This window comes from Rhamphochromis longiceps, linkage group LG17 (assembly GCF_057381845.1).
Source record: "Rhamphochromis longiceps isolate RC_006_pf linkage group LG17, R_longiceps_female_GT1.1, whole genome shotgun sequence".
Taxonomy (NCBI): domain Eukaryota; kingdom Metazoa; phylum Chordata; class Actinopteri; order Cichliformes; family Cichlidae; genus Rhamphochromis; species Rhamphochromis longiceps.
The window spans coordinates 5,576,674-5,648,433 of NC_140573.1; the positions used below are offsets into that span (position 1 = coordinate 5,576,674).

A 71,760-nucleotide genomic window follows, 5' to 3' on the forward strand; every position below is an offset into this window, starting at 1 on the left:
GATGCTCATGAACGCCCTTCACAAGGAGGGTAAGCACAGTATATGGAAGACCAGGAAAGTCAGTCCATGAAATAAAGCTGTAAATCACTTTCTAATGACTTTATAATTACTTCTATGTTGATAAAATATTTGATATGTTACCAGAGAATACCACTACTAATCCATCAATAAATACTTTATTAAACAATTAAAAGCCTTGATTACATGATTCATCAATGCAGAATTTAAAAACAGAGTGTGTGTGTGTGTATATATATATATATATATATATATATATATATATATATATATATATATATATATATATATATATAGATATAGAGAGAGAGAAGACTGCAATATATATATTTAAAAAAAAAAAAAAAAAGGCAAAATGTGATCTCCCTACTGTAGTTCATATCTTACTGCATTTCCTTTTTCCATTCACAGTAACATGTAATAAATAATTTAGCTTCTCCTTTAAGATCAATCTCCATACCCAAGTAAAACTTGATGTACTTCGGTCAGACAAATCAGACTTGCCTGACTTAACAAACAGGCATAGCTAACAAAGTGGCCAGTGATCGTTTCTCTAAGGGGCTAAAAGCCAGGTATAAATAAGGACCCACACAAATTACTGAATGTTTGAGCAGAAAGCGTAGCAGCTCCAAAAGACATGTTGTTACTGGCCGAAATAATACTCTGCAGAAAATTGAACAAATAATTTGGTCTGCTTGTGTCCATCTAGCCTGATTGATACTGAAGATAGGAAAGTATTAACACAGTTAATCTCTGTGACAAAGCAATACATTGCATCAATGCCTGGCTAGAGACAACATTTAGTCTGAGTAACTCATTATCAGTTTTAGTATTTTCATGAGATCTGAATAATAAATAAAAGAAATAGAAATCAAACATTTCCCACCATAGCACCAGAGCAATGGTTAACCCAGAGGGATGTGAACGATAAAGTTCCTATAGAGTTGTTTTTTGGTAATGTGAAGCTAGAAAGCTGTTAAGATGAAAGTTACAGATTGAGCCTCTTGCACTGCCATATTAACATGGCTGTGATTCTTTGGGATGACGTCCACAGAAGTTCAAATGGGTTATCAGGCACTGATGACAACCAGTCCTACGTGGAGGTAAGAGTCTATTCTTCACTGTAGTGGGATGTTGCTTTTGGTAAAACACTGCTGCAGCTCTCTGCAACCGCAACAAAGTCAGTGTCTTTTACTGGTCCACTGCAGGTGGGCGAGGACTCATGCATTCAGTGTGCACAGCTCCTCTGGGTCTTGGTTCACTGGGGTGTGCTCTCTTCGCCTCCTGAGACAAAAAGGACAATCAGGATTGAAATGGATTAAAACCAGCCAACTGCAAAACAATGAGTATATAGAAAGACAATCCAAAAAAGTCATTTTGTTTTTACCTTTGATACAGTAAGACTATCCCTGCAGTACAAAGAGTCACCAGTAAAACAGTGATGACTGTTGCCGCTGTGGTTGTTGCCGCTGTGGTTGTTGCAGCGTCTGCAAATGGGAGAGAAAATCCTTAATGTGCTCTGATTCAGTTTCTTCACTGAAAAGAGGTATAACATGACTGCATCTCATTAAATACAACAATTCCAAGTCTGCTTTGTGAGTTAAGTGTTTTCAAACAATCTCAGAGAATGTACCGTCCTAAACATCAATGAGGGAATCCACACTGCGAGTCTGCTCTGTGGCCTTCAGCATTTCTAAAACGTCTTGCTTCACAAACAGCGTTTAGCCTCAAGGGACTCCCTGCTTGTCCATCGAGAAGTTGCATCACTGACTTACAAATAATACACAGACACTCGCAGACCATTATGACCACCTGCTTCCTTTTGCTACCAAAGCAGTCCTTACTTTACTAGACTTCCTTTGGATGTATCACAGTGGGGCCTGCGTGGATTAAAGTTTGATCCACACATCCCACAGATGCTTGATGTTCCTACTTGCTCACTAATATATGCCACATAACAAGTGCAATGATGAAGAGATAATCAGTGTTATTCACACCACCTGCTAGTGGTTCTAAAATATGTTATGGCTGATCAGTGTATTAAATGAGATCTCAGATAAGAAATAATAACGCCGTTGAAGCTTACCAATTTCAAGCGCAGAATGAGTGGCGTTCTTTATTGTGTCAGTCTGTCCTGTTGTCTCCATCACAGGTTCTGCTTTTCCAGTACAAAATAAAATTTATACAAATTAGTGCAATTGTAAAGGTAAAAAGACGTAATCAGTGTCATGCCTGAAAAGTTTCTTATGCATGTACATGCGGCTTTGTGAAATGCTGGGGGAAAAGCAGATATCAAAAGGTTATGCTTTATGTACCACTTAGTAAATTACCACAAGGTGGGGTAAGGTTGGGTGGCAGTGCTTGTGTTTTAATAAAAACACAAAACAAACACAAACAAAACCCATTGCATTTATGGCTTATATAACCTATGCTTTATTTCACAGGCTTATCAGCTGAAATCCAAACATACACATCCTTCTGTAACAGCTAACCAGTTCAATATATGTCTTGACTTTGATAACTCTTTGAAAGTCTGCTGACATTTCTCAAACAAACGATCCTTGGTTCATCACAATTGATTCTCCTGAGTTTCATTCTTTTGGTAATCTGCAGATTCAGGCGTGGACAGTTACTGCATCTGCCCAGCAGGGGGAGCTCCCAATGCAACAGTGTTTTTCCTTTAGAAAGCCTCACTTAACACTAGTATTTCTTCATACATTTTTAACAGAGTAAATGGTTACATGTAAATAGCTGTGTCACCATTTCAAAGTCAAATGATTTTTGTTGTCCTTTTTGTTTGGCTTTTTGCAAAGAGTCTTAGTACTTGAACAGCAATCGAACTATTAGCTCTCAGAAATTACTGTGTTTAATATGATAATTAACTAGTGTTACAGCATTTACGATAAAGAATAGTATAGGTCCCCTTTAAATAACTGCTTATATAAATACTGCAATGACAGCTGTCTGGACTCAATGGAAGAGACGGCACATTAGCAGCTTCAGCTGTTGTTTTGGTAATGATATCTGTACTGCTTTAAAAAACAAACAAAAAAAACCAACCCACACACATTTATGTCAAAGTATGATATTTTTTTACTTTTTATGTTAATGAAGCCCTAGTTTTGAAACTTGAGCCTGTGATCACAAAAAAAATAAATATTGAAATTCATTTAGATATATCGTCTTTATATAGCCCAGAGAAGTTTCAAAGATGGCTTCAGAAGCCCAGACTTATTTCTCAAGCACTTTGATAATATCCTGTGAACCAGCATTAGCAAAAATATCATCCATTACATGATTTTATATGCTGAGAGCATCAAAGTCCTGCAGCCCAGGTATTGTACAATTCCCTTTTTAAAATCCAGTTTCAAGTGCAGAGAAAGGCTGATTCACCTCTGCCCAAGACTTTGACCTTGGTATTAAAACCTTAGATGGCACCTGCCCAGTTTCGGTTTCAGTTCCTCCTAAATTATTTTCATAAAACCTTTCCTTTGGAAGGACAGCAACTAGAGATGCACAATCTTTTTCTCCCCCGACCTGCTGTTTGCTTAGAGTTTAGTTACACGGCCTGCACCCATTTAACCAGTTACTCTTTCCAGTGTACAGCTCTCTTTCACCTGTCACCATTTGTGGTTAAGGTTCAACTGGAACTGCTTTTGAGGTTTGACCTGTATATAGCTGCTGTTTGTTATGAAACAGATCTGGGTTTCAGACTTTGTGTGCCGTGTCCTGGCTTTAGCATGACAGGGAAGGAAGACCCAGAGTTCTAAAGGCTAACAACCTTTTGAACAGCACTGTGCTATTCAACACCCAACCATAAAAACAAACGTGTGCTGTTGATGCTAATGATTGTGTATCACAACATTGTAGATTCTCTTAAAGATGTTGATGTAAAACCTCAAAAACTACTTCAGTTCCCTTTTCACATCATATTTACAGTACAGTCCATTAAGTGCCCATCCCTAGACGTCCCTTATGTCACTAATGTAGAAAGTAGTTTCTGCTACAAGACAATTTTTTTTTAAATTTGAGATTTTAACCAATTCCTTGCATAGCTGCGAGTGCCTAAACCCATCTGCTTTCACCTATCCTTGGGCAAGATACTAACCCCAAATTGCTCTCCGATGCATCCATCGGAGTATGAGAGTGTGTGTGTGTGTGTGTTAGCTATAAAGCACTTAGAAAAAAAAATGTGCTTGTGTGAACGCACAAGTTGTGTAAAGCGCATTGAGTGCTCAGATGAGTAGAAAAGCGCTATATAAGAACCAGTCCATTTACATAATCTGGACTTGGTGGCTTGGAACCTTCCTTCCCACTGTTACCAAAGTGCTGCTCATAGGGGGGTCATATGATTGTTGGGTTTTTCTCTGCATCTATGAAGCACCTTGAGGCGACTTATGTTGTGATTTGGCGCTATATAAATAAAATTGAATTGAACAGCTGATTTCTTTCTATAGGTGACCGAATTACTAAAAGTGGTTTCAAAGAAATTTGTCAACAGTTTCTATTGAAATTTTAGCATCAATGTGGCAAGCGTAGCATTGAAGACGCCAGATTTTACCACATTTTTTTAACCACATTGACACTTTGAGTCAGACAGATTTCGTTAGCTTTCAGTAGTTCTAACGAAACATGTCCACACTGCATGGATTACTAAAGCGTCCAGTTTGTATCTTCAAGATCACACAACGTTTGTGTTTGATTACTGGCCTGTATTATTCATACTTACAAATTGAGGGTTTAAGCAGTGAAAACTACAGGATGTTTATATATGATGACGGTCCTATAAGTGTGCACAGTTTGTCTCACACACACACACACACACACACACACACACACACACACCTCATTGTTATGACAACTTGGAATGAAATTCCTCGTGCCAGACCTTCCATGGACACTGGTGGTCTTGTAATATGATGTGTGGTGCACACTCCACAGAATTATTCATTCAACACAACGTTCCACCGCTGAGGGAAATCTCTAAGGTTGGATTACAAATTAATCTTTTTGAATTTCCTTCAGTCTTATAAAAAAAAAAAAAAAAAAAAAAAAAAAAAAAAGACACTGAAGCAGTTAAAGAAAAGCACATGCCCTCAGAAGTCTTCTAATTAAGCACTGCAGGCACTGACAGGTTAGAATAATTGTGCAGTAAGTAAGTGTAATTTGAAGCCTATCCATTCTCTTCCACTTAGGCACAGAGGCAAACAACCATTCGCACACAGATTCACATATATGGGCAATTTAGAATGACCACACACACACACACACACACACACACACACACACACACACACACACACACACTTCAAGAACCAGTACAGTTCCTTGGCGTAACCATCTTACTTTGACATCATGTGGTCACAGATAAAACAAAGCAGATTAGATTCTGAAGGGCTACTTCTGGCTCAGAAGCAGTTTGTTTTACATTCAACGTCTGGTGAGCCATTAGGTGCTAGAAAAGCATCTCATATCTGAACGGTCCCTTCTCATGTCCCTCTTGGTCTCAAGCAGAGCTGATTAAATGACAAAAATATATTTATATTGTAGAGGGTGCCCATTTTAGTGATAAAGGTGTCAAAAGGCTTGAAGGAGAGTACAGTGGGGAAAGACCAAATAAACCCCATAATTTAGTAGCTTGTAGAACCATCTTTAGCAGCAATAACTTGAAACAATCAGACTCGCATCCTTGAGGAGGAAGTTTGCCCCACTCTTCTTTACAATATTGCTTTATTTCATTCGGGTTTGCAACCATTTGTTTATTCATAGTATTCTCAAGTTGTGCCACAGCCTTTCAGTCAGGCTGAGGTCTGGGTCATTGCAGACCTCAGCAGCTATGCCTGGGATCACTGCCCTGACTCCATGTGAACAGAGCTGTGAGACAAATGGCCTCATATTTGACTGTAGAATACTTTAGTATATAGTGGGGCTCATGGTCAACTAAATCACTAGGAAACAAGCCCAAATCATCACCTCTCTGCACCACCATGTTTGACAGCAAGTATGAGACAGCCACTGAACACAAGAGTCCCTATAAGCAGTCTGGTGGATGAGGTTAATCATGACTTTGGGCGTCAGTAGCAACATTTCACCTGGCACACTTGAAAGCAACAGCTCAGCAGAAGCTAACTGAGAAAGTACGTATGAATTTAAGTTCTTTACCGTGGGTGGTTGTCTGTGTACTGGTTCCTTGTTCAAGCACTGTGCTTGAATTCTGCATCATCTGGGCAGTAGAAGCTGTTGCTGAGAAGAAAAAACCCACCTCTATTAATACTATAAAAACCCTGACCACATCTCTCACTGCTAAGATTAGTTGTAGCACGAATTATCCCTCTGTTATGAAACATGCGTTTGTTCCATTATCCCAAACTAAAACCCCATAACTATCTTCAAGCATGCATGGAGTGTTATACTGCGTTTGATTTTACATTAGTTAGCTTCAACATGCCACGTATATTACAATAGCTGAAAAATACATGCAGGATTTAATGTTATCTATCAGTCCATTTTCTTCCACTGCCCCTGCAGGTTGCAGGGGCAGCAGCCCACGCAAAGAAGCCCAGACCTCCCTCTCCCCAGCCACCATTTAATATTAGTAAATGGCCTGTATTTATATAGCGCTTTTACTAGTCCCTAAGGACCCCAAAGCGCTTTACACAATCAGTCATCCACCCATTCACACACACATTCACACACTGGTGATGGCAGCTACATTGTAGCCACAGCCACCCTGGGGCGCACTGACAGAGGCGAGGCTGCCGGACACTGGCGCCACCGGGCCCTCTGACCACCACCAGTAGGCAACGGGTGAAGTGTCTTGCCCAAGGACAACGACCGAGACTGTCCAAGCTGGGGCTCGAACCGGCAACCTTCCAATTACAAGGCGAACTCCCAACTCTTGAGCCACAATCGCCCCTAGTAATGGAAATTAACATTTTGTTAAACAAAATGTTAAGAGGAGCTGGAGTTGTATTTGTTGCTCCCAGATGAATTTTCCTCACTCATTCATGACTATCACTTAGTCATGAATGACTAAACAAGTTACCTATGACTAACCACATTTTTTGGAAAGCTTGAGTTAAATTTCACTAAACACACCTGGGCATGATTACGGTCATATCTGTTAAAGAAATCACTCAAGCAGATCCTGTCTGACAAAGTGAAGTAGATGTCAAAAAGCAACACATCATGCCAACCCTAAAGAAACCATCATGGAGTGGTGAGCCTACCAAAATTACCCCCAAGAGCCCACTGGCTGCTCATCCAGGAGACAAAACTACAAAAAGCCCCAACATTTACAAAAAAAAAAAAAAAAAAAAAAAAAAAGAATAAGAAAAATGCAGGCCACACTTGCCTCAGTTAATGTCAGTGTTCATGATTCAGTACCAACAAGTAAAAAACAAAAAAAAATAAAAATAAAAAAAACTTAAAGTTTTTTTTGTTTGAGTAAATAGTCAATGGACTGATGAGACAAAGGGTTGAGGTTTGGAGTTCATTACATCTGGAATACAGCTAACAAAGCACTTCATGAAAAGAACATCATACCAACAGTCATATGGTAGTGCAATGATCCCTGTCTACTTTGCTTCTTCAGAATTTGAACAACTTGCCATAATTGACTGAAACAATTATTCTCTCAGTCAGAAACTCCTGTAGGAGAATGTCCAGGAAATTCATGCCATGAAGCTCAAGTGCACTCTGACAATGATTTAAGAAATCATTAAGAAAAAAAACAAACAAAAAACAAAACAAACAAACAAAAAAACCCCAACAACAACAACCAAAAAACAAAACTGGCTTTCCAGGCTTAAGTTTGTCTAACACTTAGATTTGTGTGATGATCTGAAACATGCAAGCATGACAAATATGCAAATAACAAATAAGGGGAGGGGTGGGGGTTCACAGCCACAGATGTACACAGCAGAAATGTAAACTGCCCCACTGATCATTTACAGTTAATCTGAGCATGACAACTGCTGTGAAATGAATGACTCATAGGAGCTGGGGCATTTTTACTTTACTGTTAGTAAGGGCCCAAACCAAGTCCCATAATTTGCAAAAGTTAGTTCTTGAAGCGGTGATTATGATATCAAGATTGTCTGGTTGCTTAGCTGAGCTGTGTTGAACTATAATGATTAAAGGAACTAACCATGGGAACACTACCAGAAGTTTCTGTTACTGGATACATTTTGATTTGACAAGAACAGATGCGCTTCATTTCCATGATGCTAAAAATCATAAATAAAGAAATAAAACTAAATTTCTTGATGTCATTCAAAGCAGATTTGCTACAGATCAAATCTTTTTGTGTTGCTGTAGGACTTGAGGTTTCACTACAGTAAACCATTTCCTTTAATAGTAGCTGCACTGCAACACCTCCTGGATTACTTTGAGAGTCATTTCACCCAAATTACCCAGTTCAAATGTCGTCTTTTAGGACCATTTGCTCACTGTACACTTAAATAGCCCATGTTACATCTACTAGTTTGAACATTCCAACCTGTAACACTGCAATATATCAATAAGAATAATAACTTAACCCTCTCAGGCTCAAATTTAACTTTTTGTTGCTAATGCACAACCAAGTCCTGCAGTGGTACTTCTGAGTTATATTTAAAAAAAAAAAAAAAAAAAAAAAAAACCTCAGAAAATATGTATGTGGGGTAATCAGGTTGTTAGTTTTTAACTGTTGCAAATCGGCAATGCCTGCCTCGAGAGGGTTAAACTAAAAGGAAATTCATGTGTCTTAGTTCATCTGCCATTTGTATGAGAATTAAGAAGCCTGATGGCTGCAGGTACTGGGGTTTGTTTTTGTTCCATAAGAAGGTGTAAAAAATGGGTGATAAAAGTAAAATGAGTAATATATACACAGACACTATACATGGCTCTAATATTAGTATTACTGTCACACCGTTGAGACATTTAGTTTCCTTTTAGTTTATTAGTAGTGGTTATAGGTCACGGTTTTTGATCGTCACAATCATGCAAATAGAGAACTTACTGATAGCGGAAGTACTGACGGAGTAAGAGGAAATATCAGTGTGACTCTCTGCAAAACCAAACCATCATTAAGCACACATGTCAGCAAAGTATGGCAAACACCATTTTCCTTAGACAGACGCTTACCTGTTGTTGTTGTACTTGTTGCTTTTGGTGGTTGTGTTGTGGTTATCCTTGGGTCAGCTGAAACATGACAAAGAAATACAAGAGATGCATTTTAAAAAAAAAAAAAAATAAATAAAATTAAAGTGGGAAAGCTTAAAAGAAAAAAAAGAAAGAACTGTATGGATCAGAGATCTATTATAGATTATAAATCTATTATCACCGCATTCTGGCTGAAAGTATTATAGACTTGACTAAGATCCAACTATTCCCCATGTCCAGGGTGTTCTACAGGTAGACAGTCAAATCCCTTTTACTTTGCATTAAAGTTCTTCACTTCACTGCATTCCCATGATGCACTGCTCTGCACATCTGTCTGTCACAAATCAACCCGATACTGGTCTCCATCTGTTCCACTTTGCCTGCATTTTCTTCTCCTCTCTTGCGCAATGTTCGTTGTTTTGGATGGTTGACAATAGACATTTAAAAAGGCATCTACATTCCCTCTTTGCATACTCAGCTTTCCAACAATCTCCCTTTCATTTACATACATGTACCGTGTCTTGGTTCTATTGACTTTCCTTCCTTTACTTCTCCAGGCTCTCTTAAACCTGCTTCCTGCTCCCACTAAAGACCGCGATGTGAACATTCTAGTCCACACAGACTCATGTCTGACCTCACTCGTCATTATCATAGCAAACAAGAAGCACCCAAGAGCTGGTCCCTGATGTAACCCCATCTCGACAATGACCTCATTTGTTGCTGCATCACCCTCAGATTTTTCCTCTGCTACTTCTGACTTCCTCATGAAGCACCAACCTTATGCTTTCACTAGATTAGAGACAGTACAACTTCTTTTGACTTTTTATATACTTCTCCATCAGCACTCTCCAAGAAAACAGTGTATCTATAGTGCTCTTTCTACAAAGCCTTGTGGGACGACAGCAGGAAACGTGGACAGCTAATGAGGCTAAGAGTGGTACACATTGTGAGTATAATCAGCAAGAAGGCAACTAGGAAAGTCAAAACAAATACAAAGCACAAGAGACAGAGTAAAAACTGGAAATGACAAAGACTCAGCCATGCATACTTGCAGAAGGATGACCATGAGACAAAACTGGAGAAACAGAATAAAGAACCAAAGGCAAAAATAGAGACTGAAAAGCATCAGATACTCATCTCCACATGCATGATAAACAGAATTTAAAAAAAAAAAAAAAAAAATCAAACCCATAAAACATAAGTCTGGGTACAAGACCCAGGGCAAGTGACATTTTATCCCCACTATAACTGCACATCACTGCCATTCTTGTAAAAATAGATATCAGCACCAGTGCACTTCTTCATTCCTTAAGCATTGTCTAATTGTGTTACACAGTGTCTCAAAAAGTCCACTGCACTCACTTCCTCCTTACTAATCCTCTGGATCCCCTAAATTACTAAATGTCCTTCCCCTGCTCTCCCTTTCTCATGTCCTTCTTTCATGGAACCTTAAAAGTGCTCCTTCCATCCAATGTTTTGAGTCTATAGACAATCTTTCATCAAATCTGTTTCCTAGCAGGTGAATAAATGTTTGTGGTGTGTAGAAACAGGTGCATGCGAAATATTCACTCATTTCCTTTTACAGTAGATAATGTCACCTTTGCGCCAAGCTAGAGTCTAAAAAGGAAACTGCTCACAGTTATCAGCTGTGACAACACAAAAACAAACCACATGTGGGTGGCTTTCCACTGCACCCGAAAAGGAACCATTGCATTCTCTTATCTCTTGTAAATTTCAGACTTCCAGCCAGACACCTGACATCAACAGTTCTAGTATGACTCTACATTTGATAAATCGGAAGGGAGGGCGTGCCAGTGTACTACAGAGCGTGGGATGGTTTAGTCGGCTGGTTTGAACCGAACCATCTTGACACACGGGGCTGTCAGTACTGTTGAGGTTTTATCAGTAAACAGAGGCTAGTGTGACTTTTATTCAGCCAGAGACAGACAAAGACTAAATAATCCACCGATAATCAGACATCCTTCGGTTGTGCCACAGATACCAGGCACCAGCCTATGCTCTGTATTAATATTTTAAGTTCCTCCAGGGAACGCATGTAGGGGCTGGCCTTCTATAAACCCTCTCCACCCATTCATCCAAGAGCAGACTTTCAGGGTTACCTAGCAATTCAGTCATCCCCTGGGGTAATGACTGAACATAACAGCTCCCATTTTTCAAAGTGATAATGGATTCATGTTATGATAATACCAGTACTACTACTTCTGAGCACTCAAAATTCAGACTGTCAGCACTATTAGCAACCATTAGCTGTAATCCAAGAATCTAGAGTTATAACAAATATGGGTTCATGGATACTGGATTTGTAATCCTCCCCCCCCCCCAAGGCCAAATCTAATGTGAATACTTGAAAGTTAACCAAGTGGAACTTTTTAAACTAAAAGGGAAAAAGAAAAGCAACAAGCCGCAGTACCGCTGTTTCCAAATGACCTCAGCTTGGAACTTCAAGAGAAGAGAAGCCTCTTTGAACCATTCAGCTGTGTTTGGGACCTCGTAACAATGTACCGGTTTACATGTGTGTGGATAGAGATATGTTTTCATCTTTGGTGTTAAGAAATGTACCAGCAAATAATACTTACGTATACACACCAGTGATGGTTTGCTCCACTGTGCTCCAGGATTTTCGCATTTGATTAAAGTTGAGGTTCCCGCTTTTCTCAGGTAACCATCCATACATTTGTAGCGAAAACGGTCATCTATTTTGAAGCAGCCTTGTTGTGGGAGGTTTGTTAAATTCAACTTTGGAATTTCTGGACATGGACAGCTGTTATCTGTAAAAATAATAAAGATAATTTTTTTTAAATAAAACCATACGATTAAAAATAAATAACCAGTATTTTTTTGGCGAATGGTGTACGTAAGTTCCATAATTCTAACTTCTAGCAATGTACTAATGGTAACCTGATGTCGTCAATAAAAACTTTTACACCATCACATACACATCAGGTCAACCCCGCTTCTAAGTCAAAAATTTAGCAGGATTCATAACGATACACACTTGCGACTTTCAGCATTTAGGTTTCACTATGAAGATTTACGATACGGAGACGGCGAGAAACAATGATTTACCAAAAATAAACAAAACACAAATCAAGCCGCAGGTATGTCTTCAATAAGCAATTATCCCCCTCCGACATATCTCACCGTAAAACGCTGACGTGTGCGAGTTTATGCCTTCTATTTGAACGACTTGTCTTTGAAGGTGATCAAATTTAATCACTGATTAAATAAGCGATAAACTATAAACAAAACAAATTGCGGCATGCGCAGTTTAAAGCACTTTCTGGAGCGTACTCGGTCGAGTTGAAATTTGTTTGCACTTACCGCTGCTGGATAATTGAGACCAACATACTATCATAACGCAGACGGGGAAAGCCAGTGAAACCAGAGCCATCGGACACCTCGGTAGTGACTTAAAACATGTTCACTAAATAAAACCAGGCCGGTAAAGACCATCGTCGCTGTCGCCGCGGTATTTCTTTTCGTTCACACTTTCGCTTTATATCATGACACTCCCCTTGTGCTGTGTGTGATCCGCCCATTTTAACAACAGGGCATATTTCTGCAGAAATTGCTGGTTTCAAATGAGTCATCCGGGCGCCAGATGGCGCAAGACCGTAAAATCCCGGCAAATGTTGGCTCTTGGTTTTTGTTTTTGCGCTCCGGCTTCCGTTACGAGCAGTGAGGAGGTATATCAAATGTGCTGGTTAGCCTTTTTAAAGAAAAAAAGTAGATTAATATGAACTGACTTGTAATTAATTTTAAATTCTATTTAATAGTGGTAGGTATAGAGACAGTGGAACGAATGTTGGGTCTTTTCTTGACACATTTCATAAGGAGCAGACATTAGCAACACTAGCCTTAGCTTTCGTTAGCTAGCTAACGTTTCCCAGTTTCTCCTGGGAAATTTGCTTCAGTATCAAACGACGGAATCACAAAAGGTTATAGCGGAGATTTGTGATTTAGCTGTTGCACGTTATAACCGATTTAATTTTTTTTTTAATTTTTTGCTTTTCCAAGCAGTGAAGGACTGAATGATGATACCGTAGGCTCGATAAATATTAAGAAGTGAAACGTGTTTGTGTGTCCGAAGGCAACAGGAGCACTGACGGACAGCAATGTCGCTCTATGATGACCTCGGTGTGGGTGCCAGTGACACTAAGACCGAAGGCTGGTCCAAGAACTTCAAGCTGCTACAGTCCCAGCTGAAGGTGAAGAAGGCGGCTCTGACACAGGCCAAGGTGCGTGCAGTACTACACATGTATTATAGTGGGCTGTCATTCAATCAAGCTTAACGTACACTTTTGTTTATAAGATGGTCAGAAATGATGATACTAGTGCTTATGTGTGTACATGTGTACATTTTTATTAGCTTGTGAAAAAAGCTCTTTTTTTATATTGTTAAATATTAATGTAATTTAATTAACAAAATATTTTATATTATTTTACATTTGGTCTGAAAAATGTTATGAATGTTTTGAATTAAATCTGGTCTAGTACATCCCAGTCTTGCCTCATTCTTCCCTTCTATGTAAAACTGAGCGGTTGCCGTCAGCCTTCATTAAGCTGTATGATTTAAACACAGTATCAGACTAAGTTAATAGTTCTGCAGATTTTAATAAAACTTCTGCAGCTTTACAGGACTTTTTTAAAAAAAATAAACAAATGGCCGTGGATGGAGCAGCTACGAAGCTCACTTTTCATCACTTTGGAGTTTGTTGATCAGGTGCTTTGATGAAGGACTCCCACTCACTTTTTCCCAGTAAAGGTTTTAATGTTGATCACAGGAAGCACGCTGATGTTTTGGACACCTGAAACAAGTTTTCTTTCACTCAGCCTGAGCTTACCGTCTCGGTAACGGCTCTGCCTTTTTGCTCTTTGCAATCTGTGTATGTGTAAAAAGAATATGGCTCCATCTTAAACCAGCGTCATCATCACTCTTGCCGTTGTGTTATCAGTGCTTTTGTTGAAAACTGGCGGCTGTGTGGACTTAATTTGGTCAAACCTATTATTTACATGCTGCTCCTAAATAAGTTTCTATTGTAGGTTTGTTTTTACATGTAAATGTGGGTGAAATGCTTGCATTTCCATGGTGATAATGGCACGCTACAGAGTCGTATGTTAAACGAAGCATCAAAGCAAAAGATTTGTGTTTAAAAACTTTTTTTAAATTGAAATATTTGATTTACTTGATGAATCATTGCAGCCCTGGGCGACATAGTGGTTATTTGAGTTACAAAATAACCCCTATGAGTAAACCACAAATGAGTATGCCGAAAAGCATCTCTGAATGAACTTGTCTATATACAGCAGTTTTCTTGCCATAATTTGGGCTTGTTTATACAGACTGAGGTTTTTTTCTTTTTAATGCTACTTCCTTTCTGAGTATTGTTGCTGACCATGTCCATCCAATCATGACCACTGTGTGCCCATGTTCTGATGGCTGCTTCCTGCAGATAGCATCCCATGTCACAAAGCTCAGATAATCCCAGACTGGTGTCTTGAATGTGATAATGAGATCCCTGTGCTCGAATGGTCTCTGCAGTCACCAGATTACAATTCAGTAGAGCATGTTTGGGATGTGCAGCCAACATATCCGCAGCAACTGTCTGTCATGCCAGTGTGGAGCAAATGGTTTTCTGTTTGATGTATTTCTACAGTCACTGATCAGAAGAAGAACAAGGTTAATTGGTTGTTTTGTTTATGCTGTTTTTTGTTGTTGTTTTTTTTCTTTTCTGTAGACCCAGCGGATGAAGCAGACCACCGTCTTGGCGCCTGTCATTGATCTTAAGAGAGGAAGTTCCAGTGATGAGCGACAGATCACAGACGCTCCTCCACATGTTGCGGCTGGCCTCAAGGTACGGCTCACAGTGTTTGTTATGGATGGGTACTCAAGACCAGTGTTAAACTGTTACTGGGTTGGTCAGTATGGAAATATTGAAAAACACCTGGACAAATTATGCTGTTTGTGCAGCATTACTTGAGTCTTAAATATCTGTAATGCTGCACAAACATCGGTCAAACGGTCTTTTATAACGACAAAGCTGGTGGTGATCGTGTCTGACGTTGCTGTGTGTTCACATTCTCTCTGATCGTGGCTTGCAGGCTGAATGTTAAAAGCAAAGGCTCACTTTGAGACAGGTTGCATATTTGTAGAGTAACACCAGCAACCTTTGGAAAGCTTTACAAGGATTCTTTTAGTCAATGCTTCCTCGGATATGATGAGATTTGCTGAACTACAAATAAAACTGTTTCCAAATCAAGTCGAGACTGAATGCTGTTTTTAAAATAAATCTGCTGATTTGTTTGATAAGCAGCAGCCACTGCTTCTTTATTGGACACTGGTCAGATACTAAATTCAAGCTTATTCTCAGTTTCTACATGAGACAGGAAGAAACAGATTTACACGGCTGTCGTCATGGTTCAGTGATGAGTGTATGTGGAGCTGCAGTCGCTCCTTTCTGGGTGACAGTGAGGCAGCGCTGCAGTAGAGATGAGCAAGGTGGAATGAAATAAGTTTTATTTCTTTAGTTAAAAACAACTGCTCTTTGCTTTGCAGGTATAAAGATAATTGAAGAATCACATCACCAGTCTAATATGCGTAAACATGTATAAAAACCACATTTCCCCTGCGTTCATCCACCCCTCGTGTGCCATAAATCCAGCTTTATCTTTAGTATTACATATAGTATTCTATAGCGTAATGTTGTCAACCAGTTCTTTCATGTTGTCTGTATTTTGCTGTTTTTAATTTTTTTTTTAAAATTTAATTCAGTTGGATCTTTGCCAAAGATGCAGAGGGAGAATATAACAGTGTCCAGTGTAAAAATTGTAAAGGAACTCATTTATCTCACTCATATGTTGCTGGTTCTTGCTTTAGGATGCAGTCCCCAGTGCCTTCTCTGCTAGTGATGTGCTGATCCCCTTAGCAGACGAGTATGACCCCATGTTCCCCAATGACTACGAGAAGGTGGTGAAGCGTCACAGAGAAGAACGGCAGCGACAGAGGGAGCAGGAGCGGCAGAAGGAAATTGAAGAGAGGGAAAAGTATGGCTGTTTTCTTTTCTTTTGTTTTAAATTCTCCTCAGTAGGCGATGTATTATACAAGCTAAAGATTGACAAACTAGATGAAATAAAATACTTGAAGCTTTCTATTCTTCCACATTTAAAATGATTAAAATAGATTTTTATTTATTAGTTTTCAGGAATTTGGAGGATCTTTACTTTGATTTAGAAATGAACTGAATGAAGCAGACAACTAAATCCTGAATGTGGGCGTTGTGTCTGCAGGAAAAGGAAAGACAGACACGAAAGTGGAGCTCCCAGTGGTTTCTCTCGTTTCCCGGCAGCAGAGGAAGACTCGGATGAGGAGGAGGAGTACGAAAAGGAGAGGAGGAAAAGAAGTGAGTTCTTGAAACACTGAATGATGTTTTGACTCTGATTTGCAAGTAAAATAATCTGTGATCTGATCCTTATCCACATTGTTTAGACATTTAGCGTCTCGTGATTTCAAATCAGTTGACACCCTAGATGGTTTGTGCCCCTCCCAGAGATTACTTGTCTTTGTTTTCTTATCATAAATTGATCACTGAAGTTATTTTGAAAGTAAAACAAAAAGTAAAACCCACTTGCCTGATTGTTTGATCTGTTTTTGTCTCTGTTTCAGGCATGGGTGGAGCAGCCATTGCCCCTCCATCTTCCCTTGTGGACAGAGATGGTAAGTCTGATAAGTCTGAGGGGATATTTATCTTAGTAGCAGCATACAACTGGCTCACTGCAGAATAATGAAGAGAAACTGTAGGGTTGTTTTTCTCCTGCAGGGTTAGGATTTTTAGGGAAAATGGGGCTTATGAGCTTGAATATTTTTAGTAGAATTTCATTTAAAATATATCTGAATTTTCTTTCTGTGTCATGGACACAGAACGTGACACACAGATTTTGGGATCTTGTGAAAACCGATGGGCTGGTAAAGTCAGGATTGTCAGGTTTGAGCTTTGCTCCACCGTGCAATACCATCTGAGAAGTATCTGATTGGGAGTGGCTTTGTTTTTCAGCATGATAGCACACATTAATAGTGTGTTTACACGCATTGGTAGATAGAGGTATGTTTTTACTGGATAGATAAAGGCACACCTGGATATGCTGGAACACTATCACTCATGAATTGGCCTCCTCAAAGCCTAAACCTCAACCTTATTGAAGCAGTGTGGGATCATCTCGACAGAGAACGGGACACAAGGCAGCCAGTGTGTACTGCCACACTGCATTTTAAGTTTTTTTAACTTTAACACAGTACAAAAATTTAGCTTTCAGACTTCTGAATGCTCATTTCTTTCTGCTCCTAGAACCATATAATGGCAGTAAGAGTGGATATCATATACTGTAATTCCAAAAGTGCTTCCTCACCCACTCACTCACGGCCAAAGTGGATAAAATCAAGCATGCAGGCATTCAGACTGCTTCTACAAATGTTTGTGGGTGAATGGATTGCTCTCAGGAGCTTAGTGAATTCCAGTGTGGTACTGTGATAGGATAGCAACAAGTCTAGTCATGAAATTTCTTCACTGCTAAATCTTCCACAGTCATCTGTTAGTAGTATTATAACCAAGTAGAAACGATTGAAAATGACAACAACTCAGACATGAAGCAGCAGGTCATGTAAAATCAGAGAGCGGGGTCAGCGGTTGTTAAGTGAATGCCTTTGGCAATATCGTGTATGTTTGTCTCAGGTTACTACAGGGCGGCCTGTCGAGGAAATGGAATGATGGTGGTGTTAAAGTTAAAGGAAGAGGAACTAAAACATGGTTTCAGACAGGATGAATATAGCTGTATTTACCAACCCCCATCTAACTGTGAATCATGCAGCTCCAAATAAAGATGTGGCGCTTCAAATGACCATAATAGGTCACCTTTATATGCCTAAAGTTTACTTTGAATGCATGTTGACATTGCAGTTGAGCCCTTTGTTACTGCATCAGCCATTTTCTGTTTGTGTGTGTGATCTCAGGCTCTTCATTTTCCTATGAAGATGAGGGCCGTCCTGCCAGAGGCTCAAAGGCGGCCATCCCTCCACCTATGTATGAAGACTCAGACCGGCCCCGCTCACCACCCGGACCGACCAGCTCCTTCCTTGCTAACATGGGGTGGGTGCTTATATTACACAACAAGTAGATTTATATAGTTCATTTATTTTTGCTTGAATAAAAAGTACTTCAAGTTAAGTACTACAGTTAATCAGTTGTATATCATGTTTATATGTACTGTATAGCTGAATGTTTCATTAATTCTCCTTCACCTGCAGAGGCACAGTGGCCCATAAGATTATGCAGAAATATGGCTTCAAAGAAGGCCAGGGCCTCGGGAAGCACGAGCAAGGCCTCAGCACGGCACTGTCCGTGGAAAAGACCAGCAAGAGAGGTGGAAAGATCATCATAGGTGACGCAGCAGAAAAACGTAAGAGCGACCTTTGTGCTTTTTTTTTTTTTTTTTGTCCTTTCCATCTTTAGCTTAGGGCTGGGCGATGCCTTTGTATTTGTTTTGTTTTTAAACGGTACATTAGCAGGTTAGATCAGAGAAGTTGGTTGATCGAGTTATAATTTGATCATTGTGTCACATAAATGTTTGTGCAGTCATATAGATGTTTACGGCTCTCTCCCCTGCCCCCACTCTCTCATTACTTTGAATTCTATGCTCACTCTCACAGTGAAAACCAAAACTAAACTGCACTTAGCTGAACTACTGTCATTATTTTAAACATAAGACTGCCATTTGTTAAAAACGGCATTACGTCTTAATTAAATATACAAATTAAGAAATGTATATTAATTTGTAATCATGTGTCAGACTGTCAGTTTAGGTTTTTATACAAATTCCTGCAAATGTTTCACTCTAAAAGCCTCGTTAAGAAATGAAGCTGGTTAGAAAGCAAAGCAATAAGCTAATGTTTTCTTTCATGATGCTTCAAGAGTTGACTTAGTGAGTCAGTTTACACTTGAACTCACTAAGCGTGGGTAAAATTGGCACGTACAAAAAGACCTTGTAGGAAAACACAAATCATCATTTGCAGTCAGGTCATGACTGTATCTGTGTTAATAAAGTTTCTGTGCCACTTGTGTAAATAGGCACATTACAGTTTAGTTGGGTTTTGTGTGTGTGTGTGTTAATGTTCCCATGATGGACCAATCTCTGAGTAAAAACAGAACTAAAACCCTGAAATACTGCAAACCCATCAGCTCACTGTAAAATGATTTCTGCTGCTTGTAATAATCATCCTTACGTGTCTAGTAAGGATTCTTCTCCCTCCATTACTCAATGTTAAGTTCACTGTACCTCTGTATATTATAATGACAGTGTTACCTGAAGCATGCAGCGTGTGGGTCTCAACCCTAAACATGCAGGAGTGAAAAGCCAGAGGTCGGACCCAAAGCTTTGGCTTCGTGCTTGTAGCTTTGTGCCATCCAACCGTGCCAGTTAGGCGCTTGTAAGACTCCTAACAGCATTTACGACAGGCACATGTGTGCCTGGTGTGGCTGTGGGGTCACGGCAGATGGCTGCCCCACCCTGAGCCTGGTTATGCCAGAGGTTTCTTCCTGTTAAAAGGGGAATTTTTCCTTCCCATTGTCACCAAGTGCTTACTAATAGGGGGTCATCTGATTTTTGGGTTTTCTCTGTGTTATTGTCGGGTCTTTTCCTTACAAAAGTCATTTAATTCAAGAGGGCTGCGGCCCACTTAAATACCAGAAAATGCCATGGGCCAAATCTTAAAAGAAAAGTCAAGTTACAAGAGAAAGCAATTCATTTCCTAAAAATTCGGTTTAAAAAAACCAAACAAAACCATAAGCAACACAGGCTTTTTTGCTCTAAATGGCTAAAACGTATTGCAGTCATATGCTAAGTGCTGAGCCACTGTGTGACCCACCTACCACTGGGCCCCAAGTTCCAGTGCAAGAGCAACATTACTCACTACTCTGCCCTAAATAGTCAGAGTAGTGAGTAATATCACAAACTAATCACTTCCTATTACCAGTTTTAATTCCCTTTTTATAGAAATGAATCATTTTATATAAATATGTAACTGTAAATGTTTATAACGTCAAACTGAATTTCTGTGATTACTGTGGGCCACCTGCAGTACCTTCATAGCCCACTCGGGGTCCCCAGCCAAACCTTGAGTATCACTGCCTTACAATATCAAGCTGCTTGAAGTGACTGTTGATGTGATTTGGCGCCATATAATTTAAAATAAATAAATAAATATATAGGTCTCCATCAATTTTACAGTTTTGGTTTATTGGCTTCTGTTTATAAAATACTCTTTTATGACCCCTTTAAACTAGGTTAGCTCAACTGGATTTTAAATTTTGTTTTATTTTTTTATTTCTTCACATTGTGCTCCAGTAGCACGTTACTCTCAGCCTACCCCTCAAGATCCACATCGCCCAGCCCTACCGCTCGTGTTCTGATGTTTATGCCCCACGCCGCCTTTCTGTGTTCCTTTTCACCCTGTCTGCTTTAACGTGATTTTCTGTATCTGTCAGCTGCATCAAAAGCTGCTTTTATTGTCTCAAGCCTGTCCTGGTCTGTGTGAGCATGTGGATTATTTAGCCGTCCACTGTTTTCACATACTTTTGTTTTGGGTGTGACCACAGCAAGATTCCATTTCAATATCAGTTAGATGTTTTACAGTGACCTTTACATGCATGTCTTTTCATTTTTTGTGTGCGTGTTTCTGTGTGTGTGTGTGTGTGTGTGTGTGTGTGTGTGTGTGTGTGTGTGTGTGTGTGTGTGTGTGCGCGCGTGTGTGAGCAGCAGGCTCCAGCCAATCAGGTGCCACTGAGACTTCAGGCTCTGCAGGTTGGCCTCCACTCCCATTTTCTCCCTTTCATATTGCAGAATGTGCCACACGGATCATCTTTAAAGTTTGTGTTTGCATGACTTTTATATACATGCATACTGTCACACAGTTACTCTATGCGCGTGTCACAGATTCATTGTATTAGCATGAATCTCTGCATCCATGTTCTCTACGCAGCATATTTGTGTTAAAACAGCTGTCAGCTTGGACACATCCAGTTATTGATACCTTCGTACCTTCCTGACTTATCACATATGGTAACTGGGGGTATTATAAGCTTGTAAAGTAGATGAGGATTATTTCAAAGCTAACTTACTTTATTGGAACCTTGCATAACCACATTTAATATAGACGTGTGGACTTTGACCTACAAAGAAAGAAGGCTGCTAGTGCTTCCACTGCTAACATTGATCATATTAAGTTGGTGTTCTCTTACTTCAAGAGTAGATGATTAGTTTAATGGTTAAATTTCTGTTTAATTAGGACATTTGCACTTTGGGACACCTACATTCTTCCATAGCTTATTGATGTGAGTTTGTTGCCACATTTGACACCAGGCAGTAGCTAAAAGTGCGCTAAATGGAGATAAAGTGTGTATCTGTTCTCAAGGGTAATACTGCACACTAGGGCTGCACAATTAATTGTTAGAAAATCGCGATCTCAATTCATACATATGTGCGATCTCATTTCCAAATGACAACGATTAAAAAAAGAAAAAAAAAAAGATGACCGCATTTTGATCCGGGACATAATCTGCATGAAAACAAATGACAAGGGCGGAGCCTTATACCACGTGATACAGAAGCCAGCAGGCAGGGAAAAAAACAACGGAGAGCACGTGAGAGATGATGAAGCTGTAAAGGCCAAGAAAGTGACAGGAGAAAATCCGTCCCGGTCAACCACCCAAACATCAATAACGGGAACCTTATACCGCGCTTCCCCATACCCGTCGAATTCCCGCAGGCACAAAGAAATTACGGAGGCTATCACTTATCACCTGGCTAAATACAGTGGGGCAAAAAAGTATTTAGTCAGCCACCGATTGTGCAAGTTCCCCCACCTAAAATGATGACAGAGGTCAGTAATTTGCACCAGAGGTACACTTCAACTGTGAGAGACAGAATGTGAAAAAAAAATCCATGAATTCACATGGTAGGATTTGTAAAGAATTTATTCGTAAATCAGGGTGGAAAATAAGTATTTGGTCAATAACAGAAATACAACTCAATACTTTGTAACATAACCTTTGTTGGCAATAACAGAGGTCAAACGTTTACTATAGGTCTTTACCAGGTTTGCACACACAGTAGCTGGTATTTTGGCCCATTCCTCCATGCAGATCTTCTCGAGAGCAGTGATGTTTTGGGGCTGTCGCCGAGCAACACGGACTTTCAACTCCCGCCACAGATTTTCTATGGGGTTGAGGTCTGGAGACTGGCTAGGCCACTCCAGGACTTTCAAATGCTTCTTACGGAGCCACTCCTTTGTTGCCCGGGCGGTGTGTTTTGGATCATTGTCATGTTGGAAGACCCAGCCTCGTTTCATCTTCAAAGTTCTCACTGATGGAAGGAGGTTTTGGCTCAAAATCTCACGATACATGGCCCCATTCATTCTGTCCTTAACACGGATCAGTCGTCCTGTCCCCTTGGCAGAAAAACAGCCCCATAGCATGATGTTTCCACCCCCATGCTTCACAGTAGGTATGGTGTTCTTGGGATGCAACTCAGTATTCTTCTTCCTCCAAACACGACGAGTTGAGTTTATACCAAAAAGTTCTACTTTGGTTTCATCTGACCACATGACATTCTCCCAATCCTCTGCTGTATCATCCATGTGCTCTCTGGCAAACTTCAGACGGGCCTGGACATGCACTGGCTTCAGCAGCGGAACACGTCTGGCACTGCGGGATTTGATTCCCTGCCGTTGTAGTGTGTTACTGATGGTGACCTTTGGTCTTGGCCATGGCGGCGTTTGGAGTCTGACTGTTTGAGGCTGTGGACAGGTGTCTTTTATACAGATGATGAGTTCAAACAGGTGCCATTCATACAGGTAACGAGTGGGGGACAGAAAAGCTTCTTACAGAAGACGTTACAGGTCTGTGAGAGCCAGAGATTTTCCTTGTTTGAGGTGACCAAATACTTATTTTCCACCCTGATTTACGAATAAATTCTTTACAAATCCTACCATGTGGATTCATGGATTTTTTTTTTTCACATTCTGTCTCTCACAGTTGAAGTGTACCTCTGGCGCAAATTACTGCCCTCTGTCACCATTTTAAGTGGGGGAACTTGCACAATCGGTGGCTGACTAAATACTTTTTTGCCCCACTGTATATGGTTCCCATCAACACTGAGCAAAACAAGGGATTTAGACAAACCCTAGACAAACGCTACACTGTGCCGTCCGGCAACTATTTTTCAAATGTTGCACTACCTGCTGTATACACACAGTGTCGAGCAACGGTGGAGACGGAATTACAAGCAGTACAACATTTTGCGGCAAAGACAAAATGTGAGACATTTATGGTTTTTATGTTCAGTCCCAACTGTTACGAAGTTGATGTGCACTTAATAAATGCAATAAATATTTATATTGGAAAAGAAAATCATGAGAGAATCGTGATCTCAATTCTAAGCAAAAAAAATCGTGATTCTCATTATATGCAAAATCGTGCAGCCCTACTGCACACAGCTGTATCCATTTTGTCTGGCTCACTTTTATCAGCAGGAGTTTTGTTTGCACTCTGTCTATGACCCTGTTCACAGCTCACTTAGCTCCACTCAGTGTTTCACATGTAGAGACTGCCCTCTGGTGGCGTCATTATGCAGTGCACTATAATATGACAACCTCGATACAGCATCAACAGTATATAACACCAAATCTCTGTCTGTTTGTTTGCTTACAAACTCGATCTGATAATCAGGAGTTGAGTAACCCAAACTTGGCTCATATCTTAGTCCCCTGAAGCTTCTTGTCTGTATCAGATAATGGGAATATTATTATGTTGCCTGGCAGACACCTACCAGTGGGCAAAAAGTGATTGAGTTTGTGCACCTGTAACACCTTCAGAAGGATCTTATTATTTTAATTTAATGACATTAGTATCTAATTTATCATATCTTGAATATTCATATTTCCATGTACATCTGAAGTCAAGTTTAAATGGCCTGCATTTGTTTACTGTATTTAGGGTCTATATCAAAACTTTAATGTTGGATAAATAACTGTATAATTGTACTTTTATGCTAAGGGCTTTCAAGCCATGTGAATTCCTCCAGCCTACTAAAGCACTTTCTTTCCAGCTTGTTATTTTTGCCAGGTGCTACTGTAGGTAAACCATAAGGCTAATGTAAATAAGCCAATGTCATAAAAAATTAAGTTATAAAATCCTCTTTTACTATATCGTCTTCCATACCAGTTTTTCATTATTCACGTAATCTGCGGTAGACACTGTCTGGATACTAAGTGTTGTAGTAGATTCCACAGCTGGTTGACTTAAAAATCATATATGCATGGCAATACATCATGCTGTTTATAAACGTACTATGAGTCCCCTAATTATCTTCTATTTATCAATTTGGCCTCGATCACCTTTTTGTAACTTTTGTAAATGCGATTCGATCAAACAATGCTGTAGTTTGGTTATGTACTGCAATCTGCAACACAAATGCTCTGCTGTGCTATAATGCTGTGATGCCGCCCAGGCTGAAGCTGCAACCCGGCCTCAATATGAAAATTAATTTTAACCTCCTAGGACCTGGCGTCCACATATGTGGACATCACTTTTTGGGTTATTTAGACCAAAATACTCAATTTTGCTCTACAAGGGCCTGATATCCACTTACAAGGACATTATACTGCTACTGTTCTATCAAAATTTTAAACGAATATCCTCATATGTGGCTCTTATTTTTCTTAAAGACAAAAATCTGGTAAAAAAAAGATCTGGTAATTCTTTGTTTTTACGTTCATTGGGCCCCAATATGCCCAAATATCAAAGAGAAATTAAAATGCATGCCGTGGAAGGGTTCAAGTCTTAGGAGGTTAAGTCTTTCCTGCTTTGAATTTGGTCTGTGCTTCTTATAGCAGGGTGCAGAGTTTTGCCTGTACAGCATGCTCTTTGCTGCCAATGCGAACAAGCTTCAAGTCTCCCTTATTTTCCCCTCTCAACAGCTTTTCATCAAATGTTTGGCTTCTGTGCAGTTTTCGCTCTTTGACCTGTTCTCCGAACCCCTGGACAATCATTTATGACAAGTCAAATCTGCAATGTATTCCATTATGACTTAACCCAGTAAAGCCTGCGCATTCACATAATTGCCTTAAAATTCCCGCCTTTTTTTCTTTTTTTAAAAATTGGAGCATTTATGGAAAATTCTGACAAATTAAAAAAAAAAAACAAAAAACCCCAATTAACATCAATTCGTATACATGAGGGTTTTTTTTTTGCTTGCAATTTATTGCTTATATATATATATATATATATATATATATATATATATATATATATATATATATATATATATATATATATATATATATATATATATATATATATATATATATATATATATATATATATATATATAGCAAGCAAGCATAGATTAAAAATGAAATAGCCGATTTGTAATAAGAGGCCGACTCCTACGGAAGCGTAGAGCAAAAGAAAAATACAAGTGTATCACGTTATAACGTGAAAGGTTTATTGTTCTAACAATATACTTTTCACGTTTGAACAACATAATATCACGTTATTACAATATACATAATTATCACGTTCGTACAATATAATATTGATATTGTACGAACGTGATATTATGTTGTTCAAACGTGAAAAGTATATTGTACAAACAGGAAAAGTATCTTGTTAGAACAATAAACCTTTCACGTTATAACGTGATACACTTGTATTTTTCTTTTGCCTGGGTGGCAGCTCTACGCTTCCGTAGACTCCTCCCTGGCATTAAACATGTCAGTGTTTCTGTTTAACCACTAGAGGGCACAATTGGATATCGCTCCATCCATGTTTACCTTATCTGTATAGCTGTTGAATAACTTGAGCTCTGTTATCAGCGTTGTTTATTGTCCAGTTAAATGACTGTCAAATAAGAACATAGCTACTCTGATAGTCTCTCATATTCTCAAATGTGCTAGCAGCTTAAGCACACCCTTTACCCCTTATTATTATTATTAATTAGTAATATCAATACTTTTGTCAGATCGTCATTTAGATTTCCGAAATGTGGAAAAATAGTGTGGAAATTGCATTTTTTTTTCTTTTTTGTTTGTTTGTTTGTTTGTTTGTTTGTTTTTTTTAGTTGTTTAACTTAATATCTAAACGGAAAAATATAAAGATGAGCAGGAAAACTTCAGCTCTGTTTTGTTTTATACATTTCAGTATTTGAGTGAGACTGGCAACTTGGCCACTTTCCAGAAATCTTAACAGTTTTATTACTTGAATGACCCAGAACGACCCAGAGTGGCTTCTCAGCAGCACAGTAAAAGCCAACTGGATGTCAGACGAAGCAGATATCAGACCAGCTGACGCAAAACAAACTGCTGAATTGTTTCATTTATCATCTGTGTTGAATCAAGCTCCCAAGTTTTGAACAGTCCCGCACAAATCCACTTATCGTCCAACACCTTCTGTTGCTCCATCCAGCATACCTGCTGCCTGTAAATATTCTGATGATAAGGAAAAAATTACGATCACCTCTGTTTTCTTCCAATCAGCTGACTCCTCCAAGAAGTCTGACGCGAACCCGCTCACTGAGATCCTGAAAAACCCAACCAAGGTGGTCCTGCTGAGGGTACGTGTATCCCTGTGTGCTGTTAAATTCCCCCTTTCTAGGTTTGGCTACTATAGCATTAGAAAAATGATCAGTGGGTTATAAGTGGCACATGTTATTATTTCAACACAGAACACTGGGGTGATGGAAAGACTGCAGTTTTAATATGAGATTATGACTAGTCTGATGTCCCGTGCAGCTTGGTTACATGTGTCGTTTCCCTTCGTAGAACATGGTGGGGCGAGGAGAGGTGGACGAGGACTTGGAGGGAGAGACGAAAGAGGAATGCGAGAAATATGGCAAAGTAGTTAAATGTGTCATTTTTGAGGTGAGATGAAGTGATTTATAAAACTCGATTTACGTAAAGTCATCAAAACAGAAGCGTGAAGATTCTTTCCGCTGTCAGATTGCAGAGGTGCCAGATGATGAAGCCGTCAGAATATTTCTGGAGTTTGAGAGGGTGGAGTCGGCCATCAAAGGTCAGTATTCACTTCTTTTAAGCGCCATCCCTGGAATAGGCCTCAACTCATGAGATATCGGGCATTTGCATCAGACCATGTTGCCTTCAAGCGTCACAGGAGTTTGAGGAACTTCCTCGCTGTGCACTTGTTCATAATGAAAGTGGTTGCCTCAGACATTTCCATTCTCATTTAAACAATGGTTTTCAGTCTGCATATGTAGGCGACTGTTTCCTAAATTACTTCATGTAACAGCATCGCACTTTTCCTTTTTCTTTCTCTTTTTTTGGGGGGGGAGGAATCATTGCATAACTGCTCTAATAATGTGGGTGAAAATGTGTCCCATTCTAAATGAGTTGGCCCAGATCGGAAACAAGGTGAGACTCCCATTCCCTGCGGTGTTACATCATTTGTGACCCAGCAACCCAGGCGTCTCCCTGTGGCACCGGCAGAACCGCGCTTATATCACAGCTCTCAGAAAGCAGGGCAGGTTCTCAAAGAACGACACTAAAACCTGCCATAAAGAATCAAATTAAAAGTCTCACACTAAGTGATCCGTTTCTGCAGGTGATGACGAAGCATCCGGAAAGTGAAGTCTGAGGGCATGTTCTCGCACTCACAGGCCGGAGGTGATTGTTGTATTTAGTGTCCGTCACGGTAGCTGTAAATAATATGCTGGAACCCAGTTAAACCTGATTTTCTTCTGTCACTGTGTGAAAATGGGTCATGTTTTTCCTCATGTTAGCTATGATTCCCCTACAACAGGGGTGCCCAATCCCGGTCCTCGAGAGCTACCGTCCTGCAGCTTTTAGATGCATCCTTGTTCCCACACAGCTGAATCAAATGAATGGCTTGTTATCAGGCCTTTGCCAAACATGATGGCATGCTGAAGAGGTAATCAAACCATTTGATTCAGCTGTGTTGGAGTAGGGATGCATCTAAAAGCTGCAGGATAGTAGCTCTCGAGGACCGGGATTGGGCAGCCCTGCCCTACAGGGAAGAGAACGGCGAGTGTAGCATCTAGCACCTGGTTCATTTAAGTTAGTGTCTTCTAGTAGAGGTGATTTAGCTTGTTTTTGCTCATGAATTCCATTTGTAGTTGCTTTGGATATGGCTGGAGTTGTTCAAAGTGCAGTTAAGATTTACCAGTCTGCCCATAACATCCACATTTTTATCTCCCCTCCAAGGTTGCATCTTTGTGCACCTCTGGTCATCATGTGCAACTAAGACTTGAATCCACCAATTGAGACATCAAGCGTGTTGCCAATCTGACTGCAATCTGTCTACATTTGATTTAAACAGACCAAACAGCGCGGTTGTGAAACACCCTTTGATGGCTCCCTTTAAGCCCTGTTCTGATCTTGACCGCTCTCTCTGATTTTTATCGCTCATCTTGAATGTGCACAAAAAGCAAACGCCAACTTCCCCGTTAAAGCGATCGATGCTGTCTTCAGTGTTGAGACAGGGTGAGCGTGACAGTGACTCAAAAGTAGTAAGAAGCAGTTTTGGGTGACAGGATTCCCAGGTCAGACGGTCGGCTAAAGCCTCTCAAATACTGAAACATACTGTATTCTGCTAGAACACTACTAATCAGACATGCAGAGTTGTTGCTGTTAGGTTTTTTTTGTGTTTTGTTTTTTAAGCAGTGGCAACACAACAGTACATCACAGTAGTGTTCACGCTTGAAGGAATGCAATACTACCCAAGAAGATAAGTTTGAAGTTAAATTTTCCCGGCTATTCTTTGAAAGGTTTAATGGCTACATAGAAACCAGCTAAATAATCCTGTCGGTTCTCTTCACTGCTGACGTGAGTATGAGGTGATGGAAAGGTTACAGAGCCTGGCGATTGCACATTGTCCTCAAACAGAAAGTTGTTCATTACCTTCATTAGATTACAGATAGTAAATGACAATAGTTAAAGGAACAGTTTGTCATTTTTCTGAGAAGTTGTAAAGATTTATAATGATGAATTTAGATCTGTTGTTGGACATTTAGCACTTTCTGCTTGGCATTTACCGAAACAGCACAGTGACAGTATTGCACATGAGAGGTGGAAACTCAGATTTTTGCAATTGGCCCTGTTGCATAGGCGTTACTCGGAGTTCCTTTCTCAGGGCACAAAATTTAGTGAGGGGAATATTTAAGTTTTGCTATGCATAAGATGTATATCTAATAACAGTTTTTTTTTCACATTGGTTATTGCTTTGTAGAGGAGACATCGCAGTAAGTTAAGGGTGCGCTTATTAATTTCAGATGAGGATGTGGTTAAAAATGGATGGATTACAAAGCCACCTAATTCTAAATTTGTTTAGTGAACTCCGAAATGACCTGGAAACTAAAAGAGTCACGCAGTGCCAGCGGCAGCAAAACTTATTGCAATTCTTCAATTCTCGGTTTCTGGTTCCTGTAAACTGCGGCTTCTGTGGCTATTTCACAGCCTGCACGGAGGGTCAAAGCGAAACAGCTGACGAATGGCAAGAACAGGGAGGATGACTATGTTGAATTTGGACCCTGTCCTTAGTATATTCAGGCCTTGGATATGGATGTTGGTCTGATGCATTTATGTTAATAAATCTTTATTAAGGAAAAAATGTCTCTTAAGTTTTTTTTTTTAAGTTTTATTACACTGAAATTAAAGCATTTTGATTTCAGGGTCATAAAAGGTGCACATGGTTTTCACCATGATCTCGTGATCCTCTAACACATGACTGTTTTTTTTTTTTTTTTTTTTTTTGTCATGGGTTACACAAATTCAGCTGCATGCACTTTGGCAATAGGTGTTTTTCTGTCTCTTTCTCAGCGTAGAACCGTTATGGTGGTACTGTCAACATCGAAGCAATTACTAAAGCCTGTTTCCATTCTAACGAGCTCATGACTGCCACTGTAGGCCTACACTGAACGTACACATGTACAACTGATTTATATTGATATGCTTGTCCTGTTAGTAAATTACCCACAGCTCTTGGCAGATTGTGCGAGTCACATTGAAATGAACAGAGTGCGCCTGCGTTTAGAAAACAGCACAATTTTTGTAAATCATCCGCAAACCTAACCGCACCCATAACATAAAATAATTGCTCTCTAACCCTTGTGAAGAAAGCACGTTTAAAAAATGGTCTGAATTCATCTTTGAAAAGATGCACAATTGTACACTAACCATCTGTTTCCATACAAATCAAGATGTTCCCCTTAGCTGCTGTAGTCATAACACACGTTGTTTTGTGCATATGCACACGCTTTATGGCTGTCTACCAACTGAAGTGATCTCCGGCGTCCTTCAAGATCCATTATCATGCTTGGGACACACATGCCTCAGTGACTAATGCTGAATCCTGTCCTCTCTCACACAGTCGGATAAGACGCGTCCTTTTTAAAGGATCATTACCTCAGTGGTTCATCTTTAGGAGACGGTCCTGGGAAATGACCCTGACATAAAATTTCCTATTTTCCTAGAATGCAGACGTACGAGAGCCAAAAAAAGTTTTCTTTTTTTTCTCTTCTTGAGTGTTGTTTGCTGGGAACTACCAGCATGAGCCGGCTGTTTTTCATAAACAGTGTAATAATTTATTTTTTACAAAGGAGAGATGAACCGATCTTTGGAGGTCACAGAGAATAAATCTACCATAAAACATATTGAGACAATAGTGACTTTGTTTTAGTTTGTTGTGTTTTGTTCTTCCTGTGCGTAAGTGATACAACATTCTCATGTTAGTAGGGATCTGCTTCAAAGAAACACAAGGTTTCCAGATTTGTGCCAGATGCTCCACAGCATCGGTGTTCTGATGTCTTTGATGGGCCTGTTTTGATCAGTGTTTTTAATTGAAGGCCACATGCTTACCCAGTAAATATCAGAATAGGGTGCAGCCTCAACTGTACAACTTTTTAACAGCCATATTGTTAAAAAAACAAAACAGCATGCAGCTGAGTTGTTGGGTATCTATACTGATGTGGACTGGGTAAAATGTTAGGAGTGAAAAGATGCCACGTTTGTTTCATGGAGATGGAAAAAGATCAACATTTGTATGTGAAAATGAAGGAGGTTGGTCCATTGGGCTGAAATTTCATTGCAGCAACTCAAAATGGTACTCGGTAAGCCCCACATGCATGCATGTATGCATTACTGATATCACAACATGCTCCTAATGAGATCATGGGTGTCCTTGGGGGATTTCCTCCTAGCTCGGAAGCATCAATGAGTTCCTGGATGATGCAAGGTGCAACCTGCCAGTGTCAGGTGGACTGAAACATAATGTCCCAAAATGTGGTGGATTTTGTTCTTTTTGCATATGACTCTACTTTGTTTTCCCAGGTTCTGACATTAATTGTTCCTCTCTTTTGCAGCTGTTGTGGATCTGAACGGACGATATTTCGGTGGGCGAGTTGTCAAGGCCTGCTTCTACAATCTAGACAAGTTTCGGGTTTTGGACCTCGGCGAGCAGGTTTGAATTCACCCTGGGAAACTACAAGAACCACCACACAAGGAGCTCACATCATCTCCCCACATGTACATAAACCTTTTTTATATTTCCTGAACAGCAGTCTGTGTAGTGATACATGTCTGTAGTATATTGGCTTGTTTGTCCTGTGTTTAAAAAAACAAAAAACCTTTTATGTAAAAAGAATAAAGGATATAAACAACATTGAGTTGATGGTTTTGTCATTTTTACATAGAAAATTTTCTGTTTCTGGTTTTAGATCTTCATTAGTTAAGACAACAAAGCTCATTCTTCATGTTGACTGTCGTTGTGTTCTTAAGTGTCAAAATATGAACACTAATATAACGAGAGGTTAAACTCTAGAAACCCACTCCAATCATATGTTGTATCTCCAGGAAGCCTACTTTCCTTGTCTGAAGTTTGTCTGACATAACGCAGGTTCCTCGCTAGTGTTAACACATCCCCAGGCAGAGACTGTCTTGATTTAGCCTTGCCAGATTATAGGAAGGGGACTGGGACAGTGAACGCAACCCCAGCCTCATTCAGAACTTATGTAAGTGCGCCAGAAGGGCCCTGGAGGTTCCCGTGAAAAACGTCAGGAAGGATCCCACTGGAGAAGGTTTAAATCAGATCAGGGAAACGGGTTGGACAGAGAAACAGAAACAAGAAGCGAGACCCATTTAAAAGATTTAATCATTCCATTCATTTAGGGTTGCAGTGGTCAAAGGTTGAAGTGATGGGAGTTAATGGGTAAAAGCTGAGGAATAAAATCAAATGTTTGATCGACTGCTCTTGTTGATCATTTTGATTATGAAATAAGCCCAGCTAAGAGAGCATTAAATTAAACAACAAAATGTTGTAAGTTGATTATTCAGTGTTTTACTGAGCGTGTGCAGTGTGTTTGTGTCAGAGTGCAAGCCAGGAGCAGGGCTTGATGTTGAGCGCGTGTCCTGAGCATGCACAGCAGAGTGCTGTTTGGTCTATGAAACTAACGAATGTGTCAACAGTGCAACTTGAGGGGGGGTGGCCACGATGTTTGCTCACAGTAGTTCCCGTAGTGGAGCGCACACTCGCACACCATGTACTGAGCTTGAATATTTATTGCACTGGCCTCAGTTTGATTCCACCATAGGCCACTTGCTGTAAGTTGTCTCTTTCCTGTCAGCCACTCCAGTGTAAATGACGTAAAGCGCCTTGCATGTGAATCATATCCCACGTGTGGTATGCTCCCCAACAACTATCGGGTCGCCTCCTGCAGCATTCTCAGGCTGATCTTCAACAGTGTTGTGCAGCACTTGTCAGGAAGTTACCCCGAGTACATTACTATTTACATGTTGGCTGCTGGTGGCATAATTCGAAAGAACTGTTTATGCTTTCGTAGTTATCCTGATGACAACTTGTGTCCAAGATATTACTCCAGATTCTGATCTTTAAATCAACAAGGTGACAAAAATGAATTTTCCACAGCCACTTGCATATCAAATGCATGCTAATTGAAGACCACTGCTCTGCTCTTACTTCAAAGGGTCATCTTTCTCTTGATCTCTACTCTCCTTGTTTATCTTCTATTGGGCCTTGATGGAAGCCCTCAGTTCATCCACTGTAGGAATCAAACAGTTTGAACTCTTCTCCCTTTAAGCCAGCTTTCGTCTGATTGGCTGCCCCTTGCAAACACAAGAGCACTTGAGTGGGACTTCTGTGCTCACAGGCAGAGCTCAACATCTATGGCCAGGTCCAAAACTACAACTAATTCCCTTGTTAACGACATGCCTTCAAAGATACTGGGAACATCTACTTTGACTTTGGAGGTTAAAATCCGGTATGTGTCTTTCACATTAGAGACAGTTAAGCAAGGTTTCTGAATAGTTTTTAAACTAAACTAAATCATGTCATAATAAATTGTTTGTTCATTGAAGACTGGTTCCAGGTGACTTCCATAGCTTTACAGAATAGCCCGCAGAGAGGTCATTACAATCCTGACCTTACACCGTGTGTTAGGGGGCACAGTTTGATGGCATAATCCAGAAATGTAATACATTTAGCCTGTAGTGATGTAGTGATGATGTCCTAGTGAGGTGGCTGTTACATTTTTTCCACACAAGTTGTATTTCGGAATATTAAAGAAAGGTTAGTACTGTCCAAAGATACTGAGCCAACCCTCGTTTCTTTATATGTTGCAAGGAAAATGCGAAACTGTACATACAAAAAAAAGAGTACAATCGCAGTTCACAATTGTGAAACCTGGCCCCACCTTATCATGTGAATTCATAAGGTGGGGCCAGGTTTCACAATGAGCTCACCCGAAACCCTGGCTGATTGGGACCCGCACCCATTTTCACACCTTGGCTCAGGCGATTAGAGGATCATCAGGGGGTCCTTTTGTCCCTCTGTGGGTGACAGTGATACTCCCACTGGGTTTAAATCTGGGACTCTCCACCATTTGACCTTAGAACTGAAGAAGCTTCTCGGATGAGAGGTGAAACGTCTTCAAGCAACTTAAAGAAGTCCAGACGCTTTTCTTTGCAAGCTGCTTTGACTATGATGACCTGGATGACTGAGAACCTTCACAGACATGTCCCTTAGTTAGGCTCCCGTGACCTCAAATGATGGACTGATCACCTCTCCTCCCCTTCATTCCATGCATTCACATTCACACACACACACACACACACACACACACACACACACACACACACACACACACACACACACACACATCAACAAGCTAAGTGTTTATTGTTATATTGTTGCTCATTTCCTTTGTCTCCCTGGTCCTCTCTCACCTTTCTGTCTGTGTGTTCTTCACATTAAAGAGGGAGTTTTTTCCTCCCAACTGAGTGCTTACTTAGGGGCAAATTGAATGCACAAAGCGAAGTACTGCAAATGATCCAGTCATTACTTTTAAATACATGTCTGTAAATTTTATCAGTATGACTCCTCAAAAAGCTCAACACTACATGTTTACTTTCGAGACTGTGATTATTTTCTTAAACGTTTAACTGTAATCACTTTGTCCTTCTGTTCATCAGTTCAAGATGAGATTAGTCCTCCGTGTAAAACTTGATAACAAAGCAGAAATCCCTTTGTGTGTAGAAAGATGTCAGTCAAATAAAAGACTTAATCAAGAGTTTCCCTTCAAAATAATGCTTTAATTACCAGATGCCTATACAGCCTTAGCCCCATTTGGATTAACAGCTATTTTTATGGGAGCTCATTCCAAGACAGACAAGCAGTTTACTCTCCTGAGACAAAATACAGTCTGCATCACTGTCACTGTTCCTGCATATTATATGAAGCAACAGCAGTCTTAAATATATATATTTATGGTTTTGCTCAGTCATCAGCAGTTTTCTTATCTCAACACTTTTTTGCTCATTTCCAACTCTTTATTGCTGACCATTTTTACCATATGCTATTCCCCTGCTAATTCGCCCCTTAATTCATGTTTTAAGCTAGCTTTCGTCCGATTGGCTAGCTCATGCAAACAAAACATTTAATAAACAGCAGGTGGGTGGGGCTTCTATGCTTATCCACTTGTTAGGTGATGACATATCAGCCCAGTTTCCAGGTCCAAGCTTCTATTGCAATAATTGAGGTTGTCATCTTTTTAGGATGTTTGTGTCTTGTTTAATTGGATAGCAACCAGCCTCATTCTTGGTCTCTTCAGCGTTTTATTTGCACACCAGCAAATTAGGAAATCTTTAAAATCTCATGGTGTACACTGCAGCCCATGGGCACTTCAGAAGATTTCAGGATCTTACTTAGGATCAGGACTTTTTCATATCAAGTAATCAAAATCATGCGGCAACATATAACGACTAACCTTGTGATGTGGATGGATTATGTCAGATGCTTTCCTGGCTGAAGTTTAGTTCTGCTTTATGATGATATGATAGAAAGTTATAGCAGAGCTGTGCATTTTACAATTTTTAGAAATTCTTCAATCGGAACATAGTGTGTCATCTTTAGGTGGGAACTAACTTGCTAATTTCCTGCTAACATCTAACTGCTAAACTTTATAAATGCTTTATTCAGAAATCCTTGGAAGTTAAACTTTATTGTAACACCTTAGAGAAAAGGAAATTGTGAAACAATAATCAGAGTAATAATTCTCAATGTAAAAATGTGAAGACTGATTATCTCAGTACCTACAGTATATAATATAAAAAGATTTTGAGAATCTGGAGAAATCTGTGCACAAGGGACGAATGAAGGAATAAATTAATAGAGGATGTTTGTGAACTTTGGGCCCTCACTTACAGAAATCAGTGTCTGTGAACATAGTTTTCTGTTCCATCCATGAATTCAGGTTAATGCTCTATCATGCAAAGAAGAACCCATATGTAAATACGATCCAGATGCCAGCATATTCTCTTGGATGAAGCTAATTTAAAATGGACTGAGGAAAGTGTAAAACTCTTCTCTGGTTTAATTTACATTTGGAAAACATGGATGCCAGAGAGGAGGCATTGTCATTGGTGCTCAGTACACCAATAACAATGGCTTGTTATTGGTGCTCAGTACAAAAACCTGCTTCTCTTGAAGGTATGGCAATGCATCATTGCCTGACCAACTGGCAGCTTGCGCAACTGGAAAGGAACCATCAATGCTGAAAGGTATATGCAGGTTTTAGAGCAACATATGCTCCCATACAGATGGTATATTTTTCAGAAAAGGCTTTGCATATTTGCACACAATGCTAAACTGCACCCTACGGCTGTTACAACAGCATGACTTGGTAGTAGAAGACTGGGTGTTGAACTGGCCCGTCTGAAGTCCACACCTTCCACCTATTGAAACTATTTGGTGCATCATGAAATTGAAAATATAAACCAGTTCAAAGTGCAACAATATTTTTCTTAAAATTGTGGACCTCTACAGTTTAATCGAATAACTTTATTTATGTTCTGTTGTGAATAAAATTTGAAGGTTTATGGGATTTGCAAATCATTGTATTCCATTTTTATTCACATTTTACATCATCCCTATGTTTTCAGAATATGGGTTGTAGATATGGAGCATTTATATTGTTTAGATCACAGGGATTACTTAACTACTTAAGTAATCCCTTACTTAATTACTTATTATTTAGAAATGAGATCAGCACTAATCAGACCATAGTTAGAACAGTATACATATTTAATAAGACATAAAATAAGAAAAAGCACTGTCAGCCCCTTTAATTAGGACTAATGTGGCTGTGACCAAAAAAAAGAAAAAGAAAACAAAAACCCTCCAGTGTTACAGTTGGTGGAAGGAGTGTGATAATATTATTATCTAAAATTCCAGAACTGTGTCAGTGCTTCTACAAACATTTATATGTGTCCTGCTTTCTTTTTCTGGGGAAAATATGTTTTTTTTTTCACAGTCATTCCAGCTGAACCCTTTCACTTCAGACTCCGAACATATCTTAACCCTCCAGGTAAAGTTCACAACCTGACCTTGTTTAACTCTTAATCAGCTTGGGGGTTGGAGGGGGGGAAGTGTGCGTGGTATGAATATTTACAATGGATGTAAATTCCACAACTATTGTGCCCACTGTTTGTCCAAGAGGAAAGAGTTTGTCACTCTGATTCATTCTGTAAACAGGACACGATGTAGAGAATCATGGTTGGTTTGGGCAAAAGGTTGAAAGGAGGTCAGAAGGAGTCCCAACTTAGGCAATGAAGAAGTTTCAGATTGTCCCATATTTTTTTGATGTTACTATGTGGCACTTTTTTTTTTTTTTTAGAAAGATCTCACACACGTCAATACATTTTTAAAAAGCCATTATAAAGTCAGTAATGGGATCATAGAATGCCTGTTGATATTTTATAGTTGGAGAGTAATGTATCAGTTTGTCTGTCTGCTCAGCTTTTCTGAGCTCTCCCTTTGCAGACTGTTGTTATAGTACTCAGGCTTAAGTTACAAAGCCAACTGCAAAGCAAAGTCAGTTGTATTTGCTCAGTCTGTTGGGAAAGGATAACTGAATGTAAAAAAAAACACGTTTAAATGTTTAAACGTTTAAAATTAACAAAGTGACATTTTTAGAGCAAGTGTTTAAAACCTTTCAAATAATACACACACATATATATATATATATATATATATATATATATATATATATATATATATATATATATATATATATATATATATATATATATATATATATATATATATATCCCACTCCTGACACCATGCAGCTGGATAGCGTAGTGGTTAAACTACACGCCTTTGGAACAGAGGATCGCAAGTTCGATTCCTGCCTGGGGCGTCTGTATCCAGTAAGGGTCCTAAGGCTAGACCCCCTATGCTAAGCAAGCCTACCGCAGACATGAGCGAGACAGATAAATATGAAGGCATGCCGGCTCGGACGTCGCCCGGATCAACAAGGTCCGCGTCAGGTGTTGAGGAACCAGGGCACCCTGACGAAAAGTGGGCTACTGGAACAAGAAGGCATCGGTGGGCAAGGGACGAAAACAGGGCGTTGTTGGAATGCTACTACGCAAGTAACCCCGGCGGAAGGGGCTACATGAATAGGATGAGGGACCTATGGATTCTTCGATACCCAACATCCACAATGACGGCGAAACAACTAGTAGCTCAGTGTTCCAACATTCGAAAGAAGGGACTGCTCTCACAGCTAGAGATTGACGAGGTACAACACAAATGCTACGGCAAGGAGGAGTCAGGACACCAGGTCAGGGGGGAGATATCATCACCCCCACCCGAGATTGGGTACATAGCCCCAAGTGCGATAGGAGAAGGATCGTTGAGTGCGAGAGGAACTGACCTGAAAAATAGGATCATGGCCAAGCTTGAAACCTGGATCCCCCGTAGCCGGTTACCAAGATTACGTGAAGTACCCTCAGAAGGTCTGCTAGATGATGTTAATGCAGCACTACGGGCAATACCTACAACCACGATTACCGACACTAACAAGCTGATCTACAATACGGCAGCAGTGATCAGTGAGATGCTTGGCTACAAGTTGAACAGCCACAAGGGGCAGTACCCTCCATGGAGAAGGAGGCTAGAGGGCAAGATCAAAGTAGCACGGAGGGAGGTTAGCCAACTAACAGAGTTGCAGAAAGGTGTGACAAATAAGGTGCCTAAGAAATACAGCAAGCTGTCCATACCTGAGGCCTTGGAAACTGCCAAGCAAAGACTCACAGCCTTGGCCAGCCGCTTGAGGAGGTACACCAGAGAGATAGAAGGCAGGAGAATAAACCAGCTGTTCTCCACAGAACCAGCAAAGGTGTACTCTCAGTGGCAAGGGAACAATAAGAGAACAGCACCACCAAGGCTGGAGACGGAGCAATACTGGAAGAGCATATGGGAGAAGGACGCAACCCATAACGGCAATGCTCAGTGGCTAGTGGATCTGAGGGCAGACCACAGCGACCTCCCTGAACAGGGTCCAGTAACCATCACAGTGGCAGATATCCAAGAAAGGGTCTCCAGTATGAAGAGTTGGACAGCACCAGGGCCCGACATGGTTCACGCCTACTGGCTGAAGAAGCTGACTGCACTCCACGAGCGTCTGGCAGCACAAATGAACCAGCTGCTAGTTAACGAGAGACACCCGGAATGGCTAACTGAAGGCCGGACGGTCCTGATCCCCAAGGACCCCAAGAAGGGACCGGTCCCCTCCAACTACCGACCAATAACCTGCCTCAGTACTACATGGAAGCTCCTGTCAGGCATCATATCGGCTAAGATGAACAGGCACATGGGTCAATACATGAGCGGGACACAGAAAGGAATTGGCAAGAATACCAGAGGTGCAAAACACCAGCTACTGGTAGACAGAACAATCAGCCGAGACTGCAAGACCAGACTGACCAACCTGTGCACTGCCTGGATTGATTACAAGAAGGCCTATGACTCAATGCCCCACAGCTGGATACTGGAATGCCTAGAATTGTACAAGATCAATGGGACCCTAAGAGCCTTCATCAGGAACTCAATGGGGATGTGGCGTACAACACTAGAGGCCAACTCCAAGCCCATAGCACAAGTTACCATCAAGTGCGGGATCTACCAAGGAGATGCTCTGTCCCCACTGCTGTTCTGCATAGGCCTGAACCCCCTCAGTGAGATCATTAACAAGACTGGCTACGGATACCGACTATGGAACGGAGCAGTTGTCAGCCACCTCCTGTACATGGATGACATCAAGCTGTATGCCAAGAGTGAACGAGACATCGATTCACTGATCCACACTACCAGGCTATACAGCAATGACATTGGAATGTCGTTCGGACTGGAGAAGTGTAGTCGGATGGTAACAAAGAGAGGGAAGGTAGTCAGAACTGAGGGGATTGAACTACCAGAAGGCAACATTGCAGACATAGAGGACAGTTACAAGTACCTGGGGATCCCGCAGGCAAATGGGAACCATGAAGAGGCCGCTAGAAAGGCTGCAACCACCAAGTACCTGCAGAGGGTCAGGCAAGTCCTGAGGAGTCAGCTGAATGGTAAGAACAAGATCCGGGCCATCAACACATACGCCCTGCCCGTGATCAGGTACCCTGCTGGGGTAATAGGCTGGCCAAAGGAGGAGATAGAAGCCACTGACATAAAGACAAGAAAGCTCCTGACCATGCATGGAGGGTTTCACCCCAAGTCCAGCACCCTGAGGCTGTACGCTAAGCGGAAGGAAGGGGGCCGGGGACTGGTGAGTGTCAGCACCACAGTCCAGGATGAGACAAGGAACATCCAAGAATACATTGGGAAGATGGCCCCAACTGACCGAGTGCTCAGTGAATACCTCAGGCAGCAGAAACCCAAGAAAGAGGAGGGAGACGAGGAACCATCATGGAAGGACAGGCCCCTGCACGGTATGTACCACCGGCAGATAGAGGAGGTGGCTGATATCCAGAAATCCTACCAGTGGCTGGACAAAGCTGGACTGAAAGACAGCACAGAGGCACTAATCATGGCAGCACAAGAACAAGCTCTGAGTACAAGATCCATAGAGGCTGGGGTCTATCACACCAGGCAAGACCCCAGGTGCAGGCTGTGTAAAGATGCCCCAGAGACAATCCAGCACATAACAGCAGGGTGCAAGATGCTAGCAGGCAAGGCATACATGGAACGCCATAACCAAGTGGCCGGCATAGTGTACAGGAACATCTGTGCCGAGTATAACCTAGAAGTCCCGAGGTCAAAATGGGAGATGCCCCCAAGGGTGGTGGAGAATGACCGAGCTAAGATCCTGTGGGACTTCCAGATACAGACGGACAAAATGGTGGTGGCTAACCAACCGGACATAGTGGTGGTAGACAAACAGAAGAAGACGGCCGTAGTGATCGATGTAGCGGTTCCGAATGACAGCAATATCAGGAAGAAGGAACACGAGAAGCTGGAGAAATACCAAGGGCTCAGAGAAGAGCTCGAGAGGATGTGGAGGGTGAAGGTAACGGTGGTCCCCGTGGTAATCGGAGCACTAGGTGCGGTGACTCCCAAGCTAGGCGAGTGGCTCCAGCAGATCCCGGGAACAACATCGGAGATCTCTGTCCAGAAGAGCGCAGTCCTGGGAACAGCTAAGATACTGCGCAGGACCCTCAAGCTCCCAGGCCTCTGGTAGAGGACCCGAGCTTGAAGGATAAACCGCCCGCAGGGGCGTGCTGGGTGTTTTTATATATATGACTATATGTCATTGTATATATATATATATACAATGACATATAGTCTATATATATATGTCATTGTGTATATATATATATATATATATATATATATATATATATATATATATATATATATAGACTATATGTCATTGTATATATATATATATACAATGACATATAGTCTATATGTCATTGTATATATGTCATTAAACCTCTCCAGGTTCTTCAGCTGTTAACCAAACCTGAGCTTCTTTCAGTATCATTTGTCTGTCATTTCTGCCTTTCCACGTCATTTCCCTTCGAATGTCCTCATTGCGCTATAAGATGAAAGCGTGCTTGGCTAATGCGGGCATTTTTGAAAAAGTTAAATCCACACCAGTGTATGTCTAATGATACCCATTGTGACTCAGTGGGACGGCCCAGAATGAGGAAGGAGAGAGAGGTGATGTGAGGCTCTGCATTTCTCTTCTGGGGTTGGTTTCACACATCTTTAGACTGAACAAAGTAGCTTAGATTTTGTTGGGGGTTGCGAGTGGACGTGGAGAACGTGGGGGGGGGGGGGGGGGGGGGGGGCAAATCATCTTGACCACAAAGACCGCGGACGTGGAGGTTTCATACATGAAATCGTATCAATTTCGAATCGTTCTTTGATAAAATAAAAATAAATAAATAAAATAAAACGCATAAATAGCCCCCTTTTATAAAAACTTTATCAGAATTATCCTAAAAAATATAAAAACAATAATATTCGAAAATATTATGAATACACAAAAATACACAGAAAAATTGTTAATTCACACTACACGTTAGACCGAGACAAAATGGAAATTAATGGCAATGCTGCATTTTGAAATGGTAAAAAATATTTTAAAAATAAACCTACAGCAGAAAGCTTCAGGAATATTTGAAAATCAGTCTTAGAGAACCACATGGAGCTTTAATTAATAAATATCAGATATCAGTTATACCCGCCGCTGGCGCCGCTGCTAAAAATAGAATGAAATGAGTAATATACCGTGGATTGCAGTCGGTTTAAGAACTATTGCACACAATGTCGATAATGAAAAAGGGGTTACGTATTAAGTGCTGTTCTAAGGATTGCCACAGAGTGGCGCTGTGGCGCAGCTTGTGTGCGCGTGTAATATGTGTGAACGTATGTGCTTGCGCGCGCGCGTCCCAAGTCACGTTGTCTGCCGGCCGCGCGGGCGGAGTTAAATAGCGGATGTGTGGCACAGGCCGGTAGATTAAACCCGGCTCTGCACCGGTCAGTACGCTGAACACACTGAACGGAAGAACTACGCTCTAGTTTTACATCGCCTCCGGCTCTTCGAAGTCTTTTTATCGACGGGATTTAAGCGTCTTAGTTCTCCTGTGTGCTGTGCAGTTCATAAGGCCCAAAGGAATGCCCAGAGAGCTCACCCAGAACAGGATCCAAAAGATCTGGGTTCCCACAAAGGATGACAGGCGGAGAGGTAAAACACTGCATATATTATATTATTATTTGCTCGTGGGTACCTCAGTAGTTTCTTAAATGTAACGATAACTGGTATTTTCAATGTATTTTCGCGTATTAACGTACGCTAATCAAGCTAGTTCTTTCTGTTTTTTTTCTGACGACATGTGAGTGTGGTGCTGGGTGGGTATTGCCGTATGAATGCTTATCACGTCACCAGGTCGCTGCATTGCTGTAAAACAACCCCGTAGTGTTACTTTTGTGACTGAATTGCAGTTTTGGTCCAATATTTTTGAGTCTTTGCACCTGCCGCGTACGCCGGTCTTCTAAATCGCCAAGTCGAAAAACCGGCATCATTCATTCATTGATTGGTGGTCTCGCGCAGCACGTGCAACACGTCACGACCTCTCTCCGGCCTGACAAAGCTCCTGTTGCCATGGTTTGTGCGTTCCCCTCCCCCGCGCAACCTGCGAACGATGCTGGTTCCGTTTTCTGGTTAGTCAATCGGCAAATGCCCGTGAATGGGGCGGTGACTCGAAGCCGTTGCTTTCTTGCTTCTGGATCATTTAAAACTGAATTAAATGCTAAAGGAAATGACCTATTTGATAGAAGTAAAGCGAATTTCGTGTGTGTGTGGGTGTGTGGGTTTTTTTTCCTCCCTTTTTGGTCTTTGATATTTTGTGTGCTGTTACAATCATTTGCACATTTCTTATTAGTAAGTTTAGAAAAAAAATCAACATAACAGTATTTTTACCCCACTTCCAATACACATGAATGCACTGGTTACTTCATTCTGCTTCTGACTGATTATTGATAGGATTTTGCACATGGTTCACCAATCGTCTGTCAGTGCTGGGAGTTTGGCTTAAGCTTTGTTTTAGGTCTGATCCAGAGATAAACCTGCAAATTTATCCAACTGAACCTTTTTGTCATAAGACCTAAAACTATTGGTGATCTGTTGTGAACGATGGAGGTTCAACACAGAGAAGGCTGACTCTGATGTCTGAGCATCTCCTTAAAATTTGATCCGTCTTTCCGTTTAAGCACTTGTGTTGTGGAAACAAGATTAGCAGTGCTGTGGGGATGCGTGGGCCTATTTGAAGATGAATGGCTGATGCTGCACGGACGGAGAGGCAGCAGGCGTGACACGAAGCAAGCCCTGTAAAATCTCCCATGAGCCTCTGGGGGTGGGGGGCTTACTGTATATCTGGTCATGTGAACACAAATTGTCCTGGCTCGTGAAGGCTAACAGAAGTGGGTCAGATGTGCAGTGAGGTTGAAGCTGAACCCGATATTTATGCAACTGGATACAAACCTTAGTTTGCACAGCAGTCAATTACTTAAAGTCAGTGTTTCATTGATGCTAGTCAAAATAATGGACCTGTAATTAAAAGCATTGCATACTGTCGAAGTTTCAAATAATGAGATTGGTATATGTTCAGCTAATCACTGGAGCAAAAAACTGACTTCACATAAGTTACATAAGGGTATATGTCTGTTATGGTCATCTGTGACCACAGAAGCCCCAGCCACTTGCTCATCAAATGTTTACGATGAGCAGCCGATCAGCGTATTGTTGGCTTAAAGAGAGGCTTGCCTTAAAGAGATGGGACCTAGGGGACCAAAAAGACCCCTAGAATAATTGAAGTTAAACACACAAAACATGTTTTACGTTTTGCAAACAAGCGCAATTGTGATATCTCACAATGTCTCTACAGCAGGTGGTGCTCCCCACTTCGCCAACCCACCCACCGTCATTGTCATGGTGGGTCTGCCAGCTAGGGGCAAGACGTACATGTCCAGGAAACTCACCCGCTACCTCAACTGGATCGGCATGCCCACCAAAGGTATGCTTACAGACGGCAACACACATTTGTACACTGTTCCTATTTGTTCAGTAGCTTATCAGTTTCACAGTAACACTGTGGTCCTGGAAGTAAATGGCATCAGCTCATGTTTCCAATTCCAGGACATTGTGTTCACACTTGTTTGTCTTCCTCGTGTGTGTTGCAGTCTTCAATGTAGGAGAGTACCGCAGAGAAGCAGTCAAGAACTACAGCTCTTATGATTTCTTCAAGCCTGACAATGAGTGTGCTGTGAAAATCAGGCAGTAAGTCTCCCCTCATGTTACACAAACACCCCAAATAAAAACATATTTTGTTTATTTAAAAGAAGAAGAAAACAAACCTTTCTTATCATTGCTTTTCAGGCAGTGTGCCTTAGCAGCCTTGAGAGATGTCAGGTCCTATTTGAAGGACGAAGGTGGCCAAGTAGCGGTGAGTTTTCCCATTTTCTCAAATAACTTGTTTCTGTAACAACCTTATCCTGTGGTGAAGCTTTTCTTAAACCTTTCTCTTTTTTTGTAGGTCTTTGACGCTACCAACACAACAAGAGAAAGGCGAGACATGATCCTCAAGTTCGGGGAAGAGAATGATTTTAAGGTACATGCTGCTAATGTTATCGGAGTACCAAAGTACTGAATCAGTGATGTGGAGCACCTTTCTAAACAAAGTCTCACTTTTCTGTTTAGATCTTCTTCATCGAGTCTGTGTGCGATGATCCCAGCGTCATTGCGTCGAACATCATGGTGAGTCACAAATATAACCTCAGACATTACTGTGCTGTTTTTACACAATGCTCACAAATCTCTGGCATCAGGCATGTTGTTCGCCGTCTGACAGTTTTCCTTCCTACGCAGGAAGTGAAGGTGTCCTGCCCGGACTACCGGGACTGTAACAAGACTGAAGCCATGCTGGATTTCCAGAAAAGAATTGAATGCTACAAAAAGAGCTACCAGCCTCTGGACCCAGATCAATACGACAGGTAAAAAAAAATAAAATTAAAATTTAATTCGCGGCTTAGATTTTTCTTGCTGGTTATGTCGCCTCATTGCAAACCTTCAGATGAATCATTTGCATCCTGTCTTCTCCCAGGGATCTCTCCTTCATCAAGGTAATCGATGTGGGTCGCCGTTTTCTCGTCAACCGCATCCAGGATCACATTCAGAGCAAGATCGTTTACTACTTGATGAACATCCACGTCCAGCCCCGAACCATCTACTTGTGTCGGCACGGGGAGAGCACGGACAATCTGAAGGGAAGGGTGGGGGGTGACGCTGGCCTCTCTCCTCATGGCAAACAGGTACAAAAGAGAGCATAAGAGCTTCCAGTTGCTCAGCTGATACTTTTTAAACCTTTCATAATGAACACCAGGTGATAATATGACTACTGCTTTGCCTGCTGTAGTTTTCATCCGCCCTGGCTCGATTTGTGGAGGAGCAGCAGCTGAAGGACCTGAAGGTCTGGACGAGCCAGCTGTGTCGCAGCATCCAGACTGCCGAGCACCTCGGAGTCCCGTACGAGCAGTGGAAGGCTCTTAATGAGATTGATGCAGTGAGTGTCACTCAAAGATGTATTTTTAGGTTGTATTACACATTGCTAATTGCACATCATGTCTAAGCTGACTACGTGCGCGGTGTGTTCTTTTAGGGAGTCTGTGAGGAGATGACGTACGATGAAGTGAAGGAGAAATTCCCTGAGGAGTTTGCACTGAGAGATGAAGATAAATATTATTACCGCTACCCTGCTGGAGAGGTACACGAGCAGCCGTTTGGTGCATTGACACTTTACCTCATAAAATATAAAGCAAATAGTTTTTTAACCCCCCCCCCCCCCCTTCCCCTTCTACCTCTGCAGTCCTACCAGGACCTTGTGCAGCGGGTCGAGCCAGTCATCATGGAGCTGGAGAGGCAAGAGAACGTGTTGGTTATTTGCCACCAGGCCGTCATGCGCTGCTTGCTGGCCTACTTCTTGGATAAGAGTGCAGGTGGGTACTCCAAATCCCACAAACCCGCCTGGGTTCAAGGTCAAATCCAAATGTGTCCTCGCATGCGTTTTTAATCTTTATTTATATTTTCCTTGCCATTTGTTATTCCAGATGAAATGCCCTACCTGAAGTGTCCCCTCCACACGGTGCTCAAACTCACCCCAGTTGCTTATGGATGCAAAGTGGAGTCAATCTCCCTGAATGTGGAGGCAGTAAACACCCACAGGGAGCGACCAGAGGTAATGGGAGCTCATTTCTGAGAGCTGGAGTCATTGTCACTTCCTGTGTCTGAGCAGCTGCTGTTCATTGTCCTTATTCATGAAACTCCATGCATGTGTTTGACCATCAAGTCTGTTTGTTTTGGTTCCCTGCAGGACGTTAAGAGAGGTCCTGGCACCTTGATCAGGAGGAACAGCGTGACTCCCCTTACCAGCCCAGAGTCCAACATTAAGAAACCTCGCATCGACGACCTGGACGAGGCCCCAATCCAGGAGTTGCCCCCCTCTGTTTCTGCGCTGGCCCTCTGCAGCCCATCACACATACCCCTCACTCTCCCTGGACAGGTGGGATTATCAAAACCTTTAAAATTATACTGGATATCCAGCTGAACAGTATTCAGGAAGTGACGAGTCACAGATGCGTTTCCTTCCTGACAGCTTTCTGCATGCGTTCACTCACACTACTTCTCGTCCTTTTTTCTTTTTTTCCCCTCTGCCCTCTCCTCCTTTTCCACACCTCTTAGCACTGGCTGGGCAAAGTTTGCCTGTAAGTATTCAGGATATTCTGTCAGCCTCTTCTACTGTGTGCTGTGTCGTATTCAATGACATTTCTTTTTCCGGACTTCCACAGTACTCGACTGTTTTACAGGAAAAACAATGTATTAATAATAACTCTAATCTAAACTTGAGTAATGGGAAATGATGATTTGTTACAAAATCCTGCCTGTGGAAGCAACGGGAAAAGGGAAGTTCTTAGTTCATGGGGAACTCCCACGTTTTTGTTTAGCATTCCTGTCATTCCAACCTGTTTTCATCACTACTACACTCCTGATCCTCATGCTGACTGTCCTGTTCTTGTCTTTGTGTGTTTTGGTCTATTCTCGGCCTGTCTTGTGCTGCTTAAAGGTGCACCATCCTCCACTATCTAAAGGTGGTTTCGCTCTTAGTCTTTCAAAGGTAAACACACTTTAAAGGTTATGCAGTTTCTTCAGTTCTTCTAGCAGCCACATCAGTGCATTACTTAAATCTGCCAACCACAGCAAAGTAGGATGAGTTGGCTTAAATTCTGTGTTTTTATTTGCTGAGCGGAGCCATGTTCGAAATCATCTGTAAACAAACTTAATTGTATAATTGAATATGCAACAGCAGTACACTTCACTGGTGGCATGAGGATAGGATTTGCTGGTGCAGTGGAAAAGCATGAATGACGGTGCAGGGTGTGTGCATTTGTGCGCATGTTGTCATAATCACCCAAGGATTAAAGCGATGCAGCCACCTATTTGCACAGTGGCAAACTCGACGCAAGTTTTCACAGCACCTAAAAATATCAAAGAGCAGATTAGGGCTGAGAAAACCTGCATGACGTAACGTGTGGTTAAGACATTACACTATCTTAGGCCACTCTTTGCGTAAGACTGCTGCCTTTTGTGTTATGGATCTGTATAGTAGCTATGTAGTGCACAGCTGCCGCAGTACAAAGTGAATCTAAACTTCTGTTTTGTTTGCAGAACCTGATGAGCTCACCTGGTTGCCATGACATCCTGCAGCCCTGCCAGTGAAACATTACCGACATGTGGATCATTGAAGAGTCGGTGCAACATCATCAAAGTAAAATTGTTGTTCTCCAAAATCGACTTCTTCTCTCCTCCTTAAAGCCCAGGACACAAGTTGCTGCACGTCTTACTGTTCAAAACACAGTTATTGTATTTAATTGATGTCTCAATTTTTTTTCCTTTTTTCTGTGATTGAATCTGTTTTTGAAAAATATTTTATAGAACTTTTGCATCTCTGATGGAAACCAATTTATTGTGGTTTATTGCTTTGGAGAGACCAAAGACTGTTTCGCAGAGAACTTCTTTTTTTTTTTTTTTTTTTTTTTTTTTGTCTTTAGTTTACATTGTCAACTTTGTAGTAGTTGTACACTGTATTTTCACGTACTCATGTTTTTCTTTTTTCTTTTGAAAGTTATGTAATTGATTGGTTTGTATGTTGACACTACACAATGAGCAATGTTTTGCACAGTGGCGAAACATTTTGCTTCTGTTCGTCAGTTTGTTTTTCATGTTACTGCACAGTAATGATGGAGGTGATCTTTGCCGTAGAGTGCCTGTAGTGCTTGTTTTGCAAGCCTAATGCTGCTTCTCGCCATTTTTCTCCAGACTCGTTACTTGAGAGGCGCCACATTTCACCCATGAACTCTACATGTCATCTCAATATTTAATTTCTCCATTTAGTTTCAGTGCCACAGTGCACGCTGATCATTAGAGATGTCTCTGATGGGAAACGTTACTTCAAGTTTCTTTTCTTTTTGCTCTCATTGTCTGCTACGCACAAAGTTAAGCACCTATATTTTTGTTAAAATGCGTGCTGTTAATAATAGCTCTGTAAATCTTAGTGTACATATGGTGTAAGTGACATTGTATGGGAGATGACTTGGAACCCTTGTGGGGAGACTTGATGAAAATGTGTGTAACTCTTTGTAATACTGTGTTGTGACTGAATGGAAAGTGTGACGCCTGTGCAGAAAACTGCTGTATCAGGCTTGCTTGAAATGTTTTCTTTTTGTAAAAGTGTTTTGTTATATTCCTTATTTATTTTTAAGTAGTTGTGAATAAGTATTCAGAGGGAAAGACACTCTGTTTTGATAGAACTGTACATTATTATATTTTGTGCATTTTTTTTTTTTTTTTTTTTTTTCCCTCCCTTTTGTTGAACCATTAAATTCACTTCATGGGGGAAAAACCCTGTTTGTTTTCATTGGCCCATATCCAATAATGCTCCGGCTACTCTGGTTCCTTTTATGGAGCTAATGTGTGCATGACATTGCATGTTCTGGCTGTCTCACCTATTCACATGAGTCACGGAGTTGCACAGAGTTACAAGCTGCTTATCAGCCTAAAATGGACTCAGGAAGTAATGACTAGCACTGATAAGCCTGACACTTTTTCTCTTTTTTGTTTTTCTAAAAGAAGGTTGAGTTAATAGTGCAAATTTTGTTGCATGGTAAATGGCCTGTATTTGTATAGCGCTTTTCTAGTCCCTAAGGACCCCAAAGTGCTTTGCACAACCTGTCATCCACCCATCCACACACACTCATACACTGGTGATGGCAAGCTACATTATAGCCACAAATTACAGAAGGCATGGTACAAAAGCAGAGTGCAGTGCTAGCATGACGGGAGTTATTTCTGCCAGCATAATGGCTTTGCAGCAAGAGTTAGCATGCTGAAAGTTACACTATAGCACAGATGAGGTAAATGTATACTTGACATAACTAGAGTGCCATATAGCACAATACGAGAAAAATATCTGGATTAAACAAAAGCAACAAAGTAAATCTGAAAATTAAATACACATACAAAGTAATGTATCAATATAGGCAAGGCAAAAACAGGAATTAAGATGACTTGAGTGAAGATCAGAATAAGTATTCACTGACATTAGGTGGTCAATGCAGCACAACAGAACTTCCTTGCTGTGTGTAAAGTGTTGTGATGAACTGTTATCACGGTAAATGTTGCATTTGTACAGAGTAACTGTCCTTGTGTCAGCAGAGCTGGATCGGTCTGTTAGAGAAGGTTCTCCACTGCTTGTGGAGTAAATGGTGCAGAGGGTGGTCAGGATTATCCATAATGGACAACACCAAAGCTTCACAGTAGTCATCATATTACACTGCTAAACATCAACATGTTGATATATGGAGGTTCACATGTACCAAAATTATGTGCACTCATGTTGTGCATGTTGTTTCTGTTATTGAAACTTTTAGCTAAACATGCTTTTATTCATTCAACTTTGAGCTCTATTTGTACCACCTTTTTGCATTCTGTGTTGCTTTAACCATAAACAAGTTAAATTTTTTGTATAGTAGTTTACATTTGGACAATTGGGCATTAGTTATAACTGATTATACACACAGTCATACAATACATTTTAAAACAGGATATAACTAAGTTGATTAGAAATAAATATAATTTATTTAATATAAATTACATTGTTGTTCAATGCATGCTGAAACTATTGGCTGATTTCACTTGATCTTTATGCAGCTATTCTGGGTTCCTTGAAGACTTATTCTGTAAGGAAACAGTCAAGCAAAATTCAAATCCAACTACTTGCTTAACAACGCCAGCCAAACCAAAGGAAGAAGACAGCAACACATTTAAACGACTCATCAGAACGCCCTAAAGAAGAGCACAAAGGGCCCCTGAGGACAGCATTCATAACAATACAGAAAAACGACACATGAGGACACAGAAAGGCTCAGGCCGACGACAGGAAACAAAACCAATGTTTTGTCAGGACAACTGACAAAACATTGGTTGTTGACATAGTTTTGTCCCAAGCGAAGTAGACAGTAGACAATAGAATAGAAGTATTTTTTTTGGTATAAATGAGACCTCATACATTAGAGCATTTTTTATAAAGTGAAGTACAAATTGTTCATTTTATTTTCTATGACAAGACAGTCGTCAGACTGCTGGTTAGAATGGTAAATAACCATCTGCAGTAGACACCCTTCGCTAGAAGTGCTACTTGTTCAGCACATGAATGGATCTGTGACCTTTGATCTCAGCCTGTATGCTAATGATTCACCTCAGTTTAAGGGCCAGTCGTCAAAAAGCTTAATTAGGCTGTTACCAGAGTCCTTCAGAGCATTTCTTAGCCATCACTATTGTGAAGCATTGTTTAAAATGATTTTATTTTTTATGGCTGCAGGGATATTAGAACTGCACGGATGTTTTCTGGAAATTATTCTTCGATCACTACCTTTGCATCATCACCATAGATCCTTATTATTCAGTTAATAAGTTGGGTTTATGTACAAAAATATTTATTTGTGCAGATGACACAATATCTCCATTGAGATATGCAAAGTAGGAGTTGGTTTGAGGTCCGTCTTTTCCAACTAGTTTCCATAAGTAAATGACTCGAGAGTTTTATTGCCTCCTGATATCTAAATGTGCTCCTGGCGGATGGAAAATTCTGGCTTAGCTGCTGCTAAGCAAAGGCATACAGTTGAAAAAGGACTTCATTCAAAATGTGTGCAAAATGTGCAAAAATCACCACAGTGTATTGCAAATTTCCACATTTTCTGTTTACCACTTATGAGCTCATGAGACTTGATGAGTTACCAACAGCTTAAAATCAGAAACACATGTCAGTAGTTTGGATTATTGTTTTAGCCTTGATGCGCTTGATAAGTTACTAAAATTCACTTTAATATGAGCTAAACATTTGTCATACTAGATGCTTCTCCCTTCCTATATTTGCCTCTCTCCTGCCACTGTGTCGCACACACTATATTTGCCAGCTGGATGTGGTATTTCCCCATGTCTGAATCATGGGCAGACCGAGTGTTTTGGCTCTGTTTGGTCATCCTGTGGGCAGAGTGGCTATGTGACTGCTGTCAGGTACACCACTTGGTGCTCCGCCTCCCTCTCAAACACACACACACTGACCGGCTTCCTCAGCACTCACAGGCAGTGAAACTCTAAAACCTACTTTGCATTGTATCTTTGCATGTTGTTGTCGCTCACATTGGTACACTTTACCTATTCAAGTTTTCTCCTTAGTAATAATCAGCATTTTGCATCCCGTTTGCTCACATTTTATTATATTAATTGACCCCCCCCTCCCCATGTTATTGCCTCGTGCTTGACTGAGATGTGAATTTAATGACAAGGCTCCGGAGTCTAACTATGTGTTGCGTTTGGCAAGCACAGACTGAAGCAAACTTGCATGTGGCTTGCCACTGGTAGTCATGGTTAGTGTGTGTTTACATGTGTGTTGTCTGTAATCTCTGTGGGAGAGAGGAGTTGCTGTGTCAGGCATCTGAATGGTATGTGGACTTGTTATTAACAGTCTGAACTAAGCTAGCAGCTCCACAAATAGCCGTCTAATGCTGCGCTGACGAAGGATTGTGTGTGATCCCAATCAGCCAGGTTACAAAGGCAGTAATACCGACTGGCCTAGTTGATCAAGGCTGAGCAATCTACTCAAAACTCATTATCTTACTTGAATGTGGACAGTTGAGATTAGCATAAAAAAGAGGACGGGTGACATTTTTAACACTCTCTTTCACAGACTGATTCATCATCATCAGGTGACCGGGCATCATGTCTCACTCTGTCTTACCCATGACTCAGCAGCTTGTCCTGCTTAGTTCTTACTCATGTGTCCCTGTCCCACTTGAGCCCAAAGTAATCTTGTTTCATACAGAGTGTGCATGCAGAATCACAGAGACACACACATTGTATGAACTCGATGACCCAGGTAGACTCAAAAGTGCAGTGATTTACAGCCAGGGGTTGCTCCTGCTTCTGCAGCCAAGTATATGGAAAGATTTTGTGTAGTTGACTAGTGAATAGCTGAAAGTTATGGGGAAAAAAAAGGTTTTTAATGGTGTGAAGTAATGACTGTGATTAAAAAGTCTAAGCTAGGTCACTAAAAGTAATCTGAAAGTGTTTAAAATTGTTGAACATGCCCCGAGTGCAAGCAAGCTTTCCTAAAATGTTTAATGGCAGAAACAGTGCAAACACACTTCATTATTATTTATGGGGAAATAAAACTCTCTTAATTAAATTAAGACATTTAAGACATGATAGGTGATTCTCTGCAAACATCTCTTCAAGACGTCCCTTCAATGTTGTTTTTTATTACCCGCTGGAGGTTTTTGTTTGCTATTTTACACTTATAGTGGGGCAAAAAAGTATTTAGTCAGCCACCGATTGTGCAAGTTCCCCCACTTAAAATGATGACAGAGGTCAGTAATTTGCACCAGAGGTACACTTCAACTGTGAGAGACAGAATGTGAAAAAAAAATCCATGAATTCACATGGTAGGATTTGTAAAGAATTTATTCGTAAATCAGGGTGGAAAATAAGTATTTGGTCACCTCAAACAAGGAAAATCTCTGGCTCTCACAGACCTGTAACGTCTTCTGTAAGAAGCTTTTCTGTCCCCCACTCGTTACCTGTATGAATGGCACCTGTTTGAACTCATCATCTGTATAAAAGACACCTGTCCACAGCCTCAAACAGTCAGACTCCAAACGCCGCCATGGCCAAGACCAAAGAGCTTTCGAAGGACACCAGGAAAAGTATTGTAGACCTGCACCAGACAGGGAAGAGTGAATCTACAATAGGCAAGCAGCTTGGTGTGAAAAAATCAACTGTGGGAGCAATCATCAGAAAATGGAAGACATACAAGACCACTGATAATCTCCCTCGATCTGGGGCTCCACGCAAGATCTCATCCCGTGGGGTCAAAATGATCATGAGAACGGTGAGCAAAGATCCCAGAACCACACGGGGGGACCTGGTGAATGACCTGCAGAGAGCTGGGACCAAAGTAACAAAGGTCACCATCAGTAACACACTACAACGGCAGGGAATCAAATCCCGCAGTGCCAGACGTGTTCCGCTGCTGAAGCCAGTGCATGTCCAGGCCCGTCTGAAGTTTGCCAGAGAGCACATGGATGATACAGCAGAGGATTGGGAGAATGTCATGTGGTCAGATGAAACCAAAGTAGAACTTTTTGGTATAAACTCAACTCGTCGTGTTTGGAGGAAGAAGAATACTGAGTTGCATCCCAAGAACACCATACCTACTGTGAAGCATGGGGGTGGAAACATCATGCTATGGGGCTGTTTTTCTGCCAAGGGGACAGGACGACTGATCCGTGTTAAGGACAGAATGAATGGGGCCATGTATCGTGAGATTCTGAGCCAAAACCTCCTTCCATCAGTGAGAACTTTGAAGATGAAACGAGGCTGGGTCTTCCAACATGACAATGATCCAAAACACACCGCCCGGGCAACAAAGGAGTGGCTCCGTAAGAAGCATTTGAAAGTCCTGGAGTGGCCTAGCCAGTCTCCAGACCTCAACCCCATAGAAAATCTGTGGCGGGAGTTGAAAGTCCGTGTTGCTCGGCGACAGCCCCAAAACATCACTGCTCCCGAGAAAATCTGCATGGAGGAATGGGCCAAAATACCAGCTACTGTGTGTGCAAACCTGGTAAAGACCTATAGTAAACGTTTGACCTCTGTTATTGCCAACAAAGGTTATGTTACAAAGTATTGAGTTGTATTTTTGTTATTGACCAAATACTTATTTTCCACCCTGATTTACGAATAAATTCTTTACAAATCCTACCATGTGGATTCATGGATTTTTTTTTTTCACATTCTGTCTCTCATAGTTGAAGTGTACCTCTGGTGCAAATTACTGACCTCTGTCATCATTTTAGGTGGGGGAACTTGCACAATCGGTGGCTGACTAAATACTTTTTTGCCCCACTGTATTAATCTGGGATCATACTCACACCCTGCAGATTTTCTAAAAACTAAGCTCATACTTCTGAAGTAATGGACTTCACTCTTTACACTTAAGCTTAAATTTCAAAACTTACATTTAACTACTGATTTTATCTACTGTTCTGATTTTATCTGTTTTGATTTTATATACTGTTTTGTTTGTTTGTTTGTTTGTTAATTAGTTAGTTAGTTTATTTGCTTGTTTTAATCAATTTTAAATCATGCTTTTTATTTGTTCTTGTTTCTAATGTCTCTGTAAAGCACTTTGAATCACCTTGTTGTTGAATTGTGCTATACAAATAAACTTGCCTTGCCTTGCCTTACACTGGAAAGACAGAGGGACGATTATGCACTGTGACGTCCAGAGGCAAATAAGCTCTTGATGAAGCAAATGATACCACAGGAATAAAATTTCCATGTAGATTTACATAAATGGTGTAAACACTAAATATTGCATGGCTGTCTGTTTGCAACTATTGCACAACCAATTAAAACCAACTAATTAAAAAAAGGGAGACATGCATAACCTTTTTGTATTCTCATATGTTCAATATTTCCTGGTTTAATGTACTGTTATATTCAATACAGTGAAAAATCATCCTTTGTTTCTTTATATTTTGCAAAGAATATAAATGTAAATGCAACATGTTAAACATACATGGAAAAAAAGTATATAAGACAAAACAGTTTAAGCTCTAATCAGCTTAAATGTCAGTCTGTGTTATGGCCACCTTGATTCTTAAACACAGTCTGTTGTCTCTAGGACAAGCCATTTTTGCAAGTAGCCTTCTGGAATAGTTCTCAAGAGTTTCTGGAAGTCCTTCAGTTTAACAGACACAACAAAGTCTCTTTGCCTCTTGGAGGCAAAAAAGCAAATCTTTCTCATAGTACTGCATATTATTACTGGACTACTACATAGACTGACTACTTGACTATTCGACCTTAGCCCTATCTCCTCTTGCTGCTCCTCTCATAAACATATTTGAGATCGAACCAGAACCTTTTTAAAATAAGATTACAGCACTGATGTTTAAGAGGTGGGAAAATTTCTTCTGTCATTTGACAGCGCAGACACATACCTTTGTGCGTGCATTGCAACACTGTCAGAAAATACACTTTTATGCTTTTATGACTGCTGGTCATCAGCAATCAAATTCTTGGGGGGGGGGGGGGGGGGGTACATCAGCGTTTGGGATTTGGTTGGGCTTGAGAGTGGAAGTTTACCGGCTCTACCAGCAAAATGCATCTTACAACAAACTCTGGCCCTGTGCTCCACAGACCCTGCCACTCTTTACCTCTAAATGGGCCAAACTAAGTTTTTAGAATACTCAGGCTTCAACAAACAAATAAACACACCACTTTTTATGAAGAACAGAAGACGTTGGTCGACCGTGGTTCAGGGGGTTGGATGAATGGATAAATGCAATCCATTATTATATAAAAGTCCTTGCAGAAAGGTACAGGGATGCTTAAGCGTGAATTATGCTTCAGCTTAACTTATCTCGTAAATGGAAACTCTTTTAACCCTACGCTGTAACCTTCTATGTAACCTGATGTGCACCTCCTGAGAAATGTAACTATATGTCAGGTCAATGCAGCCCACAATGGCTTGAATGGCGTGGAAGCTTGTGGTGTAGGGTTCAGTTTCCACTTACGACGTAAGATTTCCCACAGAGGTCTAAATCACGTTTTATTAGTTGATAGTTTGATGTGTATTAACACAGATATCTGTTTAATGGTAAGAATTAGCCAGTATTTTATCATACACACCCACCCTCAGGCTAAAGTTGAATTTGTGTTTTCTGTTTCTGTCCAGTAAAGAATGCATTACCTGCATTATTTGTGCAGGGGAGTGAAAACTCATCCCTCTCTCTTTGTGGAGAAGCCATTGACAGGGAGATTTTGCACTGAATGGAGAGGATAAGTCTTTCAGCAGGCCTTGAATGGAGCTGAGTAGATTAAATAGAGCATGTGTTATCCCTGATTACACTGATGGTGGAATAATAGTCCTTTTACGTGCTGCTCTGCAAAGTTGCATCGGCCTCACAAAATATTTTTTTTACTGTAGTGAGTCATCCTAATGTTTCGTCTGTGTCACACGGCACTGGTAGATACAATGTGACACAAAAGCAGCACCTTTCCCCCCCAACCATATTCAATGCTTTTAGAATACTTACGCTAACTTCTATTACTCAATAAATGTTCTCTTTTCATTTCCAGTAACATAAAACATGGCAAAAATGAATTTTGGTTTTGTTTTAAGTCACCAGTTTTTAAAAAAAGTTGTTTTGTCACACTCTTGTCACACAGTGTAAGACAATCTTTAATGTAAGACTTACCCTACACTGCACATCCTCAATTTACTTTTGTTTCCAGTAAATGTGGATGACACTCTATTCTCTATGTTGCATTATTTCATTATTTGTGTTTCTTTCTGAACAAGAAGGTGAATTTGATCTCCAGACTACTAAGGGTCTCAGGATTATTATTTTGGTTTTCAAAAATTTCATGTATCTTTTATTCTATTATATACCTCAATGACCACGCTTTGATTAGAAAACCATAACCATAAGGTCAGAGATATGGTTTAAGTTAGACCCTGAGCTGGGATGATTAAATTGGGTAAAGATGGAATTATGTCAATGAATGTAAAGAAAAGCAGGCCCTGATGAGACATTGTTTAGTGGGAGCTCCCAGTAAGGCAAACAGTAATAGAAAATCAGTATGTTGATGGTGGTCATGACCGGTACACCACTGTAAGTTGATCTCTACTTTTAGAAAAAAAAGGTAAAAAATGAGAGGGTAATATTTATTAGGTAGGTTTAAATACAAACATTTCTACGACTGTATTTTTGGTCTTTTTGGAACCAAATAAAAACAATTGAATTAAAATGAACTGAACTGAGAATTGAGCAGATTATTCCATTAAGGAGGTCACAGAGGCCTTTAGTTTAGTTGCCCCTAAACTTTGGAACAGCTTGCTCCGGACAGTTAGGACCTCACTAACACTAAACATCTTCAAGACCTTTTTGAAAACTCTGTTTTATTCCTTGACATTTAAACACATTGATGTTTTTATTTTTTAATTGCTGATTTCTTCTTTTAATTATGCAGGACTTTGGCCATCACCTGCTGTTTTTTTTTGTTTTAAAATAAATTGACTTGGCTTGACTTGTGTTTTTTGAGGTTTCTTTGAATTGATGACTTGTAATGTAACAATATAGTGAAGGTTCTGCAGAAGGATACACTAGTCAGAAATACACATTAGGAAGTTGTTTTTGTTTCTGTCATAATGCCTATATTAACTAGTGTACATCAACAACAGGAAGTACAGTGAGAGTGGTGGGATGCAGCAAGCATACCTGACTGGAAATGAAATCAGGATGTTGTTTTCACAGAATGAAGAGCATAATTGTGCAAACAGGGATTTAAATATAGAGAAGTTAACGTCTGACTGACTATAACAGAAAATGAAAATGTACATTTTTTAAACAAACTAAGTCAAAAATAGCTACATATGAAACCAAAAAGCACACAACTGAGTTCCAATTTCATCTTTAGATAGTTAATGATTACTGATTTGTGAGCTTTGTTCTGCTGGAGGTTTCTTCCTGTTAAAAGGGAGTTTCTACTTCCCACTGCCAACAAATGACTGCTCATGGGAAGTTATCTGATTGTTTGGATATTCTCTGTATTATTTTTGGAGTATTTAACTTCAAGCACCTTGAGGCGACTGCTGTTGGGATTTGATGCTATATAAATAAAACTAAATTGAACTAAACCTGATCAAAAAGTATTTACAGTACACTCTGAATGCAAACACTTGAGTTGCTTTAATGAAAAAGAAAGCCGGAATAAGGAAGTGATACTGAACAGGCTTTATCACCCAAGAGTTCTTCTGACATTATTAGACAACAGAAGATTACTTCCTCATATCAGTGTACCGGATCTATGTAAATGTCATCTAAGTTAATGGCTCGCAATTTGATGAGTAAAAGGATCATCCAGGTGTGCAGACATGACAGCATTAGGATAGACAGTAGAAAGTGGGATGAGTGATAAAGAAAACTATCAGAAAAAGCAGAGGGAAAGAGTTAGGAGAAGCCAGATGGTGAAGCCTGAAATGGAGAGAAAAAGCAAACAAAGGGGAAAACAGAGGAGAGAAGAGATGGTGTGAAAAGGAGGAGGGGCAAGGTGTGAAGGAAAAAAGCAATCAGGGGAAAAAGTTTTAAGGATGAGTACTTGGTGAGGTAAGCGAGGTCACATTCATCTGAGTTTATCTCCGCATCCTCCCCCACCTCTTTCTCCTTTCCACTCTACATTAATATTGGATGCTAGAGAGTGATGTGCTGAGGCTCACGTAGTCTCAGGAAAGAGAGAGAGAAAAGCAAGGCGGGGTAATGTCACTTATGGGAAGTCAAAGCAGCACTTGAGCATTACATAGTTCGACACCAACAGGTTGACCAAACCACTTATTTGGTCAAGGAGAGGAAGAAAAGAAAGCGCCAACATGCACATTCTCATAGCTTAGCAGCAGAAATAAACTAACTGGCTTATTTTAATCTCACAGGGTGGAGCTGCTGATGTAACATTGCCAAGATTCTGAGGTTGAGACATCTTGAGTTCATTAGTCCGACTGATCACTGTAGACACTTTGTCTGGCTATGTATGCATTACTGTGCCTTCACCCTAAGTTTTCAAATTACAAACTAATGCTGGAGCTCCAGTCAAACAGTGACACAGTGAGAACAGCCCGATGCCTAGAAACAATACTGTCCATTTCCTAGCAAAGTATTGTTTCTAGGCAAAGTATTGTGAGGTCATTCAGAAACGTTTTTGTTGGCAGTAATTCTAAGTGTGAAAATTGTAAAGAAATCACACGTAAACACAGAGGATTATGTTTATTAGGTTTACAATGCCAAAGGCAATGAAAATAGCAAAAAACCAAAAAACAACAGCTTCAAAAATGTAATAAAAGTTAAGCCTGATGGTTCTGAAGTCTCACCGCTGTGAGTAGCTCCGCATGTTTGAGCTAGCAGACTTTTATGCTGCATGCCCTTCATGACCTAAATGCATTAATATCTCCTCCTGAGATCAAATAGGGGAGCTTTCACTTGTTAGACAAATGTGTAAACTACCAATGAGAAATACTTTATTTATGCACTGATTAATCTATCCCATGCTACTCCTACTACTACTACTAATAATAATAATAAATATTGAAGAATCTCTACATCCTTAAGTAACAGAGTTTGCTCATCCACTTACTGTATACAGCTTCTGTGTTGGTCTTCATGTTCAGCCTCTTGTTGATGCATTCATTGCATTCTGTTTTTATTTACAATTGATCAAGATTCCGACTGTTGTGGAATCCGATAGATATTATACAGTAAATCTGTTTAAAGCAGTACTGATAACAGAGGAACTAGCTGTAAACTCAACATTAAAACAAAACAAACCCATTAGAAATATAATGATTGTTTTATCATTACAACACAAATTTGTAAAAAGTTGGGAGCAATGGAGGCATTTATTCACAGAGCATAGGAAGGAGGTTGGGGTGAATGGACTGGTTAATAAAACGCTGGACTTTAGGTTGGGAACCTGCTACTTGCTTCTCAGTTCAAGTGCTTGCAAAAGCTTTGCAAACACTCCGGTTGCAAAACTCAGCTGTGAATAACAAGACTACTAATATAATTTGCGAAGCTGCATGAACAAAAATCATTTTAATTAGACTGCTGAGACCAGCTCAATACAAAGAGGCGTGTGTGAACATGTTTTGTGGTTTGGCAGTAATGTAAAGAAGCACTGACTAAGCACATTCATCGCTATTTTATAGCACTGCTAATTTCTTCAGAATTCCTTCAATCTCTGTATTAATCTAAAAGTAAATCTTTTTTTTTAATATAGCACCTTTCTAGATAAAGATCACAAAGTGCTTAACAACAACTTTGTTACGTTGTATCTCTAACGCTAAGCGCTCATTCAGGTCTTCCTTCTGTTCTGTATCGCAACCTTTTTTTTTCACTGACTGGTTTAATGTCAGACAATATTATCACGGACCGGTCTGAAAATACAAAATAAAATGATACGACCCAGACAAAAACTGTGGTATTTTGTAAATATAATAATAAATGCAAATAAATGCGAATTCACTGTGTAATTGTGTAACTTTATTAGCAGAATCCTCCTGAAACAGCATTGAGAGTAACATCCTCCTCTCTGCCCCTTAATGCTCTCTGGTCACTATGGTAAATATTTCTTTCAAAATAAGACACACAACCACAACATGGGAAAACCCCAGGGAAACTGAGCTAATGATAAAAACAATGAAAACCATAAATTTCACACCCGAGGCTCTCGCGGCCCGGTACCAAACGACTCACGAACTGTGACCCCGGGGTTGGGAACCGCTGCTCTATCTGACTGTCCAATAGTCATACACATAGTTTAAATGCTGTATAAAGGAGATATGTCACCAGTTCCAAGTGACTAAAATGATTAAAAAAATGATTTCCATTTTCTTTTTTAAATTTTAATGCAGAAAAGTGACAGTTCAGATTCTGGTAAAAAAGGATGACATATCCTTCCTCTTTTTATGGAAACCTCTGCGACAACGTATGACAACGTATTTAAAAAAAAAATATATATATATATTTTTAATTTAATCTGTTTGGATATATAGACATATGGCATGGACACTTGGCTCCTGTAAGCCAAGTCAGCTGTTTTTAAACTAATATTGGACCAGAATCAAGTAGTTCAGCGAGAAATCCACAGCTGCTTGGGCATAGTTTGGTCAAAGCATTCAGTGAGGTGTGAGATTATTTTGGTGTCTAGAAAATGTTTGCATAGCTAAAAGTACAGTTGATATCACAATGGCAAACATTCCAGTGTGTGCCAGTGAATATTTAAACAAGGTTTTAAAAAAAAAAAAAAAAAAAGACCTTTGATAACCTTTTCACAATCTTTATTTTACGTTATTATCATTATAAAATATGTCCGCACAAACAGTGAATGTGTGTGTGCAATGATACTATCTCTTAGGGCAAAACAAAGATATTGCAATTGACATTGGTCACAAATGGTGGTGATGTAATTATTTCAAGAAACACAGAAAAGTACCATTTCATCAATAAGGACCCTCAGATTGTCCAGCTTGAGTATGTAGAATAAATTGGGCAGCAGCTTATGTTTAGACAGTGAGAGGAAAAGTACTGGAATGAATTGGATTTGCCTCTATGACCCAGCCGGACAAGGTGACGTATCCTCAGTACACTAAGAGCTCATTCATTCTGCTCGGCCCACAGCTATTGTGTTCATGTTTGGGTCTGTGTATATGTGGACAAACTTGTAACAAAGCACAGAGTCAGGCCAAGTCCACGAATTACATGACGAACCAGATAGTGTAGGAAAATTACAGTGGAAGTGAGAACAACTGTTATGATTATGAACTGTGTTTAGGTCACATTTTCAAAGCATAATGGGTTCAACAACAAACGTAACTGCATTACATATACAAACAAATAACAGAGGAAAGTGAACACAATGAGAGCAGTGAGATGCCTTATGTCACAAGTCCCAAGAACCCATGGTCAGGGAGCCAATTGTGCCACCTGCTTGTTTTGTGTACCAACAGCAACACGCTGTTTACACTTCAGGATTTTAGTTAATGACCTTATGTAAGTGCGGAGGATGTTTATGCTGAGAGTATCTTAAGTTGAGGGGTTACTTCACTAACACTGCTGCGACACATAAGTATGGGACAGGGAAGCCCGAGCCATTCCCAGTGCAATTCTTTTTACACTTTCTTGCATGTAAATGCTCTGCGTATGGCTTCTTTGGAGAGTCACAAATATTCAACAGTAGCAGGACAGATTAAACGTTTTACAGTTTTATCACATTCATTGCTGCCATCTTGGATTGCTAACCTGGGGCTGGTGGAGCTGCTCCAACTTTCTGAGTAGGAAATCCTACTTAACAGTGAAAATGGATCAAAATTCCAACTGGGAAATTCCATCTTCTGACTTAATGTGAAACACACCAATAGTCTGCCAGTTTGAGTGAAAAATAAGAACGATAGTGAATAAGAAGAAACACTGACATTATCTTGGTAGGGTGAGTCAGTAATAAATAGGACAGGTAACAACGGGAGTAGCATCTGTAGATACACAGTTACAAAAAAACCCAAAGGAAAGTAAAACAGGAGCAGATAAAAACAGGAACAAACCAAGAGTGAACATCAGAGTAGGTTTTCATAACTTGAGGTGGCTTGTGGGGAGTGGACGATAAGCATAAAGCTGGATTTACAATGCTTTTTGTAGACTCGTAAAATTAATTGTTAAGTAAGCTGCAGTGTTAGCCTTGAATCAAAAGTCTTAAATATCTGACAGTTAAAATACTGAGTCAACATTTTGTTGGGATGTGTTTCAGAAAAAATATAAACACAGCATGTGATTACCATGATAGAGCTAAACCGAGGGGGTCTCAGAGCATTGACTGTGGGAGGACACGCAGTATCCACACAAAACTGTCCCAGGTGACAAGGAGATGCGGACCTGGGATGTTCTTACAAATTCATTAAAATTTTCTGTTAAAACACTGCCCTCTAATGGTGAAGGTTTATTAAGATTTATACCAGGTAATAACAAAAGGTACCTTTAACTCTTATGGTCTTGAGTGTAATACATGTATATTTTTTTGGAAAGTTGTTGAAATACCATTTCTTCAGGCTTATTGAGTGACAAGGGCATCAGAGGTACTCCTACTCCAGAATGACAAGCAAATAAATAAACCTGAATAATTAAAATAAAAATTTTTAGAGCCCAAAACTGCTACAGGTTTGATACCGAATAAATAAATAAAGTTTCCAAGCACTTACAGTACTTTTTAAAAAACTAGATAGCTTTGTTTTTTGTTTTTTTTGTTTTTTTAGAAAAGAAGAATAGCCTTCATACAGGTCAAGTTCTTGTGCAAAGATTTTACAGCCATTTCTTCAGCTATTTCCTGGTTAAGAACAGGTCAAAGGAAATATTTCAAAATTAGAAATGTGCCACTTTCACAATTTACACCTACTAAAAATGGAACCAACTTGAAAGTCTCCTTTTCTTATAAAGAAAATACAAGTTACGCATCCTTGCATGCCAGAAACTTGTCTTCTGTAATTCATAGAACTGAGATTGCATAAATAGTTTACAACAATATAGAAAGTAAAAGCAAAAAAACACAGACTTTTTCGGTTACCTTTCATGTCCTTTTTACACACATTGACTAATCACTGAGGAGAACTAGTGTAAAAAGCTAATATGAGATAAGGTGATTCTTAAGCGTTTGCCAGAGTTTCAACAGTTTCGAAACACAGTAGCACTTCATAATTCAGCCTGTGACTTATGCAGTTTCCCTACATTTACCATCTAATTCGCCTAAACTTAGGGAGTCAGTTTTAGTATCTAAAAATATATACCAGCTCTTAATGGTACATAATAGGATACAATAGAAAAAGGAAGTAATGGATGGCAGTTTTAAAGGAAGTAGAAACAAACATAGGTTATTTTGAAAAGAAATTAGATTACTCCCTAAATTTACAAGAACTGTATTCTAAATGTTTGCATCTAGGCTGGCTGTGGCTCAGAACGTAGGAGACTGTGTAGCAGATGGAAGGTCACTTGTTTGAAGTGTCCTTGGGTAAAATAGGAAACCCCAAATAGTCCCTGATGCATCCACTGATGTGTGTGTGTGTGTGTGCACATGATATTTAGAAAGCATTTAGAATAAAGTCTGGTAATGGGAAACGTCTGAGTCTGAGCATCAAGGTCAGGAAGGCATTACTGTGAGAACTGTGTGTCTCAAACACTCCATGATTTGTTCAGTTTCATTGCTCATACTTGACACCACAATACGTGATACCTAACCTGACCTCCAGTTTGCTAGGCTCTTTGCGTCAGAGCGCTAAAAATCTTCAAATTAGTCAGATTCATTGCAAAATTGCATTGTGCTTGGGAACGATATATTGTTATATTTGAAGAAGCATTCACAGGAATGCTGTGCTGTATTGAGGAATCAGGTTCCTTTGATGATGCTGAAATAAGTGATGATTGTCACTGTGCAGTACGTTTTGCAACCGGTTTGGATATTTTTAGTTTCATTGTTTCCAGTGTTGAACAATTCCCTTCCACAAACGTAAAGGCTTTAGAAATTTCGGCTCACCCTCAGTAACCTCGTAGTGTGTACAGCCAGTTATCGCTTTTCTTGTTGAGGAAATATGAGGTGTCAGATATGAGTGGTTTCAAGTTGAGTTCAATTGATTTTGCAATCATGTATGAAAGGTAAAAATTTTTCCCATTGTCCAGCCTATCTATGTGTTCAAGTGCTTTTGATAATGTCAAAACTCTAAAAACATATCCTATAAGCACATGCTAATGTATAACGCTCACATCCTTTGTACGCATGTTTTAACCCTCCGAAGGCCAAGCAATCATCGCTGGTCACACTAACCTTACACCTGACCTTAATACTTTTAGTCATTCTTCTGTCATTTCCAAGATTATGGAAACCAGTTTTTATTAAAAACAGAAGTTACATATTGTGATTGCCCAGTATTATTGTTAGGGTCTGGTTAGGGGTCATCACCAATGATGTTGATTTTAGTAGTAGTAGCAATATAACCTCAGGGTGGTCAAAGGTCCACTGTCACCTTCTTCAGTTACCTACAATGGGTCTATAGATAAAAGTAAAAAACAAATTAAATTGTTAAAATCAATTCAAAAGACTGGCCAACAACCAAATGACCTAATGCTAACAGGAGCTGCAACATTTGTTAAGCTGTGGGTAGATGCCCGACTCCGTCACAGCAGGTGGATTAAGTCCAGGAAACTAAAACTCCCTGATCCTCTGTCCTCACCTGGAGGACAGTTCTAATTGTCTTTAATGATGCAAACACATCCATTTCTTTACAAATCTATCTTCCGATTTATCCTCTATTCAGTTAACCCTGTGAGCTCAAAGTCATCATGGCTGGTAACCCTGACCTGATATTTTAGAGGAAAGCAAACTTTTTCGTTGTGTCTCATGTTTCAAGTGTTTTTTCATCCTTTAATTGACAAGACGTGTATAATTCTTGGAGAAACAAGAGCATCTCTATTAAGGAACATATCATGACAGCATACGCTCTTAGCTGCTGTATATCCTCTTAACAGTCAGGTTACATGGCCCACTAAGATAACCTCGATCCCTATATGGGGAATTAAGTACATCAAACATAGCACAGACCAACATGTAAACTAAACATTTGGTTTCAAGTCTTGATCTACTTAACAAAGTTAAAAATTAGTACACTGACTTAAAACTAAAAAAGTAAGTTTTTTTGTTGCAAGCATTGCAAAATTCTAAGAGGCATACTGTATTAACATATATGATCTGCTCTTGAACTCAATTGTTCTTTGTGCAGTCTGAGAATATCGATGGTGATACTGCATCTCAAAGATCCAGTTTCTTCTCTGCCCACAGGTACATACCTGGGATAAACATGATGACATGTGCAAGGTTTCTGAATGTCACCTGTCAAAGGCAACACCTTGACTTCCTACATAACTGGCTGAGGTGCGGTCAACGACACAGCATTATTTGAAGTTTTGCCAGAAAGACAGTTTCTGTCCCGAGACTTCAATCCAGTAGTTAGAAATAGTAACAATAGTCAATTGTGATAAAATGTAAAACTGATGCAATTCTTAATATCAGAGCTGCTGAAGGTCAGGTATTAGCAGGCTGTACTACAGTGTCTCAAATGAACACAAAGTCGACTTCGATGTTGTGTTACATAAGATGAAAAAGCCTCAAATTGCAGACAACAGATGCATGAAATGCTCTTGACAAACCAAAACATCACCAAGGAGAGTGCAATCTAAGGCTAATGGAAATGTACACATAATTCTAAATAATAATAATGATAATAATGATGGTCAATTTGGTAATTTCAGTGTATCATCTGCTTTGCTTGGTGTCACATGGTTGACTGGATAATGCACCGCAATGGTTTTACTTCACTTTTTGTTTTGCTGTTTTCAGAATTACACAAGTATGAATTATGAAGATAAAACAATTCTTGGAAGCTGTCATTTACTCTAAACCTGTGCTATTTCTCTTTATAATTTGGTCCATTATAGTCAGTGTGAAATATGAAGTGATTGCATAGCTGGTGTGTTGAATGACCAGCAAACGGGTTCATACACATGCTTGCTGACCAGTGTTTATGTCTAATGTGAATATAACCAGCAATCATTTCTATTTCAGTTTGGTAAATCAAGGTAAATTATTGGAGTACTTTTACCTATAAAAAATTAGCAGCAAGTGCAAGTGTATATATTTGTTGCCTCTGTATCTGAATGTATTGATATTTTCCAGTTGCATAGTGATAGAATCATAACCACATGACGAGCAAAAGGCTTGTGAATTTCCCTCAGAGCAGCTGACCTAAATGCTAGCCTTGCTGTGATGCACCTGTAACACTGCTGTCATCGTGTTTTATGCGTCATCATGGTTGCTGACTGACACATATCACCTGGGCACACTTCTGTTTCTCTGACATGTTGTTCTTGTCTTTTCACACCACAAATTCAAAATGTTGAATACGATGCAGTTCCTACCACAATGTAGATGCTTTCCTAACTATATTTTGTTAGCTAAGCTAGACATGCTAATTGAGACCTGTTGGTTATACAGTGAGGATTTGAGCTGAAACAGGAGTAATTCTTTGAAAAAGTAAATTGCTTATTACATATATATGAACATAGTAGCCTAAATATTTAGTTACAGCCAGTGGCTCCTCTTAGCTTATGACTAATGCTTACACGAGAGATAGCTAACCTGGCTAACTGGCTCCTGGTCTGTTTTATAGTTTTTAAAGTAGCTTTAACAGTTTTTAACCCCTAAACAAAGTTCAGGTGTTGCATGATATACTTATGACGTGCATAATGTAAATAAAATAGACTTGACCTTTATGACAAACTCCATAAATGACATTTGAAATGCTTTGCAATTGGATGCTAGCTCTAGCTGCACACTTAAAGGTATAAACATTATTGTATTATTATTATTATTATTATTATTGTATGAGTTTCTTCTAACTTTTGGCAAGAGAGTGAAAATGTCTTAAATCTTAACTGTTAACAAAAAGTGTTATGCTGCAGTATAAAGAGTTTACACAGTTAAAAAACAAAACAAATTACAGGTTACTAATAATGTGTTGGGCAAGCACGTGCAGCCCAAACAGCTTCATGTTTCTGGAATGGTTGATTTTTCCATCCCCTGATTTAGTGGTTTGACTAAGCACGTGGAGAGGGCTGTCTAACATGTTGGCCATAATCTCCCATCACTGTCATTTCTGGGTAAAAGTCTGACGACTGTGCACACCATAGCATTTAACATTGTATCATATCCAAACCATTCAGTAGCTAATCCCTTCTCTGCCTGCCCTTAGGGCAGTCCGTGGCACCTTGGAAGATATCGTTTCCATCATAATACAAATATTTGCTAATAAGATAAAGATTAACAAATGACTATTTTTATAAGGAGACATCTGGATCCAAAACATGCCAGCAAAATGCCCCTCATTACAGATCTCAACCATCTACCTGATCTGGTCAGAGGTCTAGGTTCTTCCTTTAACTTCTTGCAGGTCTATATTTTGTAGGTATAATCTGGGCTAGATGATATTGTTAAATATAAATCTATGCTTCTCGATAAATATAGAAATCCTTATTAAAGTATATTGAAATGAAGATGGACTGAAATATAGGATAGGCATCAAACAAAAAACACTACACTGTATGAGTAGATTAAACTACATGGTAATTTAAGTAGCACATACTATCTGTGTCCCCAGTCATTTATGTGTGCGGTCACGGTTAATCTGTATGTCTGACTGTCTCGTAGTCTGTGTCGAGATCAGTGTGTCCTCTTAAATTCATAATGCCATCTAATCTGAACTCACAATCGCTTTGAACTCATGCTGGTGGTGGATTAAAATCAAATAACACACACACACACACACACACACACACACACACACACACACACACACACACACACACACACACACACACACACACACGTTTTGGAATGATTCCCATCATGACTCACTTTCACTGACCACACAAATGAGTGAGATAGGCAGTCTTGTGACAGGAAGGGAAATCAAGTGTTTCTCTTGAATTTCCCAGTAAAATACTATTCATATGAAGGGAAAGCGCACCCTCTAGAGGAAAAACTGCAGAATCACTGTAAAATGAGCCAATGGAGGCCGCTCCCGAAAGCTTTACTGCAAATAATGTATTATAGCCCTTCTGATACTTAAATCTTTTACGATTGTACTGATTCTAAGTAGATTAAGTACAATCAGAGCACGATGCTACTTACATTTTGTTCTGAGTTTTTGATTTTAGCAAATCAAACAAACTGGTTTCCAAGCGCAGTTTTTCTGGTTCTGTTTTTCTCTGCTATTACATTGGACGTTACAAGCTGAGAAAGTTCACTGGAGCCCATTATTTTTAAAATTAATATCTAAATTAACAGCTGAAAATGAGAATTAGATTCAGAACTTGTAGTAATCTGCATCAAATATGAAAAGTGAAAGAGTCTTAGAATTATGTTTGTGTAAGGAGACAGGTTTTATGACTGTGGCCTCATCTGGAAATGAGGAAACATCCCGGCAATGCTGCATTTGCTGTGGCTGCACAAGAGCTCGGCAACAAGGTGACTGGCAGCAGACAGAATTATAAAAAGTCGGACAGGAAATGTGCTGACTAATAGGATTATGGGTTCGCTGCATTAGAGGACTGCATTAAGCTGTGCAATGTGATTGTGAGTGGTTAATTAATTACAGTGAAACAGGAACCCTGGCTTTCACTTTAGGTTTGGGGACTGTAGGTAAATCGTTTCCTTGTTTGGGACATTTTTTTTAGTCAAAGCATAATATATTGTATGTAAAGACAGATGCTTTTTTACATTTTTATTATTATTATTATTATTTTTTAGTATTTTAGCTATTTTTTTTTAAACTACAGTCATTTCTGTGTCATCTACAGTTTTTGCTGTTGAACTGTGCACCCAGGGGATCAAATATCCCCTGGGTGCTGTCCATAAAGAGTGACAACAAGATCACTTTTATCTCCTACTCGACTATTACAAGATAACACTATTTCAAGTAATAACACATCCACAGATGTCTCCTTTAGTTTCCAGCCTTGTATGCTGAACAGGTTCTGATCACATGACACCAGGGACCTGTTGGCAATGTATGGATGTATAAATTCACTCATGTATACATTAGTTTATCCACGCAGAGGTATAAAAGTCAAAACCAGAATCTTTAAATGGACTCTGAAGTTCATGGGCACTCTTCTCTGCAACTGAATTAGTAACAGTGAGTGAGTACATACAAAGCTTAGTCAGTGTTCCTCAGCAAATGTTCCAAGGAAGCTTTGTTGGGACAAATGAACAATGAATTACAATCATTTTAATTCAGATCTTGACACTATGGAACTCAACTTGACCATATTTCTTAAATGATAAAAGCAAGAAAAAAACTGAGGTTTTAAACATATATAACAGAAATATCCGAACCAATATAGGCCCTAATAAAGAACCTTGTGGTACACCATAAGTTAAGAGAAGTGGAAGAGAACCTGAGCTTAGAAGTGGACAAAGAAAAGGACTGAGGATATGAGTAATGATTGTTACTTGTCAGTGGATTAACACACAGTTTTCTGAGCTCAGAGTTTAGACGTAACCAGAGCATCCTGCAAGTGTTGCAAGGAAGCTTTGACTCAAGTCGTGAGTCAAAGAAAATAAAAAACCACAATAACTAAACTGATTAGCTTCTATGGCACCATTGTGCAGATGTTTTTGATAGAATTAGATTGTTCAAAAAGTCAAAAGTAATAAGTAAAATTATTTACGGGTAATCTGAAATAAAAGGCTAGGTTTTAATGCTTTAATTCCCCTAAACAGTAGTGATGGGCAGATGAAGCCCCATGAAGCACTGAAGCTTTTCATCCAATTGGTTCACCCCAACGCGAAGCTTCATGAAGCTTCATTTGCTCTAGCAGGACACCTACTGGACGTAAAAATAATAGCTGGCATGAATTTGAAGAGTGTGGCATTTTGCACACAGCCTGTAAATGTCAACAACAAAAGGAGTGTGTAAAACATGTATATTGTAGTGATGGCAGTATACTGTGTATATTTATAGTGGCAGTATGGGAAATGATTATTTGGAAATGCTTGAAATGGAAATGATCATTTACTGTGAGGTGAGGTGTGGTTGGGGTGTGGACAGTAGTTGTGCTTTTGTAACGTTGAGGTATGGACAGCTACACACTGCCTGTTCACATTTTATTCTGTAAAAACTAAATTTTCACTGCTTTTATGACCTTTTTAGTGGGGAGAACATAGCTAGGATTTAATGATTTAACAAATCTTTTGAATCCTTTGTCCTCCACAATGCTAAATGGCTGGGAGTCCTCAATCACCATGCTGACCAGGTCTTCATCTATTTGAGATTGTTCTCCTGAGGAAAGACAATAAAGATAAAGCACAAATATAAATATCACATACGTA

General features: G+C 40.0%; 3 protein-coding genes across 14 annotated transcripts; 2 read left to right on the forward strand and 1 right to left on the reverse strand.

Moving 5' to 3' along the window:
- Window positions 1-361: 361 nt before the first annotated feature.
- Window positions 362-12,708, reverse strand: il15ra (interleukin 15 receptor subunit alpha). 7 transcript variants are annotated; one of them, XM_085385950.1, is made up of 8 exons: window positions 12,505-12,708; window positions 11,760-11,951; window positions 9,145-9,201; window positions 9,020-9,067; window positions 6,181-6,261; window positions 2,105-2,173; window positions 1,406-1,505; window positions 362-1,302 (listed from the first exon to the last, which is right to left on the reverse strand). In XM_085385950.1, the coding sequence occupies exons 1-8, from the start codon at window positions 12,572-12,574 to the stop codon at window positions 1,239-1,241; spliced, it is 681 nt and encodes a 226-aa protein (XP_085242076.1). In that variant the 5' UTR covers window positions 12,575-12,708; the 3' UTR covers window positions 362-1,238. The 7 variants fall into 7 exon arrangements, with proteins under 7 accessions (XP_085242076.1, XP_085242075.1, XP_085242078.1 ...); XM_085385949.1 differs by having other exon boundaries at window positions 2,105-2,176; XM_085385952.1 differs by lacking the exon at window positions 9,020-9,067.
- Window positions 12,709-12,778: 70 nt separating this feature from the next.
- On the forward strand, window positions 12,779-31,919 carry rbm17 (RNA binding motif protein 17). 4 transcript variants are annotated; one of them, XM_085385944.1, is made up of 13 exons: window positions 12,779-12,869; window positions 13,274-13,421; window positions 14,922-15,038; window positions 16,061-16,227; window positions 16,471-16,583; window positions 16,847-16,897; window positions 18,188-18,323; window positions 18,482-18,633; window positions 20,989-21,033; window positions 26,765-26,841; window positions 27,050-27,148; window positions 27,227-27,299; window positions 31,621-31,919. In XM_085385944.1, the coding sequence occupies exons 2-13, from the start codon at window positions 13,299-13,301 to the stop codon at window positions 31,722-31,724; spliced, it is 1,257 nt and encodes a 418-aa protein (XP_085242070.1). In that variant the 5' UTR covers window positions 12,779-12,869; window positions 13,274-13,298; the 3' UTR covers window positions 31,725-31,919. The 4 variants fall into 4 exon arrangements, with proteins under 4 accessions (XP_085242070.1, XP_085242072.1, XP_085242073.1 ...); XM_085385946.1 differs by having other exon boundaries at window positions 18,209-18,323; XM_085385945.1 differs by lacking the exon at window positions 12,779-12,869 and adding an exon at window positions 12,976-13,121.
- Window positions 31,920-42,530: 10,611 nt separating this feature from the next.
- pfkfb3 (6-phosphofructo-2-kinase/fructose-2,6-biphosphatase 3) lies at window positions 42,531-48,759 on the forward strand. Of its 3 annotated transcripts, XM_085386738.1 has the most exons (15): window positions 42,531-42,804; window positions 44,504-44,632; window positions 44,799-44,895; window positions 44,995-45,061; window positions 45,152-45,226; window positions 45,316-45,372; window positions 45,484-45,608; window positions 45,719-45,926; window positions 46,031-46,177; window positions 46,274-46,378; window positions 46,481-46,610; window positions 46,722-46,849; window positions 46,985-47,173; window positions 47,353-47,375; window positions 47,735-48,282. In XM_085386738.1, exons 1-15 carry the CDS (start codon window positions 42,735-42,737, stop codon window positions 47,787-47,789), a joined length of 1,605 nt encoding a protein of 534 aa, XP_085242864.1. In that variant the 5' UTR covers window positions 42,531-42,734; the 3' UTR covers window positions 47,790-48,282. The 3 variants fall into 3 exon arrangements, with proteins under 3 accessions (XP_085242864.1, XP_085242862.1, XP_085242863.1); XM_085386736.1 differs by lacking the exons at window positions 47,353-47,375; window positions 47,735-48,282 and adding an exon at window positions 48,337-48,759; XM_085386737.1 differs by lacking the exons at window positions 47,353-47,375; window positions 47,735-48,282 and adding an exon at window positions 48,337-48,759 and having other exon boundaries at window positions 44,507-44,632.
- Window positions 48,760-71,760: the final 23,001 nt, after the last annotated feature.

Excerpts from the sequence above, each read along its gene's own strand:
- il15ra (XM_085385949.1), bottom strand. The coding sequence starts at position 12,574 with ATGGCTCTGGTTTCACTGGCTTTCCCCGTCTGCGTTATGATAGTATGT. Across the intron at positions 9,202-11,759 it reads ACCATCACTGGTGTGTATAC|CTGACCCAAGGATAACCACA; the intron begins GTAAGTATTATT and ends GTCATGTTTCAG. Across the intron at positions 6,262-9,019 it reads CGTCAGTACTTCCGCTATCA|CAACAGCTTCTACTGCCCAG; the intron begins GTAAGTTCTCTA and ends TTTTCTTCTCAG.
- rbm17 (XM_085385944.1), top strand. The coding sequence starts at position 13,299 with ATGTCGCTCTATGATGACCTCGGTGTGGGTGCCAGTGACACTAAGACC. Across the intron at positions 15,039-16,060 it reads ATGTTGCGGCTGGCCTCAAG|GATGCAGTCCCCAGTGCCTT; the intron begins GTACGGCTCACA and ends TTCTTGCTTTAG. Across the intron at positions 18,324-18,481 it reads TCCTTCCTTGCTAACATGGG|AGGCACAGTGGCCCATAAGA; the intron begins GTGGGTGCTTAT and ends CTTCACCTGCAG.
- pfkfb3 (XM_085386738.1), top strand. The coding sequence starts at position 42,735 with ATGCCCAGAGAGCTCACCCAGAACAGGATCCAAAAGATCTGGGTTCCC. Across the intron at positions 45,927-46,030 it reads TCTCTCCTCATGGCAAACAG|TTTTCATCCGCCCTGGCTCG; the intron begins GTACAAAAGAGA and ends TGCCTGCTGTAG. Across the intron at positions 46,850-46,984 it reads CCCACAGGGAGCGACCAGAG|GACGTTAAGAGAGGTCCTGG; the intron begins GTAATGGGAGCT and ends GGTTCCCTGCAG.